At 47.6% G+C, this 70,572-nt stretch overlaps 1 protein-coding gene, 3 long non-coding RNA genes and 1 pseudogene across 4 annotated transcripts; 4 read left to right on the top strand and 1 right to left on the bottom strand.

The window, feature by feature from the left end:
- Positions 1 to 1,008: 1,008 nt before the first annotated feature.
- On the top strand, positions 1,009 to 1,998 carry LOC135307107 (uncharacterized). The gene is made up of 4 exons (XR_010367839.1): positions 1,009 to 1,083; positions 1,172 to 1,243; positions 1,331 to 1,432; positions 1,891 to 1,998. It is a non-coding gene; the product is annotated as an uncharacterized LOC135307107 (long non-coding RNA).
- A 4,273-nt stretch (positions 1,999 to 6,271) lies between these two features.
- LOC135307103 (uncharacterized) lies at positions 6,272 to 8,745 on the top strand. Its single transcript, XR_010367835.1, has 5 exons — positions 6,272 to 6,344; positions 6,432 to 6,530; positions 6,974 to 7,087; positions 7,716 to 7,881; positions 8,412 to 8,745. It is a non-coding gene; the product is annotated as an uncharacterized LOC135307103 (long non-coding RNA).
- Positions 8,746 to 23,940: 15,195 nt separating this feature from the next.
- Positions 23,941 to 30,038, top strand: LOC135307589 (uncharacterized histidine-rich protein DDB_G0274557-like). Its single transcript, XM_064431997.1, has 2 exons — positions 23,941 to 24,012; positions 25,414 to 30,038. The coding sequence occupies exons 1-2, from the start codon at positions 23,950 to 23,952 to the stop codon at positions 25,858 to 25,860; spliced, it is 510 nt and encodes a 169-aa protein (XP_064288067.1). The 5' UTR covers positions 23,941 to 23,949; the 3' UTR covers positions 25,861 to 30,038.
- A 10,247-nt stretch (positions 30,039 to 40,285) lies between these two features.
- LOC135307588 (complex I assembly factor ACAD9, mitochondrial-like) lies at positions 40,286 to 51,591 on the top strand (annotated as a pseudogene).
- A 2,298-nt stretch (positions 51,592 to 53,889) lies between these two features.
- Positions 53,890 to 55,402, bottom strand: LOC135307102 (uncharacterized). Its single transcript, XR_010367834.1, has 3 exons — positions 55,107 to 55,402; positions 54,661 to 54,905; positions 53,890 to 54,202 (listed from the first exon to the last, which is right to left on the bottom strand). It is a non-coding gene; the product is annotated as an uncharacterized LOC135307102 (long non-coding RNA).
- Positions 55,403 to 70,572: the final 15,170 nt, after the last annotated feature.

Raw genomic sequence — 70,572 nt, 5'->3', positions numbered from 1 at the left:
TTTGTAGGATCCATTGCTGGGAAATGGAAATATTTTTCTCTAAGTTACTCCAACAGGGAAAGTCCAAGATACAACAGATAAGATGTCCCTGCAACCATCCAAACAGATGAGGCAAGAGCTGAAGGAACCCCTGCAGACAAGAGAAGGTGGGTGCATTTCCCTCATGCTTCCCCTGGGACTCAGCAGCCGGGGGCTTTGGCTGCACATCTGGACACGCCGTGCCTGGCACAGCGGGAAGGGATCCATGGCAGCCTCGCTGCCCCGCTGCTGCTTTCACGCCCTGCAGGGCTGTTTCCCAGCCTGGCCTGGCTGCAGCTTCTGCCCAGCCTCTGCCGGAAGGCATTTGGCATCAGCTGACAGGCAGCCCAAACTGTAACACACCCTGAGATCCCCCACAATATCCAGCCCTGCAGATTAGGAAAAGGGTGGCTGTTTGGAGGTGGAAGTGCTCACATCATGCCACTGGAATCTGGCCATTTTCCTGCTCCATAAATTTCACAAATATTACCTCTGATGCCACTGCCCAAGTGGGGAACAGCTCCATCTGATGCAGCTGTCTCCCTTCTTTTGTCAAGAGATGGACATAGAGCTTCAGTGGAAGGTGGCAATTCCTGAAGGAAGCACTCCATCTTCAATGCGAGCCCCAGCTGCAGGAAGGAAGGCAATGCCAGACACGGGCACAGGCACAGCAGGTAATTGCTGTGCCGGGCTCAGTCCTGGCCGGGGCTGTGTGGCAGCAGCTCTTCCCCCAGGGCCTGCCCTTGCCCAGCCCGGCAGCAGCCAAAGCTGGAGGCGCCTCGGCTTCCAGGCCTCTGGAGCTCGTTCAGAGCCCTGGGGAAACGGGACTGCTGCAGCAAGGTCCCTGGCGCTGCAGCTGCTGCGGAGCTGGCCCTGAGTGCCCAGAGGCCCAAGGCACAGGAGCAGCCCTGAGCAGGAGCCCTGCCTCCAGCCCAGGGCCAGAGCCAGCCCTGGCACACAATGGAAACAGTTCTCATCTTGGTTTGCTTCCAGACTGGGATGCTGGGAAGGATTCTCCATTAGCCTGGCGCTCTGAAGTTGTGAAGCCCTCCGACCATTCTGCACGTGTGTTCTCACTGTCCCACCAAGGTGTAATGTTTGACTGACTGGTAAGAACCAGGTGACAGAAGCTTCTGTGGCTGTTGTGTTACAGCCGTGTCTGCAGGGACAACTCCACCAACTCCTACCTTGGATGCTGCACATAAGCCCAGCTCCCATGGCAGGGGTGAGTAGTGTGTCCCTGCTGAACCCAAAGGCTGAGACCTGATTTTGTGGGATCCATTCCTGGGAAATGGAACTACTTTCTCTTAAGGTCCTCCACCAGAAGAGACCAAAGACATGGCAGACAAGAAATTCCTGGACCCATTAGAAATCATGTGGCAAATGCTGAAGGAACGTCTGCAGAGAAGGCAAGGTGGGTGCATTTCCCTCATGCTTCCCCTGGGTCTCAGCAGCCAGGGGCTTTGGCTGCACATCTGGACACGCCGTGCCCGGCACAGCGGGAAGGGATCCATGGCAGCCTCGATGCCCCGCTGCTGCTTTCACGCCCTGCAGGGCTGTTTGCCAGCCTGGCCTGGCTGCAGCTTCTGCCCAGCCTCTGCAGGAAGGCATTTGGCATCAGCTGACTGGCAGCCCCAGTTGCACCACAGTCCATGCCCTCCCTCAGATCCCCTGCAATTTCCTGGTGTCCAGGCAGATCAGATGTTGGGGCTGTTTGGGGAAGGAAGCAGCCTTGGGTTGTCCCAAAATCCTGGGTGTTTTCTGATCCTTATGCATTCCTTTCACAAGTGATGCCTCCTGAAATTGTCCCCTTCCCCATTCCCAGTCAGGAATGTTTCCATCTGATCCATCTGTCTCTTTTGCATTCTCCAGAAATGAAAGGAGAGCCTGCGGAGAAAGAAGCATTTCCCGGAGGAAGCAGGGGCTCCATGCCAGCCTCTGCTACAGGAAGGGAGGCCATGCCAGGCACAGGCACAGGAGGTAATTGCTGTGCCTCTGGGCCTGAGCCCTGCTGAGGCTTGAGCTGCCCTCTCTGCTGCTTGGCAGTGCGGGCACAGCCTGGACTAGAGTGGCACAGCCCAGGGGAATTATCCCGAGCAGGCTCAGGGCACTCGGGTACTGAGCAATCCTGCTGGGGTCCCTCCATGGGAGACATGTCCTGAAACCTGGCAGTGACTGCACGGGGTGCCCATGGTGGGGAAAGGACAGAGGAGGAGAGGAAGGCTCCAGTGTGTCCTGAGAGGGCCTGGCTGATTGCCCTTGGGATCTGGGGGGTTTCCCCACAGAAGGAGGGCAGGAGGGACAGAGGGAGGGCAGGATGGATAGCTGTGGCACTGCCTGCTGCAGTTTTCCCCCATGCTTTAGGGAGGATTTCTTCTGTGTGTGAGGGGGAGAGTCCCAGGTCCCTGCACTGCTGCAGCCACCCCTCGCAGGGATGTTGCTGAGGGCAGGGAAAGAGTGTGGAGAGTGACCAGGAGCCAGCCCAGAGCTCCCCAGGCCCCTGGGCAGCTTTGGCCATGTCTATTCACATCTGGCTCCCATGGCCTTACCCGACTCCCTGGCAGTGCCCAGTTCCCTGTGGCAGAAAGAGATCCCAGCACACACTGGAAAATGTTCTCATCTGTGCTGCATTGTAGATGAGGGTGCTGGGAAGGCTTCTCCATCAGCTTGGATGAATAAAGTTTTGAAGCCCTTGGAGCCTCCTGCAGGTATGTTCTCGGTGTGTCACCAAGGAAGAATTGTAGACAAGCGGGCAGGAAGCAGGTGACAGAAGCTTCTGTGGCTGTTGTGTTACAGATGTGTCTACAGGGAGGACTTCTCCAGCTTCTCCAGCTCCTACCTTGGATGCTATACGCAAGCCCAGCTCCCATCACAGTGGTGAGTAGTGTGTCCCTGCTGACCTCAAAGGCTGAGCCTTGCTTTTGTAGGATCCATTGCTGGGAAATGGAAATATTTTTCTCTAAGTTACTCTAACAGGGAAAATCCAAGATACAACAGATAAGATGTCCCTGCAACCATCCAAACAGATGAGGAAAGAGCTGAAGGAACCCCTGCAGACAAGAGAAGGTGGGTGCATTTCCCTCATGCTTCCCCTGGGAGTCAGCAGCCGGGGGCTTTGGCTGCACATCTGGACACGCCGTGCCTGGCACAGTGGGAAGGGATCCATGGCAGCCTCGCTGCCCCGCTGCTGCTTTCACGCCCTGCAGGGCTGTTTGCCAGCCTGGCCTGGCTGCAGCTTCTGCCCAGCCTCTGCAGGAAGGCATTTGGCATCAGCTGACAGGCAGCCCAAACTGTAACACACCCTGAGATCCCCCACTATATCCAGCCCTGCAGATTAGGAAAAGGGTGGCTGTTTGGAGGTGGAAGTGCTCACATCACGCTACTGTAACCTGGCCATTTTCCTGCTCCATAAATTTCACAAATATTACCTCTTATGCCACCGCCCAAGTGGGGAACAGCTCCATCTGATGCAGCTGTCTCCCTTCTTTTGTCAAGAGATGGACATAGTGCTTCAGTGGAAGGTGGCATTTCTTAAAGGAAGCACTCCATCTTCGGTGCCGGCCCCTGCTGCAGGAAAGCAGGCAAAGCCAGACACGGGCACAGGCACAGCAGGTAATTGCTGTGCCGGGCTCAGTCCTGGCCGGGGCTGTGTGGCAGCAGCTCTTCCCCCAGGGCCTGCCCTTGCCCAGCCCGGCAGCAGCCAAAGCTGGAGGCGCCTCGGCTTCCAGGCCTCTGGAGCTGGTTCAGAGCCCCGGGGAAACGGGACTGGTGCAGCAACGTCCCTGGCGCTGCAGCTGCTGCGGAGCTGGCCCTGAGTGCCCAGAGGCCCAAGGCACAGGAGCAGCCCCGAGCGGGAGCCCTGCCGCCAGCCCAGGGCCAGAGCCAGCCCTGGCACACAATGGAAACAGTTCTCATCTTGGTTTGCTTCCAGACTGGGAGGCTGGGAAGGATTCTCCATTAGCCTGGCGCTCTGAAGTTGTGAAGCCCTCCGACCATTCTGCACGTGTGTTCTCACTGTCCCACCAAGGTGTAATGTTTCACTGACTGGTCAGGACCACATGACAGAAGCTTCTGTGGCTGTTGTGTTACAGATATATCTGGAGCAACGACTGCACCAACTCCTACCTTGGATGCTGCACAAAAGGCCAGCTCCCATGGCAGGGGTGAGTAGTGTGTCCCTGCTGACCCCTCAGGCTGAGCCCTGCTTTTGTGGGGTCCATTGCTGGGAAATGGAACTACTTTCTCTTAAGGTCCTCTGACAGGAGAGACCAAAGACATGGCAGGCAAGAAATTCCGGGACCCATTAGAAATCATGTGGCAAATGCTGAAGGAATGTCTGCAGAGAAGACAAGGTGGGTGCATTTCCCTCATCCTTCCCCTGGGACTCAGCAGCCAGGGGCTTTGGCTGCACATCTGGACACGCCGTGCCCGGCACAGCAGGAAGGGATCCATGGCAGCCTCGCTGCCCCGCTGCTGCTTTCACGCCCTGCAGGGCTGTTTCCCAGCCTGGCCTGGCTGCAGCTTCTGCCCAGCCTCTGCAGGAAGGCATTTGGCATCAGCTGACTGGCAGCCCCAGTTGCACCACAGTCCATGCCCTCCCTCAGATCCCCTGCAATTTCCTGCTGTCCAGGCAGATCAGATATTGGGGCTGTTTGGGGAAGGAAGCAGCCTTGGGTTGTCCCAAAATCCTGGGTGTTTTCTGATCCTTATCCATTCCTTTCATAAGTGATGCCTCACCTTCCCCATTCCCAGTCAGGAATGTTTCCATCTTATCCAGCTGTCTCTTTTCCATTTTCCAGAAATGAACGGAGAGCCTGTGCAGAAAGAAGCATTTCCCGGAGGAAGCAGTGGTTCCGTGCCAGCCTCTGCTACAGGAAGGGAGGCCATGCCAGGCACAGGCACAGGAGGTAATTGCTGTGCCTCTGGGCCTGAGTCCTGCTGAGGCTTGAGCTGCCCTCTCTGCTGCTTGGCAGTGCGGGCACAGCCTGGACTAGAGCGGCACAGCCCAGGGGAATTATCCCGAGCAGGCTCAAGGCCCTCGGGTCCTGAGCAGTCCTGCTGGGGTCCCTCCATGGGAGACATGTCCTGAAACCTGGCAGTGACTGCACAGGGTGCCCACGATGGGGAAAGGACAGAGGGGGAGAGCAAGGCTCCAGTGTGTCCTGAGAGGGCCTGGCTGTTTGCCCTTGGGATGTGGGAGCTGTCCCAGCAGAAGGAGGGCAGGAGGGAGTGTAGGAGGGATGGATAACTGTGGTACTGCCTGCTGCAGTTTTCCCCAGGGCTTTAGGGAGGGTATTCTGTGAGTTTGAGGGAGAGAGCCCCAGTGCCCTGGGCTACTCCAGCCACCCCTCCCATGGGTGTTGCTGAGGGCAGGGAAAGAGTGTGGAGAGTGATCAGGAGCCAGCCCAGAGCTCCCCAGGCCCCTGTGCAGCTTTGGCCATGTCCATTCCCATCTGGGTCCCATAGCCTTACACGACCCCCTTGCAGTGCCCTTTTCCCTGTAGCATTCGGGCATCCCAGCATGCCACAGATATGGTTCTGATCTCTGCTCCCTTTTAGACTGGAATCGTGACATGGGTTTTCAGGAAGTCCTGATGAAGGATGGTTTGAAGTTCCTGGAGGATGCTGGAGGCAAGTTTTCATTCTGCCCTTCCTGAGTGAATAATCAGGATCAATGCAACAAAAGCTCATTTATAAACCATTTCCCTTAACATTATGTAAAGGCTGAAGGATTCTGAGAATCTTTCCCTTCTCCCTTCTGGATCCCTGAGGGATCCCTCAGGATCGCTGTCAGTAGGACGAAGGAGCATTGATCTTTCAGTTTTCCTCCCGTGTGCAATGCCAGTGTGTCCTTCCGTGTGCTCTGTGCAGTCAAAGAGAAGAGCAGAGAGGGAAGGGGCCGGGCCCAGGGCTGTGCCCCGGGGCTGAGCCTTGTGGGCAGCCTGAGGATCTCCTGCAGTGCCACAGGAGCTCTTCTGTCCTGCCTTTCTTTGCAGCTGAACCTGCTGGTGAAGGCCCCACATCCAGGACTGAGGCTCTGGGAGATGCTGAGGGTAGGTCAAGGCCTTTCCCCTGGGAGAGCTGCCAGCTCAGAGCCCAAAGCTGGGCCAGGGAGGCAGCGCTGCAGGTGCCAGCACAGAACCATGCACGTGTGTGCCTGCGCCCTGCACGATCCCCTCACCGCTGCTGCGGCTCAGTGGTGCCCGTGCAGATCAGCAGAGATGGCAGAAGCTTCTGTGGCTGTTGAATTACAGGTGTGTCTGCAGGGAGGACTTCTCCAGCTCCAGGGCTGGATGCTTGGCCCCAACCCAGCTCCCATGGCAGGGGTGAGTAGTGTGTCCCTGCTGACCCCACAGGCTGAGCCCTGCTTTTGTGGGATCCATTCCTGGGAAATGGAACTATTTTCTCTTAAGGTCCTCCAAAAGGAAAGACCCAAGATACTGCAGCCAAAATGTCTCATGACTCAGATGAATTCCTGACACAAACACAGAAGAAAGCACCCGGAGGACAAGGTGGGTGCATTTCCCTCATGCTTCCCCTGGGACTCAGCAGCCGGGGGCTTTGGCTGCACATCTGGACACGCCGTGCCCGGCGCAGCAGGAAGGGATCCATGGCAGCCTCGCTGCCCCGCTGCTGCTTTCACGCCCTGCAGGGCTGTTTCCCAGCCTGGCCTGGCTGCAATTCCTCCCCAGCCTCTGCAGGATGGAATTTGGCATTAGCTGATAGGGTGCCCCAAGTGTACAGTGAGCCTGAGATCCCCTGCCATTTCCCAGTCTCTGAGAAGATCAGGCGGTGCAGCTGTTTGCACAAGGGAGTGCACTGGCCCAGCCCCAATTACCTGGGCTTTTTCCTGATCTTTACCTATGACTTAGACAAGCATTGCCTCCTGAAGGTGCCACCTCGCAGTGGGGAATATTTCCATTTGATCCAGTTGTCCCTTTTTTCCTTTTTCAAGTGATGGACCAAAAGGCTGTTCAGGAGGAGGAGCACTCAGGGAGAAGCAGTGGCTCATTGGCAGCCCTAGCTGCAGGAAGGAAGGCGATTCCAGACACGGGCACAGGCACAGCAGGTAATTGCTGTGCCGGGCTCAGCCCTGGCCGGGGCTGTGTGGCAGCAGCTCTTCCCCCAGGGCCTGCCCTTGCCCGGCCCGGCAGCAGCCAAAGCTGGAGGCACCTCGGCTTCCAGGCCTCTGGAGCTGGTTCAGAGCCCCGGGGAAACGGGACTGGTGCAGCAACGTCCCTGGCGCTGCAGCTGCTGCGGAGCTGGCCCTGAGTGCCCAGAGGCCCAAGGCACAGGAGCAGCCCCGAGCGGGAGCCCTGCCGCCAGCCCAGGGCCAGAGCCAGCCCTGACTCCCGACTGGGCAGGGGCTGCGCTGGCTCCTGACAGGGCCTGAGCCTGTCCCCTGGGGCTGGGGGAGCTGTCACGGGGCAGGGAGGGCCAGGGCTGGCAGTGGCTGCTCAGGGATGGCTTTGGCCCGTGTCCCTGGCAGCAGCCACTGCCCAAGCAGCTGCGCTGACCCCGGGCTCTCCTCCCGGCCTGCTGGGCTTTGTTGGCTGGCACAGCCTGTGCCAAGGGCCGGCAAGGTGCCTGCAGGCCCCAGCTCTGGGGGAAACAGAGGACGTCCTGCCCGTATCCACCGTGCTGCCAGCTCAGCAGTGCAGCACAGCACGGGCTCACACTCCCCATCGCTCCCACAGATGCAGCCGGCACCACAAGTCCAGTTCCGAATGCCCAGGATGGCCTCGGAAGGCGTTTCTGTCAGGGAACAGGCTGCTGGCTAGGGTTACTGGCAGGCGTCCTTTGTTTGGAGCTTGTTTTCATGTTGTGCTGCTTTGGATTCGGGTATTCCTGGAACAAAAAACAGTGAGTGTTTTGTTGCTCTCCCCCTCCAACAGCTTCTTTTGAAAGTCTAACGTGGACAGGGAACATTCCCTTTGAGGCTGCAGTGGAGTTGTGGCCAGTCCATGATTGTCCAAATAACTCTGCTGAGGGTTCTGCTGCTGCCCAGTGCTTCCACTGGCCTCTCAATTGCTGGGCCTTGTCCTGGGGGCCCCGCTGGAGCTGCAGCCAGTGCTGGCTCCCACTGAGGCTGCCTGGCCAAGAGCAGCCCCAGGGGCACAGGGCAGAGGCAGAGGGAGGTGGGGAGGAGAAAGAGCAGGGCCGAGGTTGCCCTTGAAAGGCAGAGGCGCTCTGGGGCCCGCTCCTGGCCAGGGACCCTGCCCAGAGCCGTGCCCTGCTGGCCGGGGCCTTGAGGGGCAGCTGTCCAGCTGGGCCCAGCTGTGCCAGCAGCTCCAGCCGTGCTGGGGAGCCTTGCCAGCTCTGGGCCCTGCTGTGCACGAGGGTCCCTGTGTGCCACTGGCAGCTGGGGCCTCAGCCACCTCCTCTCTGCACAGGAACACCTCGGGACAGAAGTTGGAAGACGGTGTCTGCACCTCACAGCCAGACAGCCTGTGCAGCTCCTCCAGCAGCAGTAAGGGCCTGGACAGCCCTCTCAAGTCTTCTGTGAAGAGGACCCCAGAACAACCGTCTACGACGAAGCCTCCTCTTACACTGTAGATCCCACTGCCACCTGCTCTCCCCATGGGCCTCCCCAAGCTGCCTTCATCCCTTTTTTTATCTTTGTCTGTCCCATCCCAGCCAACTCGAGTACCTCTAGGGACCCCAGGACCAGCCCAGCACCCTCCAGCCCTTCCTGAGACCAACACATCCCTCCCTCTGCCCCTGAGCCCCCTGGCCTTTCCCTCTAGGAATCACTGAAGGTGACACCCCCCCCACCCCACCCCCCCAACCCCCCGCTTGCAGGGTAGGCAATGACCTATTCTTCTGTTTAAATAAAGAGAAGGATCTTTGTTCTGGTTGGAAAGCAAAACCAGTGAGAGACTCCAAGTTAGAAATACAATTTATTAGAAAAAGGGAAAAAAATCAAAACACATGCAATAATACAAAAGAAAAACCACTGACAGGCTCAGAATACAGCCTGCTGACACCCTGCTAGTTAGGGTGGTGGTAGCAGTCCAGATGAAATGGACTTGTGGAAGTGGTGATCCTGTAGAAACAATCTGGTAGCTCTCATCCTCTGGAAAAGCAGTGGGTAAGGGCGGCGGTTCCTCTGGGAATCCAGTGGAAAGACTGCTTGTTGTGTCCCAAAACCCAGATTATATCCAGCTGGGGATGCTTAGCTCCTCCCCCATGGGCAGAGCATCTCACAGTGGGCTGATATCATTCTGCCTCATGCTGTGGGTCCTTGATTAGCCATGAAACAGAAATGGCTCTGGGAGGGAGTTATCTCTGAGTCATGTGGCAAGACATTGATGGGCCCATTAACAGGAGATAAGGAAGAAACAATGCCCCTCCTGGTTTCAGCAGTTCTTGAGGATGGGATTAGAATACATCTTTACACTGCAACCCAGGACAAGTGGTCACTCCAGTGTCCAGGTGGCAGCAGCAGCAAAGCCCACCCAGCACCAGCACTGACTGAGCTCCATGCCCAGGAGGAGCTGTGGATGCCCACAGTGTGGGCAGGCAGAAGCCAGGCAGGGGCTGCTGTTGAAATGGAGGTTTTGGGGGGTTCAACTAAGTTAGCAATATGGACTAAGCATTTAAATTTTAAATTGTAGAATTATGTGTTGAATTTTAACCTTTTACTTAAGAAACCTCTGCCAAGGTACAAAGGGCATAGGAAAATGCAAATTTCTGAAGCTTCTTGCTATGAAGGACAATACCAGTGTCATAAACAGGGCAGGAGATCTTTCTCCTTTTTAATGCCTTTATTAAAAACATTCAGCTCAGGTTGGGGAGAAAGGACAGGTCGCCCGCACCCCCGCTGCTCCCAGGAGTGGCACGGAGGAGGAGGATGCTGCAGCTGTGTCCGCTGGTATGCAGGCAGAGCTGGGGCTTCCATCCTCGAGGGAGTAGTGGGAATTCTGCTTCTTTGGTCTAACATTCCAGGTCCTCTTTCTAGCTGACATCCTTTCAGGTTAGGGTGAGGAGTAAAAAGGATCTTAGCACATACTGGATTAAGTTCCTCACCTTTAGACCTTACTTAGGTTTCTTAATTTTATGTCGGCTCAATGTTTTTAGGGGTTTTTTCCTGGAAAATTGCAAAATTTGGTGAAATGCATTCTCATCTGCATACTAGCTCTGATGTCACCACCCCCTGCAACCTTCAGGCTCCTGGGAAGCAGCAGGGGGACAACTGCGCTTGATTTCTAACCATGAACAGGTAATTGAAGAAAAACTATTAACAAGAGGTGATTGCAACATGAAGCTAGCAACAACAAATAGTCAACATTTCAACTCACAACAACTGGCCCAACCTGTTTAACTTTGCAGCCTTAAAAAAAATGGGTAATCTGTTGGGGCGAACACCCCAGGTGTGGAGACACGAGGCTTGACTCCATTTCAGAAGGCTGATTTATTATATATTCTATTAAAATAGTACGTTAAAACTATACTAAAAGAACAGAGAGGAAAAAATGACCAGAAGGCTACAAAGAAGAAGAATAGAATGGAATGCATAACAAAAATCTTGTGACTGCTCACAGGCTCAACACAGTTGGCTGTGATTGGTCATCAAGTGAAAACAATCCACATGGACCAATGGAAGATGCACCTGTTGCATTCCACAGCAGCAGACAGTTATTGTTTACATTTCTTTCCTGAGGCCCTCAGCTCCTCAGGAGGGGAAAAATCCTAGGAAAGGATTTTTAATAAAATATCATAGCTACAGATAACTTTTTTACTCATAACACCAGGAGAAGACCAGGGAATGCAGGAAGCCTAGACTAAGGAGCTCCTCTGTCTCCAAGCTGATCCAAACCAACAGACGTACTCAGATAAGCACCAGGGGACCACAGTGCACGCACAATAGAGAAAAGTTCAAAAGTTCAGTCATGAGGAAGACCACAGCCTTCGGCCTCAGAGACCACCAAAGACCCCAGTGTGACCACCACAGGAAACAACGCGTGCTGATGGAGAAGGAAGACTCGCTCACAATATGATGATCGACAAGTCTCGTCTTTATTCCCGAATCACCGATTATTATACACCTTTTAATTAGCTCATGCATAGTGCAAAATCCCAGCTCACCATTGGCTAACTAGCTATCAGCTATCTACGTGCTGTTTTTGGTATAACTATCACCACTTTCCCAGGCTATCCTGCTCCACCACCTGTGTCTGTGCATTACTTCATCCGTGGGCCAAGGACACAGTTTAATTGGGATAGCAACTCCCCTCATTCTCTATCTCGGTGAAATTAATCTCACTGTGAGCTTTAGCTCGGAGCCAGCTTGTTACAAAGCTCTCAACATTTCCCCCGTTTTCTTTTTGAGCCGGAAGTGTTGTTTTCCAAGCCCTTTCCATCATCTGACTCACCATTCTTTGTATGCAATTAAGCAAGCATGGTAATACAAGCATTAGCAATACTATCACACAATATCTCTATAGCATATTGATACAGAATGATCTGATAAATTCATAGAACACATACTCTCAAATTCTTCACAACCATGGCCTTGAGCTAATAATAAGAAATCGATTGCTGCTCTATTCTGCAATACTGCATGATTTACACTTTGTACATCTTGAGACAGCATGTCCACTACCTGGGAGGTGGCGTTCAGTTCGTCTTTGGCCCAGCAGCCTAATTGCTTGGCCAAATTCATGGACTTATTAGCTGCCCCTCCAGGTAAAAGTGTAGCTACTACTACCTGTTTCAGCTTGCTCCAGAATGTGGGTTGCCCTATTTGGCAGTCCCTCTGGAGCGAAGAGAACAGGACTTAAGTTGCTTGATGCAGTCGTCTAGTGCCTCCTCAACCCCACAGTCTTTTTTAATCGGTCCTACAGTGGATGTCTGTGTGAGGGGCACAAGCTTTCGACAGCGCGAAGCTATTATGTGAGTACGTACTTGCTTTTCTACTCGCTCACACAAGGTCTTAAGTTGCCAAGTAACATATGCCAAAATAATTTGCTCCGGGGCTTCATACAAGTCTAATGATCCTCCCAAATCAAGCCCTGTAAAATCCCTTAGTGCTCGCTGCCACGAGTTCTGCAAGTTCCAGGAGAATCGGCAGCTTGGGCACCAGTTCTGCCGAACGGTCGATTGCTCCAACCAAAACACCTTATTACAGCCTCCACAGTCTAGCACGACCCATGCAGCACATTTATTGTCCCCACAGTCCAAGCATGGCTGTGATTGAGGGGCTTTTACTTCTACTGTAAGGTCCTAACACCACTCGATCCAATCGTCAGGAAGATGAACACAGGCACATCGCGCGTCGTTAGAGTAGGGCTGGAGGCGTTGCAAATAGGGCCGCAATATCAGTGTCAGTTTGTTGTGCACCTTCTCTTTGTCCTCCGGTGACAAGGCCGCAATGGTCCTGAACATCAGCTCGAGTCCACTTCGCGGGGATCCACAAGGGTCCTGTTGGAGAGGAAACACAAAGATATCCCCTCCCCCAGTATAGTACCCTGGCAGCTACTCCTGCTACATAAAGGGAGTCAGTCACAATATTCAAAGGACCTTTTAAATTCATCATTGCCCATACTACAGCTAAAAGTTCCAATGTCTGTAGACTGTCCCTGGCATCTGCATCTAACAAATGTTGTCACCACTGTCTTTGCTGTTTCCATGTCACGGCTGCTCTCCTGGACTTTTTACCAGCGTCCGTAAAGGCCGTGATAGCCCCCCTTAATGGTGACAGACTCCGAATGGGCTTTGTTATCCAGTCCCATTCTGTCATCCACTGGAGGGGACTAGGATGCATTTTCCCAGTCTCCACGACAGCTCCAGCTCCTAAAAGGGCTTCCTGGAGCTCCCCAGAGTTCACCAAATACCAGTCAAGCGTGTCCTTTTTAATGGGCAATCGTATTGTGGAAGGCTCTGCTCCTGTAACTTGGATTGCCCTAAAACGTCCTTTCTTTATGAGGGATGCAATCATTTCAATTTTCAGTCTCACAGTTTTCTGTTGCTGTAGCGGTGGAGAGAGCCACTCCAATACCCTGAGCTCCCCCGTTTTCTTTTCAAGCTGAGACAGGGCACCTGTTAAAACACAAACAAATCCCACATCCCTGCAGGACTGAAGAATCTTCTCAAAATCTTGGAGGTGAAAAATGGGTCCTGGTTTCATTTTGCAATGTTACATAAAGAAATGTTAAAATAAAAGTAATTAGGAATTAATTTAGATAATACACACAGTTAACAACACATACAAAATAAAAAAATTACTAAACACTGTAACACTGAACTCTTATCCCAGAGTCTGCGACAGCTGACAAACCTTAAAATGACAGAGAATTGGAGAAACCATGTCCGGATTCATGTTTCTCCAAATCACCTCTGAAAATGGCTCAGCTGTCATAGATGGTCAAATTGCCAAGTCAAAAGGACTTGAATACTTTTTGATGCAGAAAACATCTGGGTTGATTGTCAGTCACTCCATCCAAATAGAGCTAGAGCTTGGCCAGAGCCCAAACTCTAATTGGTGAGTGTCACTTAACACATTTTTTAAACAGGGCTTTTAAAAACAACTGTTATAAACAAGAAACCTTAGGGTTACAAACCAATCAAACCAGCAAATAATTGAATCCTTCTGAAGTTTCTGTCAAGACAGAGATTTTCCAAACACAGCAAACTTCTTGAATTCTCTGCTGGAGTATTTCTGTAATAATAATTAAAATAACTACAAAACTGGCAATTTGGATAAAAACCCTCAGAAACATCAAAATAGTTAGGAAATAAAAAGACAGGATCCTGAAGAGACACGTTTCTTGTAGGTGATCACACAAAAAAATAGAAAAACACATGAAAGCTGGCTGTAAATACTGCAACAATATCTTAATAATAATTCTTATCACAAAAATCTGAAAACTCCTTAACAAGAAGTGCTTGAAGGGGTTAAGACAACCTTCCCAAAGTATTCATCTAGTATTAACAACAGTCACTATCTATCAGCATTACTTACAAAAACTAAAAATAACAAAGATTATAAACTTAATATCAATAATTCTTAAAACTTTGAATCTTGGATAGATATTTTAAAACAAAACTGAAAAAGATGACAGATAATCTTAAACACAAATAATTTCACTTAAATTAAGGATAGTCAAAATAATTAGCACATTTACATCCATTTATCTAATGCCATCTCTTAATGAATAGAAGAAAGCAAAGACTATAAAGCCCATAGTATACAGAAATATTACAGTTTAAATCTTCTCATATGTAGTCCAAACAGAAACTAGGAAGTTTACTTAGACTCTGCCCCCCTAAAAGGTTGTTCTTGCCTCAGGCAAGGGAAAGGAAATGAAGTCATCAAACTCAAAGCCATCAAACCCAAATACTCAATCACTTTTAGAAAAGCAAACACATTTACAAAAAAAACTGGTAAACAAACTGTAAAGTCTGTGGAACAGTTGGTTGAAATGCCCCGTATAACATCTGGATGAAGCACTGTGTGAATTTTCAGAAGTTTTCTATCCTGATCTTGAAGGAAATTCCTGACCTGTTTTTTCTCAGACACTTGTTTGAATTTCTGCGATGGGCTGTCTGCTGTGGTTGCTAGGCAGCTGTGACAGGGCGGTGCCCTGAGGAATGTCTGCCCGCGCCCGTCTTCTATGTGCTCCGGCACAGCCTCAGTCTGCGCTATCCCGGGGGTGCGGAAAGGAACGCTCTCACCCGGACCCGCGCAGCCCCGATCTCCTTTGGGCTCCGCTCGGCCTGGATCTCTGCTCGGGCTGGTTCCCCCTGGCTCTGCGCCAACACCCGCAGCCAGCGGGAGAATGTCCCACACCGCTGGTGCTTTTGTGCGCTTGCAAAAAGTGAAAAAGCCCTCCTAGCTCCAGCTTTCGGGTTTCGCGTTACTGGTGCGCGTCCACCGCCGCTAGCACCTATTCGGCTGCCGCGTCTCGCTTTGGCCGGCTTGGCCCTGGCCGGCACTTCCCTCACGATCTGTGCGCTTTCCCCACGGACAGCTGCCGTGCGAGTTTTTGTCACCGCGCGTGTCACTGGACCCGCGGTGCGCGTAACCGCTGCCGGCACCGAGTACACCGCCTCCGCAGCGCTCGGTCCGTTCCGCCACCGCAGCACCGGGAGCGCCGCCGGCATACGCGTTTTCGCCTCCGCGTCTGCCCCGGGCTGTCCCGCGGTGCGCGTAACCGCCCTCCTGGTCCCGAACTTACGCCACTCTGTTAGCTCATGGACCATATGGGGGTTGAAAAACAACCCTGTAGCGTACCCGTAATCTAACAACTGTGGGAGCTCTCTCTGCAAGTCCATGTCTTTAATCTGCCGCTTTTTTAAAAAGCAAATAAATAAATCATATGCTGCTTGCCTTTCCATTTCTAATCAGCGCTGTTGCAAGGCTTACAGACTTCGGCAGCACGTAGGCTAGGACTATATTTATAGCTCCTAGGGCCGCGACCCGCAGTGGTCGTTTGCCGTCCCCCCCCTTGCTTCAGAAGGACCCGCTCCTACTTCCCCATCCGTGGCAGCCGTGTCTGTCCGTAGTCGTCGACGTCGGGGTCACCATTTGATGGAGAAGGAAGACTTGCTCACCATATGATGATCGACAAGTCTCGTCTTTATTCCCGAATTACGGATTATTATACACCTTTTAATTAGCTCATGCATAGTGCAAAATCCCAGCTCACCATTGGCTAACTAGCTATCAGCTATTTACGTGCTATTTTGGTATAACTACTTATTACTTTCCCAGGCTGTTTTTCTCCACCACCTGTGTCTGTGCATTACTTCATCCGCGGGCCAAGGACACAGTTTAATTGGAAGGCAACTCCCCTCATTTTCTATCTTGGTCAAATTAATCTCACTGTGAGCTTTAGCTCGGAGCTAGCTTGTTACAAAGCTCTCAACACAGAACATATTTTCATTCTGAGTATCTTTCTGTAAATGAACATTCTGTCTCAACCAGGAGGTATTTTTGACCAGCTGTTAAAACTTCAGAAGTACACCTAGAAAAGAGGCAAAGACAGTTTCCTGAAACATCTGCCTTTTATTAAAAGTCCATCATATGGGTCAAAAGAAGGGTGAAAAAACCAAATCAGTCCTTTTACTTCTTCAGTATGTGATTTCACAGATACTTTTAATTTCATTTTAAAGAAAAAAAGGAAAGTAGCATGTACAGGGAGAACAATCCAATAGGAAATACTAAATCTGTACCTGTTTGTGTGTCAACTCACCCGCAAATGGTGAGTTAAAAGTAAAAGATAATTTGTAGCATTTGAAATGTCTTCAAGTAGCCTTTACACTCAGCAAAACTTTGGTCACAAGTGGATAAGGTGATCATGGGATCTGTTCCATGAAAAAAAAATATCCCCTTAGATTTTTTTTTTTTCCCTACTGTTTTTGATATATATTGCATATTGTGCCTTAAGGGCAGCAGCTACATAAAGATATCTCTCAGTATTTGTTCAGTATTTGACAGTTAGGCTGTTCCAATGTACCTTAGGGATTTTTATTCTAATTTTATGCTGTCAGACTTTTATTTCTCTGACTTTGTATCCTCTGTGGTAATATTACTAAAAGCTTTCCGGTTTTGTGGGTATTTTTATTAAAAGAAAAGTAATTGTATTAATCAGAGCTTAGTTTTTCTTGCCTTTTTCTTCCAGATTATCCCAATGGCATTCGGCTCACGTCAGCTGTTCCAGGAGCAGATATCAAAGTACTCATAAATTTCAATGCACCAAATCCTCAGGACAGGAAGAAGTTTACAGATGATTTGAGGGAATCAATTGCAGAAGTTCAAGAAATGGAAAAGCACAGAATAGAGTGTAAGTACAAAGGTACATATAATGGAGCATTTTCCAGCTAATCAAAATAATAAAAAGTAATATTACCCTTGGAAAATTTAAATTTTAAATTAAAAATTACCATTAATAAAAAGTATAAGAGTATAACACATTAGAACTCTGTAAAAGTTCAAAATAATGTGGGTTTTTCTGTGACTTTATCTTGAGAAGAAGGAAAAAGCCAATAATGCCTTAAGCCCCGGCTGAGTTCATTGACTACTATTTACTGCAGTGTAGCTGCAGTGGAATTCATCTTGGACAAGCTGCAAATAACAATGGGCAGAGGAGAGCTGGGTCTGTGATTTGTAGCATAAATTACAGGAAGAATTTTAGGGATAATTTGGACAGAAGAGAGCTGGGTCTGTGATTTGTAGTATAAATTACTGCAGGAATTTTTAGGGATAATGTGGAGAAGAAAGATGGATCCGTGATTTGTACTATAAATTCCTGTAAGAATTTTAGAGATAATGTGGACAGAGGAGAGCTGGCTCTGTGATTTGTATCACAAATTACAGCAGGAATTTTAAGGGCAATTTACCTCACACTGAAATTCCCAATGATGGCTCTTCCAATAAGCTTCATTGAATTTTTCTTCATTTCCGGGTTGCAATTCCTGTGGTCAGTAAGGAAGTCATGGTCCAAACCGATACATTTTGCTGGTAGTCCCGTGAGTGTCTGAAGATGAAATTTTATCCCATTTTCCCAAAAGAGAAATCCAGCTGTGGGTAGAGGGGTGAAACTCCCTGTGGGACGTTCTGGGTTGTTTCATGCCCACAAACACCCCTGTAAAAGCCCCCGTGTGTGTTGCAGCCGAGCTGGAGAAGCAGAAGGGGGTGGTGCGTCCCAGCATGTCGCAGTGCTCCAGCCTGAAGAAGGACTCCGGGAACGGGACCCTGCCCCGGGCGTGCCTGGAGGACAGCTACGCCGGCGGCGAGGGGCTGAAGCGGAGCACGCTCAGCTCCTCCCTGCGCGACCTGTCCGAAGCAGGTAAGAGCTGCCTCTCCTCCCCGGCTCGCTGCATGCCTCCACAAATAGCAGTGGTGGAATCTTACACTTCCAAGTAGCTCCTTACTCCCCCCTCCTCGGCTCGTGGTTAATTTCTGTTTGTTTTGGGTTGTTTTTTTTTTACCTTTGTTCTGTTAAGCGGCTGCTGTTTGAAAGTATTAAAGCCGTTGTAGGTTGCTATAGAAACTTTTAAAGGACAGTGAAGACAGAGGAAAAATTGTAAGTTTTTAATAAAACAGAAGTGACTGACTTGTGCTAGGAGCAATTCACTTGGTTTTCCTTTCTTTTTTTTTCATTGCCTTTGCTTTTTCCCCCTCATAGACTAGGCCTGGAAAGGGAAGGAAAGCTCCTGGTCTCTGTGTGACGAGCGCTTTCTGTGTACTCTGTGCTCAAGTGTACCTGTGTCACCACCTCGATGAATGAAACTGAGTGAAGCCCTACTAAATTCTCTCTAGAGCTGTGTAACACCAGTGTGCCCCTGATGCTCTTTTCTGGTTCTGTAACTCAGACACAGTTCCTAATTCTTGCAAAAAGAGGTTGTTGTGAAGTACTCTTTGCAACAGAACCAAAGAAGCCCTATTGGACAAGGATGCTGATAACCCACAAAGCCACTGATGTGTCTTAAGTTTTATTAACTGGTTAAAGACTGGAAAGCAGTGGTGATACAATTTGTTAGCCAAAGCAAGCCAGGGGAAGTTGGGCATGTTTTTATTTGATGGTTTGCCTCACACCTGGCATAGCCATGTAATCTTTCAGTGTTAAAGATTCCTGTCACTGACAAGAACTCTTATCTGAACACCATGTCCACTATTCAGAAAGTACTTCCATAGATAGTAGCAACTCTATTTTTTTTAGTTATTTGGTTTTTAGTTCATAGGCTGTGTTGCATACTCTGCTTTGTTCTTTCAATTGCAGTGATGATGTCCAGTGTAGTCATAATTTCAATATTCTGTATATCTTTGGTAGTAGACACTACTTACCTATTTCCTTTTTTTTTTCACTAAAGAGGAGACATTAGCTATGCTGCAATAAATAAAATTGTTGTAAACTGAAATGATAGCCTGTGTTTTGTGGGTATATGTATGTGCATACAAATATGTAGAGAGTGAGCTCTTTCAATTCTTTTCTTCTCTGTTTAGGCTTTCATACTCACATCTCCATGTGCTTCATTAAAAAGACTTAGGCCCTTGATCCAAAATCAGGCTGAAGTTGACTATTGGTGCTTGCTTGGCTCCAGTGGATTTTAGATCAAGCCCTAGTCTTCACCACTCTTATATCTCAGATGAAGATACTTCATATTTTTCTGTTGTTTTGGTTTTATTTCATTAGAATGAGAACTACCATATTGTTAATATGCGAGTTCAGTGGGTATCTGTACCCCTAAATGTGATTTCTGATTAATTTTTTCATTCCATTAGAATTACTCATCCCTCTCTTTCAAACACTGCCATGTATTTGAATTCATATTATGGGTTTAATTCAACAAACCAACATTTGTAATCACAAACACATTTCACAGGGCATGCCTACAACTGGCATGCTTCTTACTGAAAATAACCTTTTTCCATGACAAAAAGTAGAAATCACTCACAGACTGCAGGGTTTATCAATGAGTTTGTTAAACCCAACTAAACTTAATTTTAACCTGAAATAACTGAGAATTATGGAGAGCTTCTGTTTGGTCTTGTGCAGTGCAACTGACTTGAGAAACAACCAGCCTGTTATTTGCTGTGTTATTTGGTGGAATGACTTAAGGGAGATGATCCATATCATTCTGCCTTCTCTCAGGGAATAGCTTGCATGTGAGGCTAATTTTATTTTTAATGTGGGAGAAGTGATCCACAGAAAAGCAAAGAAATCTCTTTCAGTTAGGAAGATACTGCCCCTCAGTGATTATCCCATATTAAATTGCTTCTCTAAAACAGGCCTGAGTTAGGTTCCCTCAAATCCTTCTGTGGATGAAGCACAGGATGAACAAGGAGGAGGAACAGGAGTGTGTGGGCCTGTAGGAAAGTAGATTTTTAGAGAGACCTTTCTACCTTGAATCAAAAATAAATCTAACAAACAAGAGAAAATGGCCTGATTTCATATTTATGCAGGAAGGCAGGTAAATGTCCAGTGAACATTGCAAACTCAAAATTTTAACTGTTTATTCAGTGAAGGGAAATGTGACTGAACAGCATTTGGCTGCACAGGTACTTGACAGAACTATTTAGGAAAAAAATCCATTGCTGTCCCCCAGACATCCCAGTAAATGGAGGCTGTGGAAATTACTAAATTTCTCTGAGTGACAATTCAGCAGCTTCTGAGATCTAGCAAATACCCTGACTGATTCTGCCTCCTAGGCTGGGCATGCACAGAAAAGCAGGATGTGTCCATCAGGTATCCTTTCCTGAGAGTGTTTCCATGCCTTGGCCACAGCAGCTCAACTCCCAGCTGTGGGAAGGATGTGCTGAGGATCTCTTCACTGGGAGATGCTGTTGTTCCTTGTGCCTTGACAGTTCTTTCCATGGAATATAAAACAGAATGTGACATCCAAGTGTTCCAAGATGCGAATATGTCAAAAATATTTAGGGCTTTATTTTTCTCTAAAGATAAATGTATAATTTTTATTGCACATTCTTGAGCTGGAAGAACTGAATTTATTTTTTCCAGACCTTGAAATTCTTAATTTATACAAAAATATTAGAGCCAGGCAAATTTTAATGAATCTAAAGCTGAGTTTTATGAGTTTACAGAAAGATGGGAAAAGTGTGATGTCCCCTCATGGCCACTGTTCCACAGGAAGAATGATTTGGTCACTAAAGCAGAGCAGAAAGAGTTGGACTGGCTGTGTTTCCCATTCTGTTTCTCCCAGAAACAGTCCCATTGCACTGATTTTAGGTTCTTCAATTTGAATTCCAGCCACTTTGAATTGCTGGGGGACCCAGTGCTTTTACATTGAGTTTACAGAGGAATTCAAACTTTATTCCCACATCACTAATCTGTAAGGTGGGAGTAGTATTTACACACTGAACTGGTTTAAAAATTGCAGTTTTCTTGTTTGCCCCAGTACTCCACAACTGGCACAGCCAGGTAGTACTGACCAGGTGAGGGTGGTGCAGTGGTTCCTGTTACTGAGAGCTGGGCTTGTCTAAAACAGCCACAGGCCAAAAAAGATTACTGCAAAATCAAAACAAAACCAAAGGTATTTCCAGGATTAAAATAGTTCTGTTTCAGTGTGAAATCTTAAGATTGTACCTGTTTCACACAGAAACAAGCTGAAAATGTAAAGGTGGCAAACAGTACTTTCCCCCTCAAAAGTGGTCTCTCCAGTCATTGGAGAGAGTAATTTAACTTAAAACTTTTTTCCAAGCTTTCTCCCCCAAGACACTCAAAGCCAAATCATAATACTAAATCATAATATCAAATCATTGATAGTCTTTAGCTATCAGTTATGTCACTGGCCCAGAAGAGTTTCAAGAACTACAGAGCAGGAGTGAGAAATATTTCCATGTACTGAGCTGATCTGTAGCCTAAACTGTGAGATCACCACACATCCTGTGATGTGTCCTGCACACATCCATTCTGCAAGGTGCAGTGGCCTTTATTAATGAAGCTCAATATTCTTTTGGCATGGTTAAGTTTGTAAAAATCTTGTAATCACTTCATATCTCTACTATAAATTTGAAATGTTCTTGGCCCTATATAGTGCATGTTCATATATGAGGCATACACTTGTGTAAGTTCAAGATATTTCTTGCAAGGAATATTCATATCTAACAGATAAGGTTAAATTAATTGAAAATTTATTTTTATAAATTAAAGTCCACTCTAACAGCCTTAAAATATTAAAGTAAACTTAATATATTAAGCAAAACTAATCTTCAGATTTGATAAATACCACCTTGCTTTGTACCACAGCTACTAATTATCCTGCCAGTACATGCTTGGGTGCAGTTCTAGTTTAGAATTTCCCTGAGATGCATGTGAAGGCTGGAGCTCCAGGGAGGCATTTCTGTGATGGGATGCTATCCCAAAGACCAGGGAACAGTCTGGAATAAACACACATTGGCAGGGGGAATGCTCCAGGGGATTTACTGAGTAAACCCACCACACTGCATGTCAGCACAGAATCGGGATCAATTTGTTTTTAAGAAAAAGAACTAAGCCTCTGTACGGCAGTAGTGCCTATCTGAGGGAAATTACAGGCATTGAAGGTGGATTTTTCTGTTTGTTCTTGGCTTTGCAAGTACTACTTTGCCCTGGAGTTATTCTGAGCAAAATTCCATCTGTCGCTCTCTGTCCGTATTTACTGTGTCCGTGGTTATTTGATCAGACTGTGACTCCTGCCATATACAAAAGGCATTGGATTGTTGTGTTTTCCTTCATTTTTGGCCACGTTTAATGCCCCGTGTCAGCTCTCAGTCTTATTTGCAACCCTGACTGCTAAGTTCCGAGGTGGCTGCCGCAGTGTGTTTGCATCAGCAAGCAAGAGTGGTTGGAGTGTTAATCAGTACTAATCCCGTTATCAGAGCAGAAAAATATCAAACCTGACTAGGAGTCAACATAAGGGATGAACAAACCCAGTTTTTCTTGGGGGACTCATAAGATAGTAGAGTTTGGCTGAGGCTAAAACTGCAGCAGGAGATGAAGCAGTGAGCTTTTGACAAAGAGCCCATCCAGGGAAATTGTTCCAAATCCCAATGAATTTCTCAAGTCAAACACAACACCTTGACCACAAACGCCTTCCCCTCAATTTAATGTCACTGCAGAGGGGTTGTACTGGGGAGCAACTCTTTTTAAGAGGGGAGAATGTTCCAGTAGCCTGGAACTGTAGCTCTTACAAGAAACTTGTTTCAGGGCAGTGTTCTGTGACCAACCAGGTCAATACTATGCTTATAAATCCAGCAGGTGGTAGTTTTTGGTCATCCTGATCCTTTGGGTAGTCTGAATTGCCCTATGAGCAGTTCCACTGCTCTCTAGTTCTGATCACAGGTACTTTTGGGGTGTCTGTGATGAGGGTACATCATTAATTGGTTAAGTGATGCTGAAATCCTCACATTCTCTGCCAAAACTACCTCTCAGTGTAGAAAACTCTGAATACAGCCTATGCAGGGTGGAGACTGATATTTGGCCTTGCAGGAAAACAAGGAGAGAGTGCTGAGAAAGCTTTGGTTTCGAAAGCCCTGCAGATTTTAGGGAAGCTCTGAGCACCAGGAGGGCTCCTCAAAGCTCAGCTTTGTTTCTGCACCCTGCCAGGAAAGTATTCTGAAACTTTGCAAAGCAAAGCTCCACAAGTTATCTTCTAAAAATCTCTATTTCCACTGCAGCCAGATGCTATTTTCTCTGCTGTGAAGTGAGAAAGAAAATCTGAGATCCTGTGTCCTGTCCAGCCACTGAGGTCTTCTGGCTCTTTAGGCAAACTGTCTGGAGTTTCACGTGTGGGTTTGGGCAAAAGTTTTTGCAATTTGAGACTGTTGGAGTACAAATCCAACATGCTTAAAGATAAAGCACTGCACAGCTAAACAAACAAAATCTAGCCATAATGTCAAGACAGATTCCAGATTTACTGATCAAAAATTAAGTTTAGTTTTTTTTTAAACCTCATGAAAGAAGATTGTATGAAATCCACTGAGGTTCAAAGCTGAAATTGAAATTATAAATTCGATAAAATGATAAAACCGATGAAGTGATAAAACTGATTAATTGATAAAACCGATGGCCCTCACAGTGCCCCACACTGAAGTTCAGAATATTTCAACGTTAAATTTTGCATTTAAGTTAATGCCACCCCACAACTATATCTCAGTATTTAAAGAAAAAAAAACCTCCATGGCCGATTAGCTTCCAGTAAACCAAACCCTTTAAAATCATTGCTGCTCAGCATCACAAGCGCAGCACTAAACCCCACTGCCCAAACACCTCTACTTCAAAAGTTGTGCAAATTACCAACAAAATAATCACCCCCCGCTCGTGTGAGCCGATCCCCAGCACCAGCAGCTCTCCAAATTTCCACTGATCCCCTAGAAACGCAGGCAGGTGCAGGGAGTTGCTGGCCCTGCTGGCCCTGAAGCTGTGGGGCTGTGGGGCCGCGGCTCCTGGTGCCGGTCGTGTCGCAGTCTCTAATCTCTGCTGTTGCATGTCCTGGGCAGGCAAGCGTGGGCGACGCAGCAGTGCAGGATCGCTAGACAGCAATATGGAAGTAAGTAGGAAGTTCCTGATGTCTAGCTGGATGTGATGATGTGCATTTCAAACCTTTCTTTTATATACATACATATTTTTTTGCTCTTTTTTCTTCTAACATATATATATATACACATATATATAACCTGCCTGCCACGAGTAAAATGCATGCCTAGGCTATTCACTCTGTATTCTTCCAGCTTACAAAGCACTGACAGCTTGTTTTAGAGCAATGCCATTTTTGGTTTGAGCTAACCTTGTTCCCTTTGTTCCTGCCAGCATGGTTAAATGGATATGATGTGTCCTTTTGCCACCATTTCAGTCTGGTCCCAGCTTAAAAGCCCACCTTGCTCTTTGTTACCAAGTACACTGTTCTTGCTGTTTGATATTTAGCTACAACTATTGACTGTCATGCTCAACCATCCCCATTGCTTATTTTCGAGTTCAATTGCTAAATGTATGCAGTCATGACACCATGGAATTGCACAGATAGGGCATGGGAGGATAAAAAAAATTATTCAGATAGGTGAATTCAATGTGGATTTCATGAGATTTCATTCATCTTCAAACCATTTATATATACTGTTCATGTCTCTGAATTCAGCTTGCAGATTTTTTCTTTTTTTTTTCTTTTTTCTTTTTTCTTTTTTTTTTTTTTGTGTTTGCTTTAGGTAGATTACAGTTTAAATCTAGCATACTTTGCCTAACTACTCTTGTGTCCCATAACTCTTTAAAAATACAAACCCTGAACTTCAGCAACTAAATTCCAGGCTAAATAATAGAGAATGTTGGACCATAGGTCAGAAAAATATAAGCACATAGAAATGTTAGTGGCAAAAATGGTATGGTTCCATTTAACACAAAATGCAGAGGTAGGCCTGAGAAGCAGCACTGTCACATATAGTAGTGGAAAACTGCTATAAATAAAGATTTAAATACCATTTTAAAATCTGAGCTGTAACTGTAATATTGGCTGCTGTATGTTTAACTATTTAGGTTGCATTTAATCTAGCGCTTTTTTTTTTGTGGTAAAAAAGCAAGTATGGTATTTTTTGCAGTATTTTAAAATGTATTTTTCCTTTAAAAACACACTCGTAGGTCTTATATCATGTTACATTTCCGTGACATTTTTTTTTTAATTTGAAGTCATATCACTTTATGTCAAAATATTGAGAGAAAATCACCCGATGCTTAACATCCTCTAAGAAGGGCATGAGTGCCCCACTGGCCACTTAGGGAAGGTGGAGATAAAATTTCCCCTAGAGCTCTCTAACATAATCCACCCATGTTAACCCTAAAGGAGGAGTTTGTGGGTCAGTGTGAACTTTTTCTTTTTTTTTTTTTTTTAATTTTTTTTCCCTTTTCGAACATTTCAAGATATTTTTTTTTTAATTTTTATTTTCTATTAATTTCTTTTTAGGGGTCCATCATTAGCAGTCCTCACATGCGCCGAAGAGCTACATCAACCCGAGAGTGTCCATCTCGCCCTCACCAGACTATGCCCAACTCCTCCTCACTCCTAGGGTCCCTGTTCGGTAGCAAGAGGGGCAAGCCCCCCTCGCAGAGCCACGCGGCCGCGCAGACCCCGCACCACGCGGAGGGCGCGGCCGCCGCGCCGCACCCGCACCACGCGCAGTTCTGCCACCAGAACCCGCCGCCCTACCACCACCACCACCACTACCACCCGCCCCCGCACCCGCACCCGCACCAGTACCACCAGCACGGGCACGGCCACGGGCACGGCCCCTACCTGCCGCACGCCCCGCACCACGGCCCGCACCACGGCCCGCACCACCACGGGCCGCCCCCGCCGCCCGCCGCCGCCAGCACCAAGCCCAAACACAGCGGCATCAGCACCATAGTCTAGGCCTAAAGACCCTCCTCGTGACTCTAGTTCCAAACCCAGCTGCAAAGGCACTTAGAGGAAGCAACAAAATCACACCGTCAGTTTTTACCCAGGCCATTTAATGAGCTTAAAGGCTTGCTGTTACTAAATAAAATAATTCCAGTTAGCCCAGGCCATACTGGTTTTACTTATCTACTGGATAGATGTTCACCACCATCTGGTTAGTTCTTATTTCCAAACTTGCCTTGACAACGTGCTGCTTGCTGAATCTGAGGAAAGCTACCTTTTACACCAAACCCCTGGACAATTTTACACACATAATGAAAAGCTAGCCTATGGAAAAAAAACAGGGAAAAAAGTCAGACAGAACCAAGTGTTGCATTCTTGCTCTTTTATTCTCAATGGGCAAAAAAAATAAGTAGACCTGATATGGTTGATGAAAGTACGTAAGTAAACTTTATATAATATAAATATATACATATAAATATATATATATATATATATACTGTATAGTTAACATTTGTGCTTGGAAAGAAATTTTTTCAGTCCACAAAACTAGCAATATAGACTTTACAAGGAATTCCACTTACTTGATAGGACAGTATAATAGATGAATAGCATATGAAAGTAGACCAAAACCATTAAACGTTAGAAACCAATTTCAAACATTTCAGTATTTTCATCACAAGTCCCCTGGACTTGTTAAGATTTCTAAGCAATCATTACTAAATGTGCCAAGTAACATAGCATTTAAATGTTATAGTCCAATACTGCTTTGTATAAATCCTTATTTTATTAACACGATGATATCATACGTAATCAGTATTAGAGCTGCTCTGCTATTTCAGGTAAGCAAACTCGTTAAGATGCAGTAATTATTCCGTAGCAATGGAGGGTGCCCACCTACCAGGGGGCACCTCCGAGCATTGGTCACACAAGTTCTTAGACACTTTAAAGGCTGTGATAACTGTGAATTTACATGATCCACATTTCTTTTGTAAGCATATGGATTGAACGAGCACACGGGAAGAGTTCCGCCAGGTGCATGTAAACACTGCAAAAACATTCATCTCAAACATGAAAATGGCAAACCTCCATCCTTCTCAGCTACTTTGGTTCCTGTTTACCATAATTGCTCATTTTTACCCCCAGCGAAGCTGAATTCTAGTCCAGAGTGTTTCCAGTGGAAGTGCTCTAAAACTTGAAGGTTTGTTTTAGAATTTAGTATAGGGTTTTTTTATATATATATATATATTAAAAAAAAATTCAAAATCTGTAATTCCATGTAGCCATGTGCTAGCAATGAAGTGGCTTTACCATTTTTACTCATCACATTTGTTAGTTTGAAACATCCAGCACTCAGCAGGCTGAGTTTATGCTCAAACCTTCACTTCCATAGTCCAGTTAGTTGCAAGACATCACATAAAAATAGGCTGTGCTGTTGTTGCTTATGTGTTGTAACCAAACAATTTGCAAATTTCTCTACAATTTGTATCCTGAAATCCTGTACAAAGTTATCCATGGCACCTACTTTGTAGTTTCAGCACTTTGAGCCACTGCAAGAACTTAACACCTAAACAGTAGAGACAAAGGAATCACAACTGCAAAACTGTACCAGCCTAAAAGCAAACCTTGAAGAGGATGAGCAAAAAGTTCCAGTGAGAGATGGGTAAAAGTAATCACAGCTCCAACCAGTCGGGTTTCTGTGTAACAGAAAACAAACAGTAATAAAAGCGTCCCAAATCGGGAGGACATGGGAGCAACAGAGTGACTTGTCCTGTTGGCTTGCTCATGGCATCTCTAGCGTGGGGAGGATGGGAGAGGTTCAGTCATTTTTTCCCTTTCATACCATGGATACCACAATACCAGCAGAACTGCAAACTGAGCACTTTGTTCACCTCCACAGAGAGCAAATACAGCAATCTAGAGTTTAGCCTTTTGTTTCCAGCAGTTCACGTTTGTTTCACACATGTGCAATATGTTTTCCCCTTCTGCTCCTTCTCCTCAGAATGATCTCCATGAAAAGAAAACAAGTGATTATTATTCTTTTTCTGTGTCACTCATTCTATTCTAAATTCTGCGGCTTACCTTAAGAGGGCTCACCTGGGTCCCCTGAGGCTCTGTTCCTTGCAGTTTAAAAAATATATACTGTTCTTATAAGGGAAAGTAGAACTGTCTGCATGTCATCTAATGTTATTAGTGTGAGGCTACACTCTACATATTGTATAATTGCAAAATATATCAGTGTTACTGTTGATATTAGTTGAAGTAAAGTGATAACATGTTTCAATATGTAGACTTTTCTTCATACATCTGTACCAATAGTAGAGTCTAACTGTAATTTATAGGTTGTTCCAGAAAAGATGAAGAACCATTTAGGTGCAAACATCTCTGAGAAACTGCATCTTTTAATTAAAACAGAGGTAAGAAAGCTCCTCTTCACTGGGTGATGGAGTCTGTACTTGTTTCAGATGCAGAGGCATAATGGAAGTAAAATTCTGTAGATGGAATAAAGGCAGAATATGCAGTAGCAGTGGAGAGGAAAATCTGACTCACTGTGTTGATTAACGCTGAAGGTGTTAAATCTCCCAGATCTGCATTTGCTTTGTGTTTAAAAAACCCTTTCATTCATTTAAATTAGAGTTACATATATTCTGTGCTTAAACAGTGAGCCACAGTTTAATGCCTGCCCACTGATTTTCCATGTGCAGTCAATGTATTTGTGAACCAAAGTGTTGAGGAGATGTCACAAATGTGCATGCACAGAAACATTTCCACATGGTTACATGGACACTGGGGAGGAGAATGTGCCTGCCCTGGGCCTGCAGGGAGTGTGAAATCACAGATCACTTGGAGGCTGGTTAGAAACCAAAACTGGTAACCTGAGAGCACGGGATTTGGAAACTCTGTTCTTGCTCTTTCAAGCCAGGGAGGAGAAACAGTGGACTTTACTTTTTTTTTTTCCTAGTTTTGTTCTGTTTTGTTTCTTAGACTATGTGTTTCTATGTACTCCAACCAAACAAAAGTGTCTTGGTGTCAGCACAAGTCTCCAGACCTTTGCTGCTTGTATAGGGTCATAGTAAAACCTCTCTGACTCCATCCTTGATCAACAGTTGCTTAGAGCCGTGTGGGTCGTGCCTAGACTGGGAGAATTCCAGCACTTAACACTGCCTGGGGTTAAGAAAATGAATTAAAATGAATTCTTCAGCCTGCAGACAGGAGTAGAATGGAGAGGGTTTTTTATCAGATACCATTGCCAATTACAAACTGGTACAGAACTGCATAGACTGACCGTGATTCTCTCTTCCCATAAACGATGTGGCAAAGCAGTAATGTTGATTTGGGCAAATGAAAGGGAAATGTAAAGAATGAAGGTGTGGCAACAACAAAAAAAAATCTTTTCTGGGACAACAATCAAATATATATTTGGGGTTTTTATTTTTTTAAGTTAAGAATGAAATGTAAAACAATGTAAAGAAACAAAAAATCAAAGTTCATCCTAATATAATGTGCGTCTTGTATTGCTAAAAAAAAAGAGTCTAACATACAGTGTAGAATGATTTTCCCATCATGTACTGCATGCAGCAGAAGCCTCTTGTTTCTTGATAAAATGAGCTGAAAGACAGTCAGCAGATATTTAAACACTGAATCTCTAGATGTTGACTTGCTGTTCCATATGAAGCTGTGTGTTTTCTGCAGTTAAGCATGCATTTTGCTGTTCCCTTGTAAAATACCATCGCACTTCTTGACTGAAAAATGGATTCTCGTGTATATATTTCAAAGAAAAGTGGAACCAATAACAAGATTCAATTTGGAAAAGAGAAAAGGGGGTGGTGAAAATGGGACCAGTAGGGGGAATAGAGAATTATCTAAATTGTACATAGTGTGTAAATTAGCATCACTATAAGTCTGCAGTCACTTTGAGGTTGCCTATCTCCTGCTAGGAACTTAAATCAGCTTTGAGTTGTATTAAACTGTTAGAATTAGGTCTTGAATGCAGACTCTTAAAGACTTCAAAAATCATTATGCTTACAAGAAGCTTCTGTTCTGGGGAGGCTCGAGACCCCTTTTGTAACTCTGGGGAAGAAAGGAGTGCTTTCATTTTAATATGCATTCTGTTTGTAAGTAGTAACAGACCCTATTGATGTAAAACTATAACTGTGATCATGTGGAGAAATCAAATAAATCATTTAAAACTCTTTGTTTCTCATTTAATGCAATCCAAGAGCTTCAACTCCTCATATTTGAAATGAAGGAAATTCCTTCCAATGGTATCCTGGCCCTGCTGAGGCAGTGGGATTTGTGCTGCTCACTTCAGAGGGGCCAGGAACTGAGGATCAGGTGGAGGAGGTGGTGAGTGGAGTCTGTGACCCGTCCTCACTCAGCTTGGTGAGGTAGTGCTGAAATAAATTGAGTTCTAGAGTCACTAAAGAGCAATGAATCCAACAGCCAGATGTGCAGCCAGGGAGAGAGTGACTCCAGCACCCAGATGTGCAGACAGGGAGGCACAGCAGAGGTCCTGGTGGACAATTCCTAAACCCCTCGAGCCCCGGAGAGTGCTGGCAGCTTTGAGACCTTCTGTCCCAGGGGCTGTGTGTCCAGCTGACCCCAGGCAGCCTCAGGAGCTCCTGTCCAGGGCACTTGTGCCCTGCCTGGGCAGGGCCCCGTTTGTCCTTTCCAGGGTCAAGTCCTGGGCTGCTCCGTGGAACCCCCAGGAGCTGGCAGTGCCTCGTGGCCACGGGCAGGGAGCCCCGGACCCCTCAGCCCAGCACCGAGTAAGTACTGCCCAGTTACTCCTTGTCCTCTGTTTGTGTGTCTCAGTTTCCAGCCCTGAAGGATCCTTTGCCACACGTGACCTTCCCAGTGTTTGAATTGCAGTTACACTTTGACAATCACCAGTGGATATTCCATTGTGCCCTGAACTTGGTGCATTTCCAGCCTTTCCAGGAGATTGTAGTGTGTTCTGGATAGCCTGGCCAAGCTCAGCTGTCAGTTAAACTAAACACTATGTTTGCTTCTGTTTTCTACAAATTTTAGGACATTCTTGAATTATTTTGTGGGAATAGTCAACTATGACCTCTTTCTGGAGGGCTGTAATTTCAGGATGCGCATCTTCATCAATTTTTTTTTTTAGTAGATAAGTACCCACTTACCATCATCCTCTGTGCCACTCTGAGCTGTGGGAGCCCTTTGAAGGTGACCAGTGAAACATCCTCTAGTGGAAGTAGAAGAATTTGCAGAGCTGTTCTTCACTGATGCTTCTATTCCTGGTTTAGAAATTAGGATTTGTAGAACTTTAGCAGATTTTGAGAAGACAAGAGGTTTGCACGTGGCAGTGCACTCACAGATTGTGGGAATGAGTCGTCATGCAATAAACAACTTCTCAAGCTCTTCTAGATAGCAACTTTTTAAAAACAGGTTCTTTCCCAAGAATTTTTGCCTTTTTTTTTTTTTTGGTTGAAATAAAGAAATGCAAGATTAAAAGGACAGAAAAACAAAATAAAGATCTTCAAATGTTTTATCTGTATCTTTCTTCAGATTTTTGTTGACTTAACAATCAATGAATTCTATTTAACTTTGTTTTTTTCCAGTTGGCCTTAATGATTGATTTTGATTCAGAGTTTCATAAAAACAGGTATGGTATTTTAGCATATATTTATTTTAATAGTTGTGTAGTGTTTTATTCATCTCCACCCTGTGTTACAGCTGCATTAAATACACCTTTTCCAAAGGAATCTTTCTGGATTTTTACCCTGCTTAGTGATTTTGGTGCCATATTTTGTTGATGTAAAATTCCTGGAAGGGAACATAGCACAACCAATTTAATAGAAATATCTGAACCACACAAAAAATTCATTTTAGGTGTAGTTTTTTTAAGTAAGCCTTCTTTCTGTTTCCTATTATTTCAAGAATTAAAGACAAATCCTGTATTACTCAGCAAAAGTAAATCAACTTCAGGATGAGGCTGGTCATGAAAGTTAGGAAAATCTTAAATTAATATTTCTGCTGGAAGTACTTCCTCAGCTAAGCGAGACTTAAATGAAAGTTGTGTGTGGGTGATGCTGACTTGAAGCCATCACTTCTTCACTTTTTCAAATCTTTAGATTTATCATTTTTGCCATGTGAATAATCACACATTTTTAGGGATAAAATGGAAAAAACAACAACAACAAAACCTTTATTTAGCATTTTTGCAGTAACTGAGATGTGAAATTAGCAGCATGGTTCACGAGACACAGCAGCTGAAAGCAGCCACAGGAGAGTGCAATCCATCAGCTCTGCTGGGTAACGGCACCACTGGAGCTTTCATTTATTTTTCATCCTTGGACACAGTGCTTTAGACAGGTCTGTGTAATGAGCAAAGCAAAAATAATCTGTCTTTAACAAGATGAGCAGAGGAAATTCATTCCAAGGCAAATGAAATATTAGGAGGGCATGATGGAAATGTCTTTTCTCTGCAGTTTCTCAGCTCTGCCACAGCACAGTGCCTGGTTTCTGATGAGGAGATGGGCCCTGGGTGAGTGTCCAGGGAAGTGGGAGAAGCAGGGACCGTGCAGGAGTTCTGTGACTCAGCAGTGGGATCAGAGTGAACCAAGGCTGGAAATTAGTTCATTTAACCATTGCCAGTCTGACTTTGTAGTGATTTTTTATAGGAGCAGAGCTCAGCTGAGTGTGGGGCCCTGAAGGGAGGTGCCCACCCCCTGAGCATCTTCCCCCTCCACCAGCTCCCCGTGTTCTCTTGGCTGATATTCCTTCACTTGCTGGCTAATATTTCTTTATGTCCATCTCCAACAAGGAAGAACATTTTTATTTAATGATTCATCCTGTATATTGTCCTTGCCATCTTTCTGGTAGTCTCGTGTCTCTGCTTCTGCCTCAGCCCTTACACCAGGCTCCAAAAAATGACTCTGCTGTAATTAAAAATAACATCCAAAAAAACCCCAACCAAACCCCAAAAAACCAACCAACCAAACACACCCCTGCAATCAGCAGAGTTTGAGATGCTTCTGTTGTCCTTCAACCCCTGAAATTGGAAGACCAGCAACATTTTCCAGCCCAGTGACGAATGTGCTGAATATTCCAATTCAGACTTGGAGCATCCCACATGTTTATAGCCCTGAATTTTCATGGCATTTCAGCAGGTTTTAAAAATGTCCTTGATTATGTGCTAACTCCTCTGCTATGCCAATCTGTACATTTTCAAAATCTTTTGTTTGTGTATTTTGTGCCTAAAGGAGGAGGAAACTTTGTTTCTGCTCTTCCTATTTTTTTTCTACTAGTACAATATGCAGTTTCCTGGGCTGTTGCAATATTCCATTACCCTCCTCACAAATTTCCAGACTGCCAGCATAGCTTCATGCAAAAAAACCCACAAAAAACCCAAAAAAACAAACAAACAATAACAACAACAACAACAACAAAAAACCTAAACAAAACAAAACGAAAAAAAAAAGAAAAAGAAAAAAAAAACCACAAACCCAACCTGTCTATATATTAGTAGTGAACTACAGGGGACATGTCCTCAGCAATTCCTCTGACTGCAGGAATTTGAAATGCCTTTGAAAAAAAGCTGGTGAAAAAGCACTGGCATTTTGGGTCATCTGTTTCTCTTCCCAGATGAGAAAAGGGAGAAACAGATGCCTCATTGAACTAATAAATAAATAATAAATTAAATTAATAATAGAAACATTTAACATAAATATATAAATAAATTATTTAATAGAAATACTTAAATTATTTAATATAAATAATGTAAATAATAGTTTATTAATATTGTACTAATAATTATTAATGAAATGTTCTTGAGTTCATGGAGCTCTTCCCTTGTCTCTGACATTACAGTGCAATGAAGGTTATTTTGGCAAAGAGCTTCTTGACCCCTGTCCCTTCTGTATCCATTAATAGTGCCAAGATGTGCTTTATCCAGTTGCTGCAAGGTCTTTTTATAGCCAGCCTTGGCCTCTCACTCATCACTGTCCCCTGGGTGTGACATAAAGGCAGCACTCTCCAGGCTGGCCCACAGCTCCTTGGGTGCAATCCCACAGCAACAGCTTCTTTCCTGCACTGAGCTCAGGTCACCTCCCCTCGCTGAGCCAGAAACTTGATTTCAATACACTCTCCGGCACATTTTCCCTTGCTTGAGAAACTAAATCTTATTTGGCTGTTAAAAAAATTATAGTGTGAAATAAAATATAAAATACTTCAAAACATGAGGCAATTTAGTGCTTCCTTTTAATCTAACATGGCAGAGCTGATGGACAATTTCCCTGCAAGTGCCACCTGACGTTGTGAGAGTCCCTTTGACTAACAGAATGTGTCTTTATTTTTCAGGTGGTTTCTTAGATGGCCACAGTCCAGTCAGTGTGAATGGACAAGAGCCTGGACGATTTTTATTGATGTATTTATACAGTGACCATGTTAACATCTGGGTTTCAAACACATCACATCACTTGCACAGCCCACAACCAGGAGCAAAAGTGGAAATACCCGTTCCTGCCCTCACCTTTCCCAGGATTTCATATGTGAAACAGCTTTTTAAAAAAATGTTCCAAGTCAGGAGGTGATGCAATGAGCACATCATCGATGAGCACACGCCTGTGGGAAAGACAATTATGGATGTCAAGTGCAAAACTTTCATACCATCTGTCAGCTTGAACAGGAGCAAACAATGATTGCATAAAGAGAGGAGGAATTGTATGCATTTTCCTGGAAATGCTGCAAAGCCTGGTGAATGTTTTTGTAAAGTGGTTTAGTAACACTTTTTCAGTAAATAAAATATCTATGTCTCAAAGACCTAAATGTTATCAGGTCATTTTATTGCTGAATACCAGTTTTTAAGCAGCTGCTGGAAAAATATGGAAGAATAAAAAGGAAAGCTGAAGGGTATTTTTATTGTAGTCATTTACTGATCTCCACTTCTCTTGCATTAATTCCTTCTCAGGAAGAAATTTTTCCGCTTCTGTGTGGAATGGGCTGAAATGGACATCACTGTGGGAGTTGTGGTTGTTCACAAAATGTGGGTTATGAGGAGCTGTAACAGCTGAGGGATTGGATGGCCCAGGAAGGGAACCTGAAATGATGGGAACACGTGGATGAATATCTCAGTGGCAGAGACAGCCGAGAGGAGTCATAAATAAAAGTGGGGAAAGGAAAAGGTTGGGCATATTGCTGAAGCAAAAGAGAAAAATACTGTTTTAACTTTTTTTTTAGTAGATGGTGCAGTTCTGTGCAAGGCAGTTTGAAGATGTGTCAGGTCAGGGTGGAGGGATTCTGCAGAGAACTGCAGCTGCCAGCAGTGTGATTTCAGCTGTGGTTACACACAGCACTGGATGGGAGAAGATCTGTGGTGTGGCACCACTGGTGCCAGCGCAGGGACAGAGCATTCCCCATGCCAGTGATGGTCCACCTGCAGTTTCGTGCTGTGGGTGTGATATCACCTCCTGTGACTGGAAAACCCCAGGTGTTTATTTATTCAGGATATCCCCACAATGCCATCCTCATGCTTGCTGAGTGAACACACAGGGTGGGGTGTGCTGGCTGCTGCCTCAGTTCTTGTGAACTTCATGATGAGGCATCTTTTCCCTGTGCTTCCCAACTGCCCAGCCTTGTTTTCACTCTTTGGATCATTTTCTTCAAGCAGTTTGTACCACGCTCTGTTTATCCTTTCTTTCAAGCTGCCACATCACCCCTACATCACCAGAACCTGCCTGACTTGTCTCAGGAGAGGGTGGCCTCAGTTTAACCCTTTCATTCCTGATATTCAGTCTGGCAGGTGTTGTGGGACCTGCACCTCTCCTGCCCAGGAAGATAAAAAACTAATTTTTTAATCATTTTTTACCTCTCCTGCCCAGAGCTGGGATGTGACACTGCTGTGGCAGTGCCACCCAGGTCCCCTCAGAGGGACATGGTGTGGCTCTGCCCCATTAACCCCACGTGTCACAAGGCTGAGGCGTGTCCCCTTCTATCCATACCATCAAGCACTGGCACCTCATCACTGCACCCCAAAGACTGCCAAGTGCTGCACCCAGCTCAGCGTTCCCCACCCATTGTTTGCTGCCCGGGAGCATTAGACATCACCTCTTGCTTTTCCACCCTTCAAAAGCAAAAGAAGCAGGATAATGTTACTTAATCAGAGCTGAGCACATCCTTACCTTTTCCTGATCCCTCACTCTCAGCCCTTCTTGTTCCCTACTTGCAGTGCAGTCGAGAGGCAACCAACATGGCAATTTATTTGGGTTACAACATTAAAGGATTTTCATTTTATGAGTCATAAGTACAGGAAGCAAAATAAGTGAGTTCATTAAGCCTGTGTTTACTTGTTCTTTTTGCAAATGCCATTTTGTCACATTCTGCAGTTCCACACAGACCAAAGCAAAGTGAAGGCAGGTGGACATGGACATGCCTAAAATGACAGAGTAGCAGCAGCCTTTAAAGGGATTATTTTATCTGAAATAAATAGTTCAAACAAATTAATTCTACCCTTGAGTAAATGAAGCTCAACACGCCTTTAACAGCCCTTCTGTGTCGGTGAGCAGCCCCAGCCACCTGCAGGTGAGGCAGCGGCTGGGGGGTGATGGTGCCACAAAACTGACTGTGATCTCCCGTACTGAGTGCTTCTCAGCCAGATTTCAGTGAATATCAGTAATTTCACACAGGTTTGGCACCTGGGTTTTTAAAAAAAGACAAAACCCGCTGCCAGAGGGATGGCAGGGAAAGTGAAGGAGGAGGGGGATGCTCGGTGCAGGGCAGCGCTCTCGCAGGGCACAGCGAGCAGACAGGTCTTTGACACTTGTTTATGTGCGGGAAGGGCTGCAGGAGTGCGGGGCCGCTCAGGGGAGGTTGGAGCTGCCCACACCATCCTGCCCCGGCTCCCGACACACGGAGCAGGGGGAGTTAGGCTTGGATTTAGGAGATTCGGGGGCGATTTCCACGCTGCAGCCCAGCGTGTCCCGCAGCTCCAGGAGGGGAAGCAGCGATCCCTGCCTGCGGTGCTGCTCGCGGGCTGGCCTGCGCCGCTGCTTTCGCTTCATGAGGGCGATTCAAAGGCTGCACCAAGAGCTGCTTCTCGGCGGGACCGTGCGGCTCGGGCAAGAGCTGCCGGGCCGGGGAGGGGAGGGCACCAGGGAAGCCGTGAGGAAGCCGTGAGGAAGCCGTGAGGAAGCCGTGAGCGGCGTTACTGCGGGCCCTGCGAGCGAAGCGCCGCGGGGCTGTGGGGCCGTGCCCGCCGCAGGTCACCCGGATGGAGCACATCCCCGCGGCTCCTGCGAGCGAAGCGCCGCCCCGTGAGGCGGTGAGGCCGCGGGGCTGTGGGGCTGCGGGCCGTGCCCCGCCCCGGCGGGGCCGGGCGCTCGGCGGTGCCGTCAGCGGAGCGCCGAGCGCGGCCATGAGCGCGGTGCTGCTGCTGCTGCTGCGGGCCCTGCGCTCCGCCCGGCCCCGGCCCCAGCTCCAGCCCCAGCCCCGGGCCGGCCCCGCGGCCTGCGCACGGCCGCGCCCCGCCGCGCCTTCGCCAAGGAGCTGTTCCTCGGCACGCTGCGCAAGGTGGGTCCGCGGGGGGCGGTGGGGGCCGGCCGCGCCCGGGGGTCGCTGCCCTTTCACCGGCGGACAGCGGGGCTGGCACTCACCGGGGGCTCGTCCGCAGCAGCGCCAGGGCCTTTCCCAGCTGCTCATCCCAGCCCGGGCTGCGGGCGTTGCTGTGAGCCCTCGGCAGGGCCCGGCCCGGCCCGGCTGCCCCGCCGCCCCCGGGTCCAGCCCTGCGGAGCTCCCTGCCCTGGCTCTGTGTGTCCCTCAGCTGCAGCCGGGTAACTGAAGGGAGCCTTTGCACACAGAACAGGCGATGGGGCTCAGAGTGACCCAAACAACGCCGAGAGCCCCTGTGCCTGCCAGCCCCGCGGGTCCCCTGGGCGCTGCCTGTCGCCGTGCTCCCCCTCTGGGCATGCCGCTGAACTTGGATGGCTTCGTCCTCTGGTTGTTCTTCAAGGATGGAGGCTTCTTGTAAATCTCTGCCTACAGTTTTGGTAGGAAAGATTGGTGTTCTTGTGGTGCCTTGAGATGCCACTGGACAAAGAAGTTAAAATCTGAGATGGAACGCTGTATTAAGCAGAGTTTGTTACTGCAGGGCTTAGAGTGTGCATTTATCAGAGATTGCAGGGTGAAGTAAATGGAAAGAAGGAATAATTCAAATCCACTGAAATGAGTTGAGCAATAAAGTCTCTTTCAACAGAGCTTGTCAGATAAGGTGTTAAAACAGGCAGCACTCAGGCTCCACTGTGTTAAACCCCTCTACAGATGTGTCTCGGGTGTTTCTTCCCTCAAGTTTCAACACAGCAGCTTTCTGAAAACCTCTAACATTTCACAGGTCCTGAATTTTTGATGCTGATATATTGCTCAGAGTACCATGAACAGATTTGTGTGGACAGAGATAAATTCTTCTGTTTAAGAGGGGAAAGGCAGTAAAAATTAGAAGTGTTCTTCTCACGTAGCCTCCCACTCCTTGTGTTCCTTGTTTGTATTTTTTACCAATTCCAACCTGTCAGGCTGTGCTGCTTCCAGTTCATGGCCAGAACACCCTGGGGATGATAAGGAGTGGTGGGGCTCACTCACCTTTGTCCTCGAGGCATTAGCAGGTGAAATGTGCTGGGTGTTCGCAAGGGACAGTGCTCATGGGCTGAGCTTTGGAAACATCAAACTCATTTTTATCAGTCCCTGAATAGGGTTAAAACTCATGGGTGATGAAGAACTTTTGCATCCTCGTGGTTCTTAAAAGATCTCTTGATTTCTCCCTCATGTTTCTGTTGTTCAGTTAACACCCTCTGGTCTGGTTTTGATGTGAAATAAAGTTGGGTCCTGTGGAGCGCTATTTCTGTTTCGGGACATTTTCCACAATTCTTAATTTGCACAGTGTTTTAGAGTCTTTGCAAGGCATATCTCCCATGATTTTTATTTTAACTGCATGGTTCGTGTATTAAAAATTATTAAATAATTCTCCTATTCTCCTATTTTAGGAAGAAGTTTTTCCTTACCCAGAAATTAGCAATGAAGAACTGGCAGAAATCAACCAGTTTGTGGGACCTGTTGAAAAGTTCTTCAATGAAGAAGGTATATTATTGTGTTTTTATCCATGCAAGTGATTTAGTGATTACAAAATTATTTCACTATAGCAGTTCCATAAGGTGTTTCAAACATTTAATTTAGTTTATGCATTTATTGCTGCTCACACAGTGATGCTGATTCTGTAGCATGTCCATTTGTGGCTTTTTTGGGAAGTATTTGGGTGCTGATCAGAAGAATTAAATCTCCAAAACAGGGGAAAAACCAAGGATGTAAAAGGATTCTGGGATAAAGATAGGATTTGAAATTGGTTTTAGCTCAGCTGAATTGTGCTTCTAACTACTTCATACATTGTGATTTTTTTTTTCCTAGTTCTAGTTCCTAGAACTTTATAGCTGTCCTACTCTGCTAAAACTGACCGTGGCAAAATGCAGCAGAGATACTCAGAAATGCTGGCTCGTTGAGGAGTTATGAAAAATCAAAAGCATTTCTGTTTTTTCAGTATTAGAGTAATAATTCCATTTGGGAAAGGCCTTATTACCCGTCTGCATTCCAGACAGCATTGCAGGGTGTTCTTCCATTCGTGCTGCCTTGGATAAGCCAATTCCAGAGCAATTGCAGAATAGTGGTTTGCACAGACAGCAATTTCTGGGGCAGTTAAACAGCACTGTCTCAGCCTTCCCATTGACAGAGGTTTTCCAAACTCTGTAGGAGTTTGGAGAAGCCAGTGATTGTCACACATCACAATTGGCGAGATCCAGGTGATTTTAACTGTAAAATTGTAGTGTTGCTCACTGACAGTAAATAAAGGATTTATTCAAATTACATTTTTTAACTCTTTGCTCTGTGGGGGGGAATATGGTTCATGGAGTAAACAGCCTGATGTTTAGGGAAGGAATAAAAGGGTCAAATTATGGAGTCTGGAGAAAGTATGATTCCTGTTTGTTTTCACTGCCATGGTACAGAACAGCTCTCTTAATCCCCCAAGAATCTTAAAATCTCCTAAGAACAAGATTTTCTAATTTCCTCATTTATGTACTTTTTTTTTTCTTGTATTCACGACCTAGACTTAGTTCAGATAGAAAATCCTGAAAATACTTTGCTTATTCCAGTCTTGGAATCTGCTGGCATGCAGAACCAGTAGAAATGTTTGAGAAAATGAAATAAATGCTGTATTTTTCCCATTTCCAAGTCTTTTTCCTGAATATGTCGTGAGGACAAACAGGATGGTCAGGCTGCAGCTAGAAAGAAGAAATTCTTGTGAAGCTGGGAATGAGAAGGGTCATGAGTGACTGTGGCCCTGGTGGGGGAATTCTGTAGCCTCCCAGCTGCTCTGGGCACTGAGAAACACAGTGTCAAATGAGAAAAAATTCTGTATTTGTAGTGGACTCAAAGAAAATCGATCAAGATGCAAAAATCCCACCCGAAACCTTACAAGGACTGAAGGACCTGGGTCTCTTTGGCATGCAGATTCCAGAGGAATATGGTGAGTAAATGCCACAGAAGAACATCTAGGGGTGCATTTTGTGCCGCTTTTGTACCTCTCCAGTTAAAGCTGCTACATTCCTGTATTTCTGTACTTGAAATGGATTTTTGGGGGAGCGGGGAAGTGGCACAAAAAATGTACTGAAATAAAACCTGGTGCCTGTTCCAGGTGGGCTGGGCCTGTCAAACACCATGTATGCACGTCTGGGAGAAATCAGCTCCCTGGATGGCTCCATTGCAGTGACCCTGGCAGCTCACCAGGCCATTGGGCTGAAGGTAATGCTGCTGCTCTGGGGCCAGGGCTTCTGCACAGATTGCATGGAAAAGGTGAAGTGAAAAATGTGGGGCTTAGGGGGAGCAAATCAGAATTACTGGCAAAGCATAAATCAGGTTGTTGGTGTCTGCAGCAGCCTCTGCCACTGGTTCAGTGTGAGACAGAAAGGCTGCATAGGAAGTACACAAGGAAGTTACTATTAGGATAATTGTTCTTAGGTGAATGAGTCCAAGTTGTTTTTTTTTTTTTTAATTGGCTAAACTTGTTTAAAGTACCTAGAATAAATAGAATTGAAACAGTATCGGGGGGCTCAGGTGATGAGGAAGGAAAGAATTCAGAAAAGAGGAACTTTGGCTGGCTGGGGCTGCATGTTGGGGGGCCTAGAGGAGATAACTCATCTGAGAGAAAGTGTGTCAGTTTTGAACTTGAATATAGCCATAGGTATTTACCTTTTTAGTGCTGGGTGGATGGCAGAAAGAAGCTTGAAACCACACTCAGTTTGTTATAGCAAGAAAAGATTCCTTGTGGAATTGAGCAGAAAATGCTAATGAAAAAATATTTTAATGACTGACAAATAATACAGTCTTGTTGATTAAACTGTCTCTTGCTATGCCATAAAACTTGCAGATGAAGCTTTCTAAACATGCTGGAGCTTGTCAGCTCCCTCTCTTTTCCCACAGGGTGATGCTGCAAAGTTTCCTGTGCTTGTTTCTGCAGGGGATCCTCATTGCTGGCACCGAGGAGCAGAAGGCCAAGTACCTGCCCCGCCTGGCCTCGGGGGAGCACATTGCTGCCTTCTGCCTCACCGAGCCCGGCAGGTGCTGCTGCCCCACAGCCCCACAGGGGCTCACTGCCTTAGCTGCATTGCTTCATACCTTCAGGCTTCTTTATCTGGGGCCCATGGCTTCAGTATATACATCTGTGGCTTAGTTTTGGTATTTCAAGGAACACTCCAATTACTCTTTCCCCAACATGCTGCTTTTGGCAGTGTCCATGAAATCCTTGATTCTTGTTCTCATCCCAGGAATTCATTTACTTGAAAGGATGCTTTGTGCTACGTCAGAAATAATGTGCTGTGACTGTTCTGGGATGCTTTCAGTTCTTATTCAAAATATAAAAGCCTGTTTTGAAGGAGCTACCAAAACTAAAAGGAAGAATTTTTGTTGTCACTTAAGTGAGAGGCTCATTGTGTGTTCACATAGCTCAAAGTGTAGCTCCAGAATGTTGCTTTTGTGGCATTCTACACATTCTGGTCAGGTTATAATCCTGATAACATGGTAATGAGAAGAAATGTCCCCTCAGGTAACTTTTAGAACTGTTCAATCTAGTGAGCTTCCTTGTTAGTTAAAAGCTAAAATTTATATACTGCTATTTGAGACCCCCTCCTTTTTACAGAATAGGAAGAGGGGGAATATGCAGTTTTGTTTTTTTAAAGCGTGTTTACTTCTTTAAACATTAGTAACTTGTTTGTTTTCTAGTGGGAGTGATGCTGCATCCATCCAGACAAGGGCAACCCTGAGTGAAGATGGGAAACACTTCCTGTTAAATGGCTCCAAGGTACCTACTCACAGACTGGGAACAGGAAAGGGGTTTCTTACAAATGTAGGCAGTGTTCTTGTCTTTTGCATCAGTCTGGAACTGGGAGGTTTCCAAGCTAGAGGAGAATGACCCTGTCAAAAAGATTAGGCACAAAGGGACTAGAAAATTATTGTTAGAGAATTACTGCATTAAACTCCTGGTAAGGAAAATGGAAAACTACCCTGGGTTCTTTCTCTGTTGGCCATTTGTGTGTTCAGCTTCAGGGCGGGTTGGTTTCTTAGTAAATCAGCCCCTTCCATGACAGCTTAGGTAAAAGGAAACCTGAACCTGTATTTGACATCTCTTCATTCTGCAGGCTAGATTTTAAAATACAACTTGATATTTAATTAGAAATAGGTCTGCCTGGAACCTTTCTGTTAAAAGAAACCGTGACAAAAGCCAGTCTTGAAGAAATCAGAGATGTCCTGGTTTCAGCAGTATTGGATGCGTTGCAGACTTGGTCTGTAGTTGTTGATCCATTTGTGGTGTGAAGAGACCCACCCTGGGGGAGAGGCTGATCAGAGAATTTCTCATCAGAGTTAATTTTTGGCCACAGGGTTTGTCCAGTCTGCATTGCCCCTGTATCTCTCAGGTGCCAGCAGCAGCAGGATGGACCAGCTTTTGTGGAAATGCACTGTGGATTTTAATTTAATGCATATTGATACTACATTCTGGTTTTAAAGTTGCTCTAAACTGAGCACATGTGGTCAGCTCTCCTCAGAAATGTGCTCACCCTGGGAGCAGACCCTCATTAGAACTGAAGGGAAGGAACAGCAATTTTTCAGCACTCTGTTCTTTTCCCAGCCTGTTACAAAACCCTGGAGGGCTGTGCCCACAAAATCAGCACATTTACCTTTCTTACACATCTTCCCTCTCTCAAAACAGGTCTGGATCTCCAATGGTGGCCTGGCCAGTATTTTCACAGTGTTTGCCAGGACAGAGATTGTGGACAAGGACGGGCAGGTGAAGGATAAAATCACTGCTTTCATCGTGGAGCGGGACTTCGGGGGCGTCACCCACGGGAAACCCGAGGATAAACTGGGCATTCGAGGCTCCAACAGTAAGAGCCACCTAAAACTGTTAGCAGAACTTGTTTTCATAGTTTAAGGTTTTATTTTGGTTGGATCATCTGAATTCAGGGGCAAATCAATACGTATTCCATGTTACAGTATAAGTTTCATGTTTCTTTAGCTGGCTTTTCCCAGGAGCCCTTCCTGACGCAGGGTCTGAAATAAGAAATCCAATTTGTGGAGTTCATTCACTGTGCAGTGAAAGAAATCATTCAGGAGACTCAGTGGCCAGTAGGTTTAATCTAGAAGTCCACGTTCTTCAGCTCTTCTAAGCTTTGTAATGATTGCATCTTTTCACCATCTTGGTGACTGTTCAGTCAGTTCCTTAGAACTAGAAATAAAGACCAAACTGTAGTTCTCTGTTTACACAGTGTATATTCATAATATTTTAAATATTTTACATCAATAACTGATGTCAGCTACAGCCTTTTCCCAAATTCTCACTTCTTTGGTGAAGCATGTATAATTCTGTCATAAACAATGCATTAGGAAGACTTCATTTCCTGCTACAAATAGTGACTTAAGTTCCTGAATGTTTTTTAAGTATTTCTGTGTCATATTTGATCAAGTGTTAATTCTGCGTTTCAGCCTGTGAAGTACATTTTGAAAACACCAAAGTGCCTATAGAGAATGTAATTGGAGAAGTTGGAGGGGGATTTAAGGTAAGCAGTGGAGAATAACTACTGGTGATTTATAGAAGTCTGAAGGAGGCTGTTTCCCCCCGTGCTGAAGTTTCCTTGTTGGTGGTGAGAGCACTGCCACACTCTAGGGTACAGGAGGAGAGATTCCCCCATTGATCTGTAAATTGGTGTCACTGGACAGTGCACAGTGTGCCATCATCTCAGATTTCTGTGTTTCTTCTCTTCTTGTTGGGCTTTTGGTTGTTTGTTGTGGTGTCCCCTCAGAAGAGGGAGTGACTTCAGCTGCCCTTCTGCCCTGAATGGAGGACATGTCCTCTGCTGGTTCCAGAGCAGAATGTGGGAAGGGAGACACCCTGGCACAGGCTGTGTGGATGTCACAGGGAGTGCTGGAGACATGCCCAGCTCCAAGGTGCCCTGGCTGTCAGGTGCTTCTCCAGGGCTGCCCTGTTGCACAGGGAAATGCTGGCAGGACCCCAGGAGAGAAAACCACAGGTGGCCTTGCTGTGTAACCTTTCTCTGAGAGTGTGACCTGGGGAGTTGCTAACCTGCTCTTACTCCTTCTCCATTTCTTATTCCTGCTGTAGCAGGCAAGTCCAGGCCTAAGTGCTAAAAGAAATTATTTTCCTTAATGTAGTAGAGATTAAAAGAAGATTGTTATGGTGCCTTCCTGACAAGTTAAAATGTAGGACAGTGACTTCTTTCCTAACAGGCTTTGACATGAGTCACCCATGTTGAGAAACAACACTACAGACACCAGACTCCAAAATCTATTTTTTTTACGTTATTGGTCTGTATTTCATTTCTATACCTCCTTTCTTATCCCTTCTGTGATGTGTTGCTGAAAGCCACCTGAGGCAGAGAGCAGCCATCACAGGTCAGCTGCAAGGAGAAATACTGTGGTTTTCTTCATCTGATAAACTGGAGCCGTGCTGTCCAGCTGGAATGTTGTTTACCAGCTGCAGATAAATGCATTTTTATCTACATTTTACCTTCATCTAATTAGAGATTATTTCCAAGTCACCGGATCATCTACTTCAGATACAAAATTGGATGTAATGGGTGGCAGGAAAAGCCCAGTTTTGAAGCATTTTCCTTGGGATGCTGAGAGCTGTGGTGGCTGATGTGAGGGCACTCTCCAGGACTGGCAGTGTGTCCCAGTGAGGAGTGAAATCCAGGGAACACAGAAGCAGGAAGCAGTGACCTAAGGAGAATGTGGCCTAAACCCCATCTGTTTCTTCACAGGTTGCCATGAATATCCTCAACAGTGGAAGATTTAGCATGGGCAGTGCATCTGCTGGAATGATTAAGAAGTTGATAGGTGGGTGAATTGGGAGCTCTGCATGGCTGGGTGCCAGCAGAAACTGCTCTGCCTGAGGCAGATCATGCAAGACATTCAGAGTGGGAGCAGGAGTCTTGACCTTGTCATAACAGGCTTTGATATCTTTAAAACACGAAAATATGGTTTTGAAAAATTAAATTAAAAGCCTGCTTGCAGAGGTTTTGAAATAAAGGTCTTTTTCCTTTTGTACAGTGTAGATTCAGTTCATAGAGTGGGAGGTTATTGCCTCTGTTGGATTTCCCTGAGGTAAAATGTTATTCCCAACAAAAAAACCTCTGTACTATTGATTTTAGAAGGTGTAATCTCCCCTGGAACCTCCCACCTGAATAACTGGCTCAAAGCTGCACACAGTAACTAGGGCTAAAACTGCTTTCTGCCAATTATTAGCCAAAACAGTAACAGAAGTCTCTCTAACCAATTAGCACCAAACCTGATCACTTCTCTTAAGAGTACAGGTTCATACCTCTGGTTCAAAAGCCTTTGACAGGCTGGTCCCACACTTGGTCAACAACATCAGTGTGAGGGTGATTTTCACAAAGTGCTGCTTCTGGAACAGCCAGGGGGCTCCTGGGCACAGACTGGAATGTCACCGCCCAGGGAAGGACACCAGCTGCTGGAATGGTCTGTCACAGCCCTTCTGAGAATGACTTGTTTTTCTTTCTTTGAAGAACTGACATCAGAGTATGCTTGCACCAGGAAACAATTCAATAAGAAACTCAGCCAGTTTGGATTAATTCAGGTAACAAAACATGAAACACCTAAATCTCTGTGCGAAGTGCCAGGACATAGATTGCATTGGGTGTATTTTGGCTGTACTGGTTTAAAGGATTTGCTAGAAATTTGTGTGAACCTGGTGCTGACTTCTGTACACTGATCTTTTAAATGTCCAGAATGATAAATGTATAAAAGTATTTTTTATTTATTGTTGTTTCAAAGTGGTACTTTTTATTGATTGATTAATTTGATGATGTAAAACATATAAGAACTGCAGGTCTTTTTAAGTTTGAGGGTTGATTGTGGACTTTTGCATCTGAATTTCTGTACGATTCCTCCTGTTGCTGTGTGGCAGGAGAAGTTTTGTTTGATGGCTGTGAAAGCCTACGTGATGGAGAGCATGGCTTACCTGACTGCAGGGATGATGGACAGGCCAGGCTTCCCTGACTGCTCCGTCGAGGCTGCCATGGTCAAGGTAACCAGGGCTGGGAAAAGGCTCAGTGTTCAGCCTGCAGAGGGCTGAGAACTCAGGGCTGCATTTAGAGGAGAGAAGCACTGCAGCCAGGTGGAATGACAGATACTGTTCTGTCTGTACCCCACAAGCTCAGACTCGTGCAAAATAAAACCAGCAGGGAACAGGTTGAGAATGTCACAGCCGCTGAGCTGGCGTCTGAGGAGGCCTCACATGAGCACTGGGACACTCAGTCACACTCCAGCTGCCATCCTGGCCAAGCTGCTGCTGTGCCAGCTTTCCCAGGGAGCTGATGGCACAACAAACCCTGTGGAATATCCAGGCTGTGGCTGTCAGGGTGTCCCTCATGGTCACTGCAGAAAACTCCTGCTCTGGGCTCCAGCCAAGCAGCTGCAGCTGCTCTCCCTGTGTGGGGCTGCCCCTGTCCCTGGAATGTGGAGAGTGCCCTGTGCATTGCATCACTAAATTTGACAAACCCCTGAGCCACAGGGATACTGCTCCAGGACCGGTGTAACACACAGAAAACGCTGCAGCAGTGTCCTGTGGATACAACCCCAGAGCAGGGCATCCTGTGTTTATTGCTGATTTATTATCTACTCTCTGCTGATCAAACCCTGTTCCATGGCAGGTGTTCAGCTCTGAAGGTGCCTGGGCATGTGTGAGTGAGGCTCTGCAGATCCTTGGAGGCCTTGGCTACATGAAGGATTATCCCTATGAACGCTACCTCAGAGACACCAGGATCCTGCTCATCTTTGAGGCAAGTACCAGGATCCCCTTTTTCTGCAAACTGCAGTTCACACCTCCTATAAAGGGGAGTAGAAACCTGAAGGTTTGATTGACCAGGATCTTGTTCCTTCAGCTGCAAAGTCTCTAACAGTAAAACTGCAGGACTAACCTTGTTTTCTTTGGAATATCAATAGTAGTTCCCTATAATAAAATAAGCTATGATGGCTTTTACAGACTGACCACAGTGTGAGTTACAGCAGTAACCTTTCCTCTTGTGTGCTTCTCACAAGAGAAGCAGAGAAACTCATAAAAGATCAACTTAGACATTTAATTAACTTATTGATGGCTATTTAAATTAAAAGAAAGGTTGGTTCTGAAGCTTGTTCTCTTTCCAAGCTGGATTGTCAGTGACCCATCATGTGCACATCAGAGTCACTGTCAGACTTGATTTTAACTCAGCTCATTTTGAGCAGTTCTACAACTGTTCAAATGTTCCTTCACTGGAACAGTGCAGAGCATTTTTAATCAAAATGCATTTTGTCTGTTTTCTTTTACATTGGGGTATATTTGTGTGTTTAATGATGAGGGGCTCAACTTCTGCAATGCCCCATGAAATCAGAATTAAAACTGAGATAAAGCAAAAGGCGGCAGTTTATGTGTGGGGAGAGTCATCATGTGATACTGGAGCAGTGGGAAGAGCACAGGGGCACAACAGACCTGCTTGGAAAACACTATTGTAAACTCTGGTTACCCACCTTCTCACTTTCTCTTCTGCTTTTTCCAGGGCACCAATGAAATCCTGAGAATGTACATTGCACTGACAGGGATGCAGCATGCAGGGAAGATCTTAACTGACAAAATTAAGTATGTTCTTATTTATTCTTAATAGTTTTAAATAAACTAAACAGAATCAGATAACTTTATAGATAAGAGGACAAACTGCAGGGAATACCTGCAGTATTTCTATTTATTGTCTGTAAAAGTTCACTGTTACAGGGACTCTGTGTTTTTAATGGGATGGTTCATAGATTTAGGAATTGTAGCATTTAATGCATTTTATCTTGGACTTTTACACAAGCTGTAATTATTTCTTTCAAGACCAGTAATTAATATTTTGTATCTGAATGAAGTTGTATTGACACAACAGCTGCATTGTGCATATTGAGTACTGGTCTCTGGAATTCCTTGCGGGTGTCTTGGAGAGCAGCTGATGACTCTTAAGGCTCCACAGTTGTTCTCCAGACTTCACAGCAGTGGATCAGGACTTGGTGCTAAAGTATTTGGAATTCCAACTGGTTGTGTCTGAACCTCTTGGAATTTTTTTTAACAGCCATTCTTTCCCCAACATTTCAGAGCAATCAAGAAAGGAAACGTGGGAGTGGCGCTGGGGGAGTTCCTGACCAGGTTACAGGACACCCTGGGCAGGAAGGTGGATCTGGGGCTTGTAGGTGACAGTGGGGTGGTGCATCCCAGCCTCCAGGTAAGGGCCTCTCTGCTGAGCTCTTGTGTTTGTTCCCTTTGCTGCTTGCCACAATTTCATCTCCTGGTTTTGCAAACCAAAATGTATACCTAGGGGCAGTGAGATTTTCCAGGGTAAGCAGATATTGGCACCATGACAGGGTAAGAAGTTACAGTTATTGTCCAGGTATCAAGGGAGGATGAAGGCTGCTCTAAGCCTGTGTTTATACCAAATCCAGTTTTAGATCCATTTGGATAATTTGTATAAATTGAGCCTTCACCATATGAAAGCGTTTTTAATAGCTGCCCTTTGTTATAAGGTTAGTTACAAAACAGGAGTTTTTCCTGTTTAATTGGAACAGAGTTTCAGGTCAGAATGACTGTGAATTACACATACACATACTTGCTTAATCACTTAGGAAAAGGTTTTTATGACCAAAAATGAATGTTCTGTTAATAGGAAAAAGATAAGGTATATTTTTCATGGGGCGTTCTGTTAGTTACTTTTGTTATCATAAGCCTATACTAAAAGTTACTGAGAGTAAACTCCAGAAAATTGTAATGGATCTTTGAGAGAAAGAAATGTGCCTGTCTGGCTTTTAGCAGCAAGGTGGATGAATGTTAAAAAAGAGAAAATCCAGTATCCTCTTTAAAGGGGGTGGGGGTATGTTGCTTTTCTGTTATAAGACTACTCAAATTGTTCTATTTTGTGTTTTGTTTTATAGGAGAATGCCAAGAAACTTGAAGAAAACGTTTATTATTTTGGAACTACAGTCAGGGGCCTGCTAAGTAGGTTTGGCAAGGTAACTATTTATTTTGTCTGTTGTCTTTGTTACTGAATAGTTTATCCTCAGGGCCCCACTGGAACCTGCAGGGGACTGAGTGTGGCAGGACCAGCACTTCCTTCACATGACACCTTCTCACTGGGTGTGAGAAAACACACTGACATTAGGTACTCAGTGTAATGGGCAAGTTACATTGTTAGAACCAAAACCAAAGTACCAGCACCCTCAGTGAATTGGTTGTTTTCTTCTTGTGTAAGCACAAATCCTGCTGCTACAGGCATTTAACAAAGTGGTTTAAGGCACACATCAATATTACAATTTTACAAGTAGAATTTAAAAGGTGCAGCTTAGTAAACCCAAAACTAACAATGATAATTTCTGACCTAGGCTAGAACGGGTTTATGCGAAATAAAGCTGGACCTAAACATGAAGTATGGACAGTGATATTTGGTTAAAGTTTTAAATTGGCAAACCACAAGCAGATAATGATTTTCTCTCTCCCAGACAATAGTGGATGAGCAGCTGGTGCTGAAGAGAGTGGCAGATGTGGTGATTAATTTGTATGCAATGACTGCAGCCATCTCCCGGGCCAGCCGCTCCATCAGCATCGGGCTCAGGAACCATGACCACGAGGTGAGTGTCCCTCAGCACCAACCATTCCCACTCAGGCTGTGCTCCTGGCAGCAGGCAGGCTGCATCTCTGGGGAATTACAGCAAACTCTCCCATAAAAGTGCAGCAGAACGTGGCTAAACCTGCCAGAGTGCAGGAGCCTCTCAGGGGCTCTGCTTGTTGAGCTGCACACTTTCAACATGTTTAAAATACTTCTTTAACACATACACAGACATTTAGAACCTCACCACAACTCTGCACGTTCTCTCAAATCTGTTAACACCATGCAGTTCTTCCCAAGCTCTTTCCATATAATCATTAATAAAAACACATAAGCACAACAGTATTTGGGCAGCACAGCTCAGGTCAGGACAGGACAGTGCTTATTTAGTAGCTCATGTAAAGTTTCATGGTAACAGTGGTGTTGCAGCACAAGAAAAATTTGCTCCAGATCAGTGTGAAAACAAATCCAACGTGATGAAGGTTTGGCTTTGGCCTTGAGACTTTGCTCTTTGTGTGAGCCCTGCTCTGGATTGAGTAGCTTTTGGGCGAAGGCTCATCCCAGCCCTGAGCCTTGGCAGTTCTCTGGCCTCAAAGGGAGAGCTGAGGCTGCACTGCACATGACTGGGGTTCAGGGCACCATCATCAAAGAGCTTTGAGATGTTTCAATTACTGTATTCTTACTACATGGTTTTTGTTATGAAATTCATTCACTATTTTTAAACTCAGTTTTACTCCTTTTCCAGGTGCTTCTTACAAATATCTTCTGCACAGAAGCCTATTTCAAGAATAATTATGCCATGGCTCAATTAGAAAAATGTAAGTACTATAAAATAGTTCTTACGCTCTTCTGTCTTTCAGACTGTAATCAAAAAAAGGTGAGTTTGATGTGACCAACAAAAGAGTTTGGCTCCGCTTTTAATTGAAACAAGCAGCAGAGCTGGAACCTGTTGAAAAGAGTCTCTTCACTTCATAGCTAAAGCCAACTGCCAGCGTTCCTTATTGAGGAATATAATATCTACATTTCATGTATATACTTCTGACAAGTAGCTGATAGAAATGAGGGATTTGGACTCTTTGGGAAGTACTGACCAGCTGGGCATTGGGTCTCTGAAGCTCAGTCTGTAATAACCAATCTTTTTCAATAGAGAATGTTCAGTTTCTTCCTGGCCCTCACACTCTTGCATTTGTGTTCAAAAACACTTCTTGAAAGAAATTTACAACAGCTCTTTGTGGTCCCTTAGTTGACTTTTCTCTCTTTCTCCACAGATGCTGATGAAAACCTGGATGATTCCATTAAAAAAGCTGCAAAGCAGATCCTGGAGAAGAGGGCAATACATCTGCTCTCACCCTCTGGACAGGACCTTCTGATTCCTCCCTGAGAGCAGGCACTCATGAATGTCAGTCAGGGAGGAATTTGCTGCAGTTCCAGTATTTGGCATCTTAAAAGCATCTGTTATTTAATGTCTTTACTAAATGTAACTGTGTAAAATAAAACTTCTTTCTAACCAAAATTTCATAGGAAAAGGATAAATACAGAGATTTCATTTAAAGCTGAAGTTATTTTATTACAGACATACATATTTTTATATATATATATATATATATATATATATGTCTGTTTCCCCTGTAACTGGATAAAGACAGGTGAGGTTTAGATGGGGAGATGTTTCTTCCTAGGAAGGGACTGTGGGGTTTCTCAGTATTTTTGTACTTCAATCAGCTGCTCATTCACTGAGCAAGCCTGAAAGACTTGGGTATACCTGTGTTTGAGGATTCCAGGATGAGGGAAGAGATGAGAATCTTGACTCCATGTTTCAGAAGGCTGATATATGAGGATATTATATTAAAGTACTACACTACAACTATACTAAATAGAGAGAAAGAATTCATCAAAAAGCTGGAAGGGAAAGCAAAGGAATGAATAACAAATCTTGTGACTGTTCACAGCTTTAACACAGGTGGCTGTCATTGCTCATCAAGTAAAAACAATTTCACATGCTGGGTAACAATTCTCCAAATCACATTCCAAAGCAACAAAACATGGAGAAGCTGAAGCTTCCCAGCTTCACAGGAGAAAAGACCCTGGAAAAAGGATTTTTCATAAAATGTGTCTGTGACACTCGTAGAATGAGAACAGTTCTGTTTAGGAGCCCAAACATTGGTGCTAAACAGGTTTATTCTCGGTTTTTGGGGGCAAGAGGAAAGAACTGAAGCCAGTTACTGTAAAATGCCTGCACAAGCACCGGTGCAAATCACAGCCAAAGGAAGGCTGAAGCCAGTCCCACAACCACAGCCCAAGCGGCCAGAGATCCTCCTTCAACCCTGGCTGCATTGAAGCCCCACTGACTGCCAAGAAGAAAAGCGCCCTACTGAGAGCAAGCAAACTTAAACCTCTGCCAGGACACAAATTTAGAGGGAAAAAAATCAGACACACTTCCCAGTGAGAAGGGTTGGAACTCTCTGCCCCCCAGCACTTCCCCGGCAGGCAGGTTCACAAAGGTGCTGGGAGCTAAGCTGTGCCCTGCGAGGGAACAGAGCCAGCCTCCCTTCAGTGGGAGAAGGCGCGGCCTCAGCTGTAGCCCCGGGTGCCTGCGGTGGCCCAGGGCACGGCCATGGCTGTCAATGTGTTGGGCTGCAGCACAGGGCAGGCCGGAGCTCAGCAGCCTCAGCAGAGCCCAGGGCCGCGGCCCTTCCCTGCCGGGGCCCGAGCCTGGCCCGGCCCGGCCCGGCCTGAGCAGCCCGGACTGGCCCAGGGGATGGGCTGCGCCCGCCCGCTGTGCCCACAGGCTGGGCCCAAGCCTTTGCAAGAGGCTTTCTCCCAGCTTGGCAAAACCTCGGCCAAGTGTCCCTGTGCTGTGCTGAGAAGAGTAAAAAACCCCCTCAAATTTAACCCTACTGCCCACCGCATGAGGGATCCCTGCACACCTTAGGAGAGGTCATCAATACTCCTTTGTGCCTCATGAGAGATCCCTGCACGCCTCTGCAGGGACCCCAAAATATCCCTTTGTGCCTCGTAAGGTCCAGGCCCAGATGATCCCCCGGAAGGAAATGTGCCCTCAGCCCAGGGACGCTCAGCATGGGCTCCCCCATCCCCTCGGGGCCCTGCGCTGGGCACAGCAGCCCCTGCCTGGCTCCTGCCTGCCCACACCGTGGCCATCCACGGCTGCTCCTGGGCATGGAGCTCAGTCAGTGCTGGTGCCGGGGGGGCTTTGCTGGTGCTACCACATGGACATAGCTGTGAAAACTCTATTTCTTTATTTAAACATAAAATAGGGGCCAAGCCCTGCCCTGCCAGACAAGGGCTGCCCACCTTCAGTCCTGGCCGGGGAACAGGACCAGGGGACTCCGGGGCAGAGGGTCTCGTTGAGGAGGGATGGATTTGGGGATGCCTTCATTATGGTGGTGCAGCCACGGCAGGGCAGATAGGGGCAGAAGTGAAGAGCTGGGATAAATTGTCAAGTTGTCGTTGTCTCTATTTTTAGGATAATTTTCTGAAGATGCACAGGAGCACCTGTGAAGAGAGGAGGTGGCTGAGGCCCCAGCTGCCAGTGGCACACAGGGAGCCTCCTGCACAGCAGGGCCCAGAGCTGGCAAGGCTCCCCAGCACGGCTGGAGCTGCTGGCACAGCTGGGCCCAGCTGGACAGCTGCCCCTCAAGGCCCCGGCCAGCAGGGCACGGCTCTGGGCAGGGTCCCTGGCCAGGAGCGGGCCCCAGAGCGCCTCTGCCTTTCAAGGGCAACCTCGGCCCTACTCTTTCTCCTCCCCACCTCCCTCTGCCTCTGCCCAGGCAGCCTCAGTGGGAGCCAGCTCTGGCTGCTGCCCCAGAGGGCCCCAAGGACAAGGCCCAGCAATTGAGAGGCCAATGGAAGCTCCGCAGAGCTATTTGTAGAATCATGGACTGGCCACAGCTCCACTGGAGACTCTCTGGGAATGTTCCCTGACTATGAGCAGCATTTAAAGGAAGCTGTTTGAGGCAGAGAATCGCAAAACACTCACGATTTTCTCTTCCAGCAATACCAGATTGCTGCACAGCACATCATCAGGCACAGTGCCGCACCAGCCACAATGGCCATCAACTTAATCAAACAAGGTGTTCCCCAGCAGAAAACTCTTCTCATGCTTTTCCAGATGATGTCAGAATGTGTTGAGGTGCTGGCTGCATCTGTGGGAGCAATGGGGAGCGTGAGCCCGTGCTGTGCTGCACTGCTGAGCTGGCAGCACGGTGGATACAGGCAGGATGTTCTCTGTTTCCCCCAGAGCTGGGGCCTGCAGGCACCTTGCTGCCCTTTGGCACAGGCCTGCTCAGTACCCGAACCCCTGAGCCTGCACACCGTAATTCCTCTGTGCTGTGCCATTCTGCTCCAGGCAACACTTGTTGAAGACATGGATAAGGAGAAGGAAAATGGCCAGCATTTTGGAGCTGCTCCAGGGCCCTCCCTCCCGCACAGAGCGGCCCCTCCAGATGTGCGCAGAGACTGGGAAATTGCAGGGGATCTTAGGGTGTGCATGGCCTGTGATGCATGGATGCCTTCCCACTGTGCCTGCCATGGCGTGTCCAGATGTGCAGCCAATGCCCCCGGCTGCTGAGTCCCAGGGGAAGGCTGAGGGAAATGCACCCACCACGCTGGCTGTCCACACCACTCAGGAGTTTTTCCAGATGTTTGGATTCCTCCAGGGATGTACTAGCTCCTATAGGTTTCTTCTTCCTTCTTGGAGGACCTTAAGAGAAATATTTCCGTTTCCCAGGAATGGATCCCACAAAACGAGGGCTCAGCCTGTGGGGTCAGCAGGCACACGCTACTCACCCCTGCCATGGGAGCTGGGCCTGCGTGCAACATCCACCAAAGTCCTCCCTGCAGACACACCTGTAACACAACAGCCACAGAAGCTTCTGCCATCTCTGCTGATCTGCACGGGCACCACTGAGCCGCAGCAGCGGTGAGGGGATCGCGCAGGGTGAGGGCACACACGTGCATGGTTCTGTGCTGGCACCTGCAGCAATGCCCCCCTGGCCCAGCTTTGGGCTCTGAGCTGGCAGCTCTCCCAGGAGAAAGGCCTTGACCTACCCTCAGCATCTCCCAGAGGCTCAGTAATGGGTATGCGTAGGGAATCCAGATCGTCTCCATTCACAGGATAGTCTTCGTCCACAGGATCATCTTTGTCAACAGGCTCATCTTCATCATCAGGATCATCATCAGGGTCATCTGCAAAGAAAGGCAGGACAGAACAGTTCCTTTGACCCTGCTGAAGGTTCTCCTTCAGGCCTGAGTGGCAGTGAGGGCACCTGGGTTCTTGGTGCCCTCCAAGGCACTCCCTCAGCTCTGCCTCCCACTCAGGAGCAGGGGCAGGGGCAGGGGGACCTCGTGCCTGCAGTGGCCCCACACTGGGATGGAAGGAGCCCCTTGCAGGGCAGTCAGGGCAGAAAGGACTCCCTGGAGCTGCCAGCAGCTGTAAAGCCAGCCCCGGGCAGGGCCAGGGCTTGGCAGTGGCAGCAGGAGCAGCTCAGGCTCCCTGGGGCTGGCAAAGGAGCTGCCAAAGGCTCAGCCCCGGGGCACAGCCCTGGGCCCGGCCCCTTCCCTCTCTGCTCTTCTCCCTGGCTGCACAGAGCACATGGAAGGACACACTGGCATTGCCCACGGGAGGAAGATGGACAGCTAAATGCTCCTTCCTCCCACGGGCAGCAATCCTGTGAGATCATTGTTGGGTACAAGAGTACAAATTTGGAGGCCAGGATTTCCAGAATCCATCAAACTTTGGAGGATCTTAAGGGAAACCACAAAGGAATATTACTCTGGACAATGATTACACTTGGATTGTGATTGCTCTGTTAGCAAAGGGTTGCTGATAACCTACCACCACCAAGCTCCAAGATCCTTAAACTGTGCTTTAACAAATGACGGAAGTCACGTTCCCAGTCTAGAAAGGAGCACAGATGGGAACTGTTCCATGCTGTGCTGGGATCCCCTTGTATAGGGAACCGAGCACTGCAAGGGGGTCAGGTAATGCTGTGTGCCCGCACTGCCAGACAGCAGAGAGGGCAGCTGAAGCCTCAGCAGGGCTCAGGCCCAGAGGCACAGCAATTACCTCCGGGGCCTTTGCCTGGCATCGCCTCCCTTCCTGCAGCAGAGGCTGCCATGGAGCCACTGCTTCCTCTGGGAAATGCTGCCTTCAGCACAGGCTCTCCTTCCATCTCTGCAGAAAGGAGAAGGGAATGCTCCATCAGGTGAGGCTGTTCACCAATGGGCATCTTCAGGAGGCAATGCTTGTCTCAGTAATGGACAAGATTCAGGAGAAAGACCAGGTTATTGGGGCCGCTCCAGGGCCCTCCCTCCTCCAAGGAGCTGCCCCGCCAGATGTGCTCAGAGACTGGGAAATTGCAGGGGATGTCAGGGTGGGCATGGCCCATGGTGCAGTTTGGGCAGCCAGTCAGCTGATGCCAAATGCCTTCCTGCAGGGGCTGGGCAGAAGCTGCAGCCAGGCCAGGCTGGGAAACAGCCCTGCAGGGCGTGAAAGCAGCAGCGGGGCAGCGAGGCTGCCATGGATGCCTTCCTGCTGTGCCGGGCACGAAGTGTCCAGATGTGCAGCCAAAGCCCCCGGCTGCTGAGTCCCAGGGGAAGCATGAGGGAAATGCACCCACCACGCTGCCTGTCCACATCACTCAGGACCCTATTCATGTGTTTGGATGCCTCCAGGGACTTCCTGTCTCCTATAGGTTTGTTCCTCCTTCTCGGAGGACCTTAAGAGAAGTATTTGCATTTCAGGTGAATGGATCCCACAGAACAAGGGCTCAGCCTGTGGGGTCAGCAGGCACACACTACTCACCCCTGCCATGGGAGTGGGGCTTGTGTGCAGCAACCAGGAAAGGAGCCTGAAAAGTCTTTCCTGCAGACACACCTGTAACTCAACAGCCACAGGAGCTCCTGTCACCTGGTGCCTACCAGGCTGTCAATGATTATTCTTTTAGGAACATTGACAACATACCTTCAGGAGGCTTAAGAGGCTGGAAGTCTTCATGGAGCCAAGCTGCTGGAGAAGCCTTCCTAGCATGCTCATCTAGAGGGGAGCACAGATCTGATCAGACCCATTTCCATGGTGTGCTGGGATCTCCCTCTGCCTGAGGGAACTGGGCACTGCAAGGGGGTCGGGTAAGGCCGTGGGAGCCAGATATCAATGGACAAGGCCAAAGCTGCACAGGGGCCTGGGGAGCTCTGGACTGGCTCTGGTCACTCTCCTCCCTCTTTGCAGGCCCTGTGCAACATCTCTGGAGTGGTGGCTGGAGGAGCCCAGAGCCCGTGAGGGCTCTCTCCCTCCCACAGAGGAAATCCACACTAAATCCTTGGGGGAAACTGCAGCAGGCAGTGCCACAAGTGTCCCTCCCAACCTCCGTCCCTCCTTCTGCTGGGACAGCTTCCGCAGCCCAAGGGCACATATCCAGGCTCTCTCAGGACACACTGGAGCCTTGCTCTCCCCCTCTGTCCTTTCCCCACCATGCGCACTCCGTGCAGTCACTCCCAGGTTTCAGGAAGTGTTTCCCACGCAGGGACCCCAGCAGGACTGCTCAGTACCCGAGTGCCCTGAGCCTGCTCGGGATAATTCCCCTGGGCTGTGCCAGTCTTGTCGGGACTGTGCCTGCACTGCCAAGCAGCAGAGAGGGCAGCTCAAGCCTCAGCAGGGCTCAGGCCCAGAGGCACAGCAATTACCTCCTGGGCCTGTGCCTGGCATCGCCTCCCTTCCTGCAGCAGAGGCTGGCACAGAACCACTGCTTCCTCCGGGAAACTCAGTCTTCACCACAGGCTTTGCTTCCATCTCTGTAGAAAGGAAAAGGGACAGATGAATCAGGTGGGGCTGTTCCCCAATGGGAAGGCGGCATCTTCAGGAGGCAATGCTTGTCAAACACATTAATAAGGTTCAGGAAGTCATCCAAGCTTTGGAGCGGGACCAGGGCCCTCCCTCCTCCAAATCACCACCCCTCTGGAAATGCCCTGTGACTGGGAAGTTGCAAGGGATCTCAGGGTGGGCATGGCCCATGGTGCAGGTTGGGCAGCCAGTCAGCAGATGCCAAATGCCTTCCTGCAGAGGCTGGGCAGAAGATGCAACCAGGCCAGGCTGGGAAACAGCCCTGCAGGGCGTGAAAGCAGCAGCAGCAGCGGGGCAGCGAGGCTGCCATGGATCCCTTCCCACTGTGCCGGGCACGAAGTGTCCAGATGTGCAGCCAAAGCCCGCGGCTGCTGAGTCCCAGGGGAAGCATGAGGGAAATGCACCCACCACGCTGCCTGTCCACATCACTCAGGACCCTATTCATGTGTTTGGATGCCTCCAGGGACTTCCTGTCTCCTATAGGTTTGTTCCTCCCTCTTGGAGGACCTTAAGAGAAGTATTTGCATTTTCCCCGGAAAGGATCCCACAGAACCAGGGCTCAGCCTATGGGGTCAGCAGGCACACACTACTCACCCCTGCCATGGGAGCGGGGCTTGTGTGCAGCAACCAGGAAAGGAGCCTGAAAAGTCTTTGCTGCAGACACACCTGTAACTCAACAGCCACAGGAGCTCCTGTCACCTGGTGCCTACCAGGCTGTCAATGATTATTCTTTTAGGAACATTGACAACATACCTTCAGGAGGCTTAAGAGGCTGGAAGTCTTCATGGAGCCAAGCTGCTGGAGAAGCCTTCCTAGCATGCTCGTCTAGAGGGGAGCACAGATCAGATCAGAACCCATTTCCATGGTGTGCTGGGATCCCCCTCTGCCTTAGGGAACTGGGCACTGCACGGGGGTCGGGTAAGGTCTTGGCTGCCAGATGTCAGTGGACAAGGCCAAAGCTGCACAGGGGCCTGGGGAGCTCTGGACTGGCTCTGGTCACTCTCCACCCTCTTTGCAGGCCCTGTGCAACATCCCTGGAAGGGTGGCTGGAGATGCCCAGGCCCTGTGGGGGCTCTGTCCCTCCCACAGAGGAAACCCTCCCTAAAGCCCTGGGCAAAACCATCCCCAGCGCTTCCCGGGGAGCAGGGAGCGCTGTCCCGGGAAAGGGCAGCCAGGCTGCCGGCTCACCTGCTCGCCGCGCTTGCAGCGGAGCAGCCTGGGCAGCCCTGGCAGGCAGGGCCACGGCCAGGAGGAGCAGGAGGAAGAGGCGCAGAGCAAGGGCCATGCTGCCTTGCCCTCTGCCAGTCCCACAGCTCTTGCTGCCACCGCTGTCCCGACACCGCTGTCCCAATGTCAGCACCGCTGCTGCCACCGCTGCTGCTGCCACAACAGTTGTGCTCAGGGACTGACTGCTGGCTCCTTTTGCTGCTGTGCAACCACGGGGCTCTGGCACCTCTGGCACCTCTGTGACATCAGGGCCTGCTGTGTCCTCAGCCTGCTGTGACCCCAGAGCCTGCTGTGACCTCATGGCCGGGGCAGGTTTTTGTGGGAATGGATCTCAAGAGGTGCCCTTCCAGCAAGGAGAGTGTGTCCCTGCTGGTAGTTATGTGCAATCTAGCTCTTTTTCACAAGAACCGAGCTATACAATATTGGACACGTGAGACATTTCATGGTTCTACATGCCAAAGCAATGTCACGTCCAAAATTCATCTCACGTTGGCCATTCCCACTATTGCAGGCAGCCCCAGCCCTGCCCCGCTCCCACCGAGTCCGTGCTGTGCGCTGTGCTGGCCTTTGACCCCTATTTCAAAAGTGAAGGACTTGATGCCATACAAAAGTAATGCAACACAGGCCATCAGGGGAGCTGCAAACTTTAGGGGACACCCAAACCCTCTGTACATCTTGTGGCTATACCCTCAGCCACCCTAAAATCCCCCTGTGTGCCTCACAGGAGACCCCAGAACCCTGCTCAATTTACAGGTGTCCCTCGGCCCCTGCACACCTTTCCACATACAATAAATTCCCTGCACAATTTTTGGGGGCCCCCAGCCCCTTGCACAGCACAGAAATGATCCAAAGCTGCTGTGTGCCTTTAGAGGGAGCCAAACATAACACTCAGGGAGCAGCAACAGGGCTGAGCCACCTTCTGTGTGTGCTCACCATGTGTCCCTGGGTGAACAGATGAGGCTTGGGGGCAAATGGCCTCTCTGCTCATAAGAGATCTGGGAGTGCCACAGGTTCAGTCTCTGTCGGGCTCTGAGCTCACCCCTCAGGCTATGAAGGACTTCCTTCAGAGTCCAGCCTCATTCCATTGATCTCAAGGCATGCACTTTCTAGGTGGTTTCCCTCTTTTCCTGGGCATGCCCCTGGACGGGGTCCAGGCCGAGATGATGCCACGGAAGGAAATGTGCCCTCAGCCCAGGGACGCTCAGCATGGGCTCCCCCATCCCCTCGGGGCCCCGCCGCTGGGCACAGCAGCCCCTGCCTGGCTCCTGCCTGCCCACACCGTGGGCATTCACGGCTGCTCCTGGGCATGGACCTCAGCCACTGCTGGTGCCGGGTGGGCTTTGCTGCTGCTACCACCAGGACACTGGGTCACAGCTCCATCTCTTTATTGCAGCAGAAGAGCTGATTTGGGAAGTGCTGTGTTGCCCCATTTCTTCAGCCCCACTAGCTGCCCACACCCACAGTGGCACTGGGCCGCCCCCAGAAAACTGTCGAATCTGGGCTGTGGCTGCAGGGCACAGCTGCTCTACAGCACAGGTGGACTGCCTTGGGGGTAGGACTGCCCTGAGGGTAGGGACAAGGAACGGGGTGAGGTCTGCTCTATGTTTTCCAAAGGTGATTATTCTACAGACGATCAGGGCCAGAACAACACTGCATTAAAGGCATACACCAACTTACAAACTTGGCAGGGTCCCAGGGCAGGATCCAATCTTTAGCCAATTGGGAGAAACTGAGGGTGGAACACCAGGCGGGGAATACAAGGTTTAAACCAATTGGGGATTACAGGGGAGGGGAAGAACTTAAACAAACCAATGGGGTTCCGAAGGATACAAAATTGATAGGGAAGTCTCTAGAGCAAGGGGCAGGCTTGGAGAGGGACTGACATGCAATGGGAGGAGGAACAGTGAACAAAAGGGCAGGTCTTTGGAGAGATGGACGAGTGGGGCAAAACCAACAACACAGTGGGAAAGGAGCAACCCATTAGTAATAAAATATGCTATAACAATACAAAATAAGGGGAGGGGTTTATAAAACTGTCTGTTAGGACCGAATTACAATCAAAGACATGAACTGCAGTGGGGAAGCTCTGATTCAAGGTTCAGTTGAGCACTTCCAAATTATTTCCTGGCAGAAACAGATGGCCCAACTTGCCCTTATCACATGGAAATAAAGGGTTCCCCAACAGCAACCCCTTCCGAGGCCATCCTGGGCATCGGGAACAGGTCTTGTGGTGCCGGCTGCATCTGTGGGAGTGATGGGGAGCGTGAGCCCGTGCTGTGCTGCACTGCTGAGCTGGCAGCACGGTGGATACGGGCAGGACGTTCTCTGTTTCCCCCAGAGCTGGGGCCTGCAGGCACCTTGCCGGCCCTTGGCACAGGCTGTGCCAGCCAACAAAGCCCAGCAGGCCGGGAGGAGAGCCTGGGGGCAGCGCAGCTGCTTGGGCAGTGGCTGCTGCCAGGGACACGGGCCAAAGCCATCCCTGAGCAGCCACTGCCACCCCTGGCCCTCCCTGCCCCGTGACAGCTCCCCCAGCCCCAGGGGACAGACTGTCAAAAAGTCCACAGCCAGCAAAGAGATTGTCCCAGGAATTGTGTGCTGCTTTTCCTCCCTCCAGTTGTAAATCCCTCAGACTGCTGTAAATGCCCACACGTGGTCTGATCAGCCCCTATGCTTTTCCACTCTGCTCTCAGAAATTTTGCAACAAATCCACCAATAAATTCGAGGTTACATCTGTGAATTGCACACTACAGTTTCCTTCATTTTTCCCAGTACCTGGAAGTTTCTATATTTAGTAATGCCCTTGAGGATCTCTGATTCTTTTCAGTATTTGGGTTTTTTTGTATTGAGACAGACGATACAGCCTAATTCATTTTAGTTTTTGCAGGTCTGGGTTTTTCCTCAGCATGATGGTTTACTTATTATCTACATGTAAACTTGTTTTTATTTATGGTTTTTTTTGGTTCCCCAAGGAACTGTTTTGACAATCTGTCATTCACTTCATAGTTAATGTTCCGTAGAAGAACAATTTGGACTCTCTTTCTATAGAAATATAAAGATCTCAGAAAGCTGTATTTTTAATTTTGAGGACACTCTTTCTTCCCACTCCCACCTATAACAGTGATCCCTTTTGAAACATCTCTGAGGACATGTGGAGTTATTTGGGAAATGCTTGGCTTAACCTGGGTAATGGGTTACTATTTTCAGTGCTATAAACCTACATTGCTTCAAGGTTCACACCACGGTCCTGATTTGTGGCTCAATGCATGGATACCTGCCTGAATTAAAACAATGTTTGTGAGGCAGCTGAAGAGCTTAGACCTCAGCGATTAAAATTCCTGGGAGGAGGAGGTGGAGGAAGAAAGGATAAATACCTGTTTCAAAAGCTGTTTTCTCACTTCTAGTATGCCAGAAGTATGGTAGATTACACCTATCTTCAAATGTCATTTACTTACAGAACAACTCTCTACAGTGCCAGACTCCAGGAGAAATGACTCAACACTTTGCCTCCCAATGCATCAGCTTTAATTCTAGTGAGAGGTAGGCCTTAATTACAGTCTGATTAGAGCAAATCAACAAAGCAGTCTTGCCGTTGTGTGAGTGGCAAGAGGAATTTGCTTGTGAACAGATGAATATGTCCCACTCAGTAATGAACAAAATTTGCCCGGACTTGGAAGAAAGTAGACAAGGAGCAATGCAGTATTTGGGGTTTATCCAGGGATAAATGGGGCAAGAAGCTGTAACAACTTACCTGTTTTACAGAACACAAGTACTGATATGGCCAATAATGCACCCACAAGAAAAGATCTTCAGGACATTCCTTTATTTCTCTAACCAGGAATGGGCAGCAAAATGCTGGCATTTATCAGAACTGGAAGCCGTGTTCCTCTCCTGTTTCTCCTTGAGCACACTGTGTGTTATTTGCAGACTTCACTGTCCAGCCCATCAATCCTCTCGTGGCCAATTGCTAAATGGCACAAGTACCAAAATACAGGTACCAGCATAATCAGCCCAGCACTAATGCAGCACTGCTTTGATGGTGCACAGGAGCACAGAATGGCTTGGGTAGGAAGGGACATTTAAAGGCCATCTAGTCCCAATGGCCTGGAGTGAGCAGGGACACCTTGAACTAGGTCAGGTTGCTCAGAGCAGGAGCTTGAATGTCTGCAGAGATGGATGTCCACCTCTCTGGGCAACCTGTGCCAGGTTTTCATAACAAACAGTGTAAAAAATGTGTTTCTTTCATCTAGTCTGAATTGACCATCTTTTAGATTAAAACCATTCCCCCTAGGTCTGGTCATGAAAGGCTCTGTTAAAATTCTGTCCCATCTCTTTACAAGCCCCCATAAGGCACTGAAAGGCAGCAATCAGGTGTCCCTGGAGTCTTCTCTCTTCCAGGCTGAACACTGCCAGCTCTCCCAGCCTGTCTCCAAAGCAGAAGGGCTCCAGCCCTCAGAGCATTTTGTCCCTCCTCTGGATTTGATCCAACAGGTCCATGTCCTTCCTGTCTTGGGGACCCAGAGCAGTATGCAGTACTCTGTCGTGGGAGAGACCGAGACACTACAAAGCAACACACTCCATTTCCAGAAGACTTCAAACCCTGTTTTTATTCTAGCCTGCATGCTTTTTCTCCATTTTTACAAAGCTCTTAAGTTTATACTTTACTCATTGGTCACGAGATACAAACAAAACACTCATTGAAATAGGGAGTTGTAGGTTTCTCTTATTTATCCATGTTTCTTTCTTGGTTTCTATGTCAACAACCTTAGTAGAAAGTTCTTTCAGGGGTTAACATGGATCCTCTTATCAAACTTCTCAATGGCTCACAGAAATCACTGTAAAACCTCTTCCACAGTACTCCAGGTGGGGTCTCACCAGAGCAGAGAGGTGGAATCACCTCCTTCAACCTGCTGGGCACTCTCCCTTGGATGCACATGGCTGCCTCATGTCCAGCCTCTCTTCTAGCAGCAACCCCAAGTCCTTGCTGGAGCTGCTCTCCATCCCTTCATGCCCCAGCCTGTGAGATCAGCTGAGCTGGGACTGTGTCACAGCCCTTGGGCAGAGCAGCTGGGCAGGATGAGCTCCCTCCCAAAGAAGGCAGATCCAGCTCCCGAAACAACTGCACCCTGGCCATGAGCTCACAGCAGGCTCTGAGGTGCCAGAGGTGCCAGAGCCCCGTGGTTGCACAGCAGCACAAGGAGCCAGCAGTCAGTCCCTGAGCACAACTGTTGCGGCAGCAGCGGCGGTGGCAGCAGCGGTGCTGACGTTGGGACAGCGGTGTCGGGACAGCGGTGGCAGAAAGAGCTGCGGGACTGGCGGAGGACAAGGCACCATGGCCCTTGCTCTGCGCCTCCTACTCCTGCTGCTCCTGGCCGTGGCCCTTCCTGCCAGGGCTGCCCAGGCTGCTCCGCTGCAAGCGCGACGAGCAGGTGAGCCAGCAGCCTGGCTGCCCTTTCCCGGGACAGCGCTCCCTGCTCCCCGGGAAGTGCTGGGGATGGTTTTGGCCAGGGCTTTAGGGAGGGTTTCCTCTGTGGGAGGGAGACCCCAGAGGTCTGGGGCTTCCTCAGTTTCCACTCCAAGGATGTTTCACAGAGCTCGGAAATAGTGTGGAGAGTGACCGGGGCAAGGCCATAGCTCCCCATCCCCCGGTACTGCTTTGGTCATGGCCATTGACATCTGGCTCCCATGGCCTTATCCGACCCATCCTCATGAAGAGGAACTACCTTTCTCTAATGTCCTCGAAGAGACAAGACCCAAGACACAGAAGACAAAAAATCCCTGGAGGCAGCCAAACATCTGGACCAGATGATGAGTGCACAGGTGAGACGCCATGGTCAGTGGATTTCCCTCCCTTGCAGTGCCCAGATCCCTAAGGCAGAAGGAGATTCCAGTACACCATGGAAACACTTCTGATCTGTGCTCCCTTCTAGGTGAGGGTGCTGGGATGGCTTCTCCAGCAGTGGGGATGGAAGATGATTTGGAGCCCTTGGGAATTTCTGCAGGTTAGTTCACCAGTTTCCCTCAGAGAATAATTATTGTAAGCCTGGAAGAACAAGGTGACAGAAGCTTCTCTGGCTGTTGAGTTACAGGTGTGTCTGCAGGGAGGACTTTTCAAGCCCCAGGGCTGGATGCTGCACACAATCCCAGCTCCCATGGCAGGGGTGAGTAGTGTGTCCCTGCTGACACCGCAGGCTGAGTCCTATTTTTGTGGGATCCATCCACATGAACTGGAAGTACTTTTAAGGTCCTCCAACAGTCAGTACCAAAGAGGAGACAGTACGTTCCTGGAGTCAGCAAAACATCTGGGCCAGATGCTGAGTGACCTGGAGAGATGCTGTGGTGGGTGCATTTCCCTCATGCTTCCCCTGGGACTCAGCAGCCAGGGCCTTTGGCTGCACATCTGGACACGCCGTGCCCGGCACAGCGGGAAGGGATCCATGGCAGCCTCGCTGCCCCGCTGCTGCTTTCACGCCCTGCAGGGCTGTTTCCCAGCCTGGCCTGGCTGCAGCTTCTGCCCAGCCTCTGCAGGAAGGCATTTGGCATCTGCTGACAGGGAGCCCAAACCGCACCATGGGCCATGCCCACCCTGAGATCCCTTGCAATTTCCCAGTCTCCAGGCAGATCACAAGAGGTGGTGGTTTGGAGAAGGGAGGGGCCTGTCCAATCCCAAAAGCTCATCTGATTTCGTGATCCTTGTCCATGACTTTCACCAGTGTTAGCTTCTGAAGATGACACCTCCCCAATGGGGAACTGTCCCATCTGATCCATCTGTCCCTTTTCTTTCTCCAGCGATGACCCAAAATCTGGCACAGAAGGTGGCTGTTCCAGGAAGAAGCAGCGGCTCAGTGGCAGCCTCTTCTGCAGGAGAACAGGCAGTTCCAGGCACTGGCACAGCAGGTGATTGCTCCAGTGTCTCTTGAGAGGGCCTGAGCCTGTCCCCTGGGGCTGGGGGAGCTGTCACGGGGCAGGGAGGGCCAGGGGTGGCAGTGGCTGCTCAGGGATGGCTTTGGCCCGTGTCCCTGGCAGCAGCCACTGCCCAAGCAGCTGCGCTGCCCCCAGGCTCTCCTCCCGGCCTGCTGGGCTTTGTTGGCTGGCACAGCCTGTGCCAAGGGCCGGCAAGGTGCCTGCAGGCCCCAGCTCTGGGGGAAACAGAGAACGTCCTGCCCGTATCCACCGTGCTGCCAGCTCAGCAGTGCAGCACAGCACGGGCTCACGCTCCCCATTGCTCCCACAGACGTTATCAATGAAACAGGAATATATGCCCCGGATCCAGTGCGCTTCCCAAGAATTGTCTGCCCCCAGGATGTGCGCAGGACCTGCATGATAGGCACGGTGTTGACAGTGTTCACTGTGCCACTTGTGCTGATAGGCTGCTATCTTGGCATTCGTAAGCTGTACGAGCTCAGACGGTCAGTTGTTGATTTTTCTCCACAGTTTTCTTATAACTCTACTTCTGGCATTGGTAGCATGACTGGGAGTCATGCTACTGTGGAGTTGTGGCCAGTCCATGGTTGTCCAAAGAACTCTGCTGAGGGTTCTGCTGCTGCCCAGTGCTTCCATTGGCCTCTCAATTGCTGGGCCTTGTCCTGGGGGCCCGCTGGGGCTGCAGCCAGTGCTGGCTCCCACTGAGGCTGCCTGGCCAAGAGCAGCCCCAGGGGCACAGGGCAGAGGCAGAGCAAGTTCTCAACAGCATTTGGGCAGCACAGCTCAGGACAGGAAAGGACAGTGCTTATTTAGTACCTCATGTAAAGTTTTACAGTAAGAGTGGTGTTGCAGGTCAAGCAAATTTGCTCCAGATCAGTGTTAAAACAAATCCAACGTGATGAAGGTTTGGCTTTGGCCTTGAGACTTTGCTCTTTGTGTGAGCCCTGCTCTGGATTGATTCCCAGTCAATCTTGGAGCTGGTTTTGGGCGAAGGCTCATCCCAGCCCTGAGCCTTGGCAGTTCTCTGGCCTCAAAGGGAGAGCTGAGGCTGCACTGCACATGACTGGTGTTCAAGGCTCCATTATCAAAGAGTGTTGAGATGTTTAAATTACTGTATTCTTACTACATGGCTTTTGTTATGAAATTCCTTCATTAGTTTTTAAAACTTAATTGTAATAAAACTTCTTTCCCAGTGCTTTTTCCAGTTATTTGATATAGTCAGTGATGGCCAAGGTATCCCATGGCTGAATTAGAAGACTGTAAGTATTATAAAATGAAATAATGTTGACACTCTTAGGTCTTTCACAGACTCCTGAAACTTACGTTGGTTTGATGTGACCAACAGAAGAGTTTGGCTCTGCTTTTAATTTAGACAAGCAGCAGAGCTGGAACCTGTTGAAGAGAGTCTCTTCACAGCTAAAGCAAACTGCCAGGGTTCTTTTATTCCAGCTCTAAGCAGGAAGATAAAAATCTCTCAGCAGTTAATACTCCTGACCAGTAACTGATATAAACTAGGCATTTGGGCTGTTTGCTGCCTCACCCCTGAGTTCCTCAGAGCTGCAGCTCCCTGTTCTCTTGGCAGACAGGGGCTGGCTATGGATGACAGTCACGTCTCTGGCCTGGTGCACACCAGGTCCACACATGAGCTGTGGGATCGTCCTTGCACACCCCATCCTGGAAGAACCCAGGTCAGTGATGTGTCTGACACAGTTTGATGCATGGTAGCAAAAGAAGGCAAAATAAAGCCTAGAATTGGTACCATTCTTTAATATGCTTTTGCCACCAACATTATCCAAGTTCCTATGCTTGTTTTCCTGGAGAATTTGCACTCAACAGAGCTTCAGTGCCTTTGATCAAATCAGTCTTAAGAGCAGCTTGGGGCTGGTCAGTCATTTAGATGTCAGTACTGACTGGGGTCCAGGCAACAAAAGAACATAAGCTGCAGGCCACCCATACAGCTTTTCACCTTAATGAGCACAAAGCCTTTATTTTTGCCAACGGAGGGATGTTGGGAGGATTTTTGCACCATTGGGCCAAGGCACAAGGCTGTGGATCTACACAGCACTTTGGTAAGGAGGGGAACACAGGTGGGGGCAATCCAGGCTGTTAGCAGTGCCCCCACCCCCTGATTAGGGACAGCACAATTGCTTTTAGAGCTCCTTAACCAGCTGGTGAAAAAGTCATCTCCTTTTCTTGCCCCCTGCACACTGCCAGGCAAGTTGAACAGAAAATCTGCCTCTTCCTCCATGATTTCTGAGCACCAAAGCAAAGAACCACAAAAAAAACCCAAAAAACCAAAACAAACAACAACAACAACTACAACAACAAAAAAACCCAAACAGCTAAAATACAAATAATTTTTTGACCAGTCAAAGCTTTTTTTAGAACTTTATAAGACTGACTGAGCCAGTGCTGAATTAAGAGTGGAACATGTTATGTGTCTTGCACAAAGTATGGGACAGCTGCTGCCATGCAAACGTGGGTGCAGGGTCAGACCCTTAACTTCAGACACAGCCCTGCTTTCCTGAGGGACAGAAATTCATCTGTTAGAATCCCTTGGAGCTTCTGGAGCTGCTCTTGGCCCTCCTGTGGATAACTGGGTTGCTGTGGAGCACTGGAGAACTTTCAGCTTGGTTCCTGTTATGTATATTATGGTAATTCGTACTGATAGAACACAAATATATATATATAAAAGAATAAAATATCAAACCTTGAAATCACAGTAGCAAGGGAAGAGAGGATTGCTTCACAGGGTGAGGAAACCGCAGCTGGCAGTCGGGTAGGAGGAGTGTCATTAACATAGGAAGTGAACCCAGCCAGCACAGGAGATTGTCGTTCTCACTGGTGTGAACAGGAGGAGGTCCAGCGATGATGGCCCATGGAGATGTTCATCTTAGACAGAGGGGACCATCAAGGACATACATCTGCATACGGGATTCCGGTAACCGAAGAGTGGATACACATCAGTTCCCGGACAAGGTTCTGTCCAGCACAGGACGGAGAATAGAGGCATCATGAATGTGAAAAACCCTGAGGAAAGACAAAGGGACTCTGCCACGGGCTAGAAAAAGAGTATAAGAAGGGATTCTGCCAAGCAGCATTGGTGAACAGGGGGGATTGGGTGCGATAGAAGGCGGATCTGTGTTCACCCAGCTTCCATCCTGGGGTCAGTGCTGTCCTTGATTGTTGGCTGTTGTGGCTGCATATCGGTTGTGAATAAATTTATATTTTATTTTTATTAAATTGGCTGGATCGATTTTTACCTATAATAGTACCAGGGTATAGGGGCCTGCAGAATCTAAGCAGCATCTTCCTTGGCTAACAACAGACTGGAAAGGGAAAACCAGCATCAGAAACCTGTGAGATGGAAAACTTTGGGCTGTTTGAGATCAAAAATGTCACCTAAAAATCTCAATGGCGAAGAACAACCATTCTCACAAGGATTCCAGTAGAATAAATGACACAGGTGTTGGAATAACAGCCAGTGCCCACAGCAATGACAATTCCTTGGTGAGGAGGGTCCCACGGAGAGTCGGCTGAGTAATGACACTCACAGCCAATGTGGCTACACGTCGTTCTCCTTTATTAAGCAACTTTGACATAGTTATCCTCCTCTATACACTGTCTCCTGCCACTAATGCTTAATGCTGATTGGTTAAGTAGCTATATTCACACATACATCTTAATTACTGATTGGTTGTCACACTATAAGCATCTTTAGCTAAGGTGTGCCAAATTAGCAGCTCCCACAACGTGCTTGGCGCATTTGGTTTCATCCTGGCACAATGCTCATTCTTCCTTGTTGTATCTATTTGAGGACAGCACATGGTCTATCTTGTTCCTGTTTGAGGACGATACATGGTTTTCAGAGTAACTCTGTAATCTGCAGACCAGGGCTGTCCAATTCCCACAGGGGAATATCATGGCATTGTTCAGCCAAGAATCCTTCTACACCTTGGAATAAAAGGCAGTGCCCACTGCAAAGACATTTCCCTGTCCTGTGGGCTCCACAAACCACACATGAACATGGCACTTTTCCTGAGTGCTTCCCAAAGCTTCTCTGCAAGAAGCACTGGGGAAGTGCATGGGGTAAGAGTTCTGCAAGTGCCAGGTTCTTGTGCAGCAGAAAAGTCATAAAATATGAAAGATTCTAGCAACCCCAATAAATCCATCATTTATGGCTTGTAAATATTCTGGTGAATCTCAGTTACTTCAGGGCAAAAACAAACACAGGGCAAACTTGCCCAAGTATGGTTTCATGACAAGATTCCCGTTTGTCTGCTCCTGTCTGTGGGAGAAGACGAGATTACAAGCTGTCCAGCTGAAGAAGGAAAGGAGGATCTACACTTCCCTGTCATATTTTCCTACTGACTAAGGAATTAAGACCAAGAATTTGGGTAATGGAGGGATAAGACTGGAGTATGGATTAGGGTTTACATCCTAAGATACTTCATTTGCTGAAATAGAAGCACTTTTATTGTACATGGATCTCCTTGCTAAACCTCTTTGTGTACAAACTCCCTTCCT

Source organism: Passer domesticus, chromosome 9 (genome assembly GCF_036417665.1).
Source record: "Passer domesticus isolate bPasDom1 chromosome 9, bPasDom1.hap1, whole genome shotgun sequence".
Taxonomy (NCBI): Eukaryota; Metazoa; Chordata; class Aves; order Passeriformes; family Passeridae; genus Passer; species Passer domesticus.
This window is presented reverse-complemented; position numbering and strand designations above follow the sequence as displayed.

What these genes read in the sequence shown, in the direction of transcription:
- LOC135307589 (XM_064431997.1), top strand. Translation starts at nt 23,950, where the DNA reads ATGTCCTGGGCAGGCAAGCGTGGGCGACGCAGCAGTGCAGGATCGCTA. An exon ending in CGCTAGACAGCAATATGGAA is followed by an intron (nt 24,013 to 25,413) that starts GTAAGTAGGAAG and finishes ATTTCTTTTTAG; the next exon opens with GGGTCCATCATTAGCAGTCC.